Consider the following 68,131-nt stretch of genomic DNA (forward strand, 5'->3'; position numbering starts at 1 on the left):
GAAGGAAGGAAGGAAGGAAGGAAGGAAGGAAGGAAGGAAGGAAGGAAGGAAGGAAGGAAGGAAGGAAGAAAGAAAGAAAGAAAGAAAGAAAGAAAGAAAGAAAGAAAGAAAGAAAGAAAGAAAGAAAGAAAGAGAAAGAAAGAAAGAGAAAGAAAAGAGAAAGAAAGAAAGAAAGAGAAAGAAAGAAAAGAGAAAGAAAGAAAGAAAGAAAGAAAGAAAAAAGAAAGATGAAGCAAAAGTAGTAAAATGTTAACTGCTAGGGGACCTGAGTGAAAGGTCTATGAGAGCCCCTTGTACTCTTCTTACAACTTTTCTGTATATTTGAAATTGTTTCGAAATAAAATTTACCAAAAAAAAAAGAAAATATAGTAAGAATAGCTCACTGCCCCATTCCTCATGCCTTACTCTGCTTTACTTTTCTGCATGGCCCTTATCAACACTGGCTAGAGCGTGTGCTTTACCGAATTTCGACAACACCATATGAGGTAGGTACTCTTATTATTCTTTGCCTTTATCACACTCTCTGCCTGCAATGCCCTCTTCCTTGGGTCTCTGCAGGTCACTCCCTCACCTCCTTCTGGCCTCCACTCAGGTGTCACCTGTGAGAGCAGCAATGTCAATTTCTTCCTTCACTATACTGCAAACCCCATGAGAGCAGGAACTTTTGTTTTGTTACTGGTCTTCATCTCCTTCCACGAGAGTGGGCACATAGTAGGTATTCAGTAAATATGTGTTGAATGGAACACCTCTATTTTAAAGAAGAGATCATAGGTGTTGAATTCAGTCTTTGAATTCAGGCAAAGTGATTCTAGAATTACTATTAACTACTCTGCTTTACTGGCTCCATTGTTCTTGGAAGCCCCCTAGCCTCTGTGTACTCCCCTACTCTTGGGTCTGAGCTGGACCTTGTAACTCACTTCTAATGAACAAAATATGGCTAAAGTGATGGGATGCCACTTCCACGGTCAAGTTCGTTGCAAAAAGTTTGCGACTTCCATCTTGCTGGCACTTGGTCTTGCTTTCTTGCTTGTTTGCGGCCATGTTGTTAGGTGATCTATAGAGAGGCCCATGTGGCAAAAAACCAAAGAAGGGCCTCTAACCAATAGCCAGTCTTGCCAACCAATGCATGAGTATTCACTTTGGAAGTGGATCCCCCTCCCCAGTTAAGCCTTCTGATGGCACGGTGGTCCCAGCCGACAGTTGGACTGCAGCCTGTCAGACGCTGCAGCAGAGGACGACCTGAGCCACACCCGAGTTCCTGACCCACAGAAACTATGAGTCATGAAGTGTTGTTTTTAAGCCACTACATTTTGGAGTAGAAAATTAACACTACAGCCTTCCGTATCTCCACGGCTATGTTCTACTATTGCAGAAGCATGTTGTGTGATACTTATCTGTATTTTCTACCCTCCCAGCATGCACCCTATAAGCTCTTTGTGCACATGGACTGTGGCTAGTTTATAATTTTATCTATGCTTTGTAGCACATTGCCTGTTTCATACTTGGAGCTCAATAAATGATTGTCAAAAATTATTGAGAAGTCCCTCATTAAAAATAAATTGCAGTTGGGTTTATACAACAACCTATGAATTTGGTCAGATCTAAGAACCCTCACAATGCTCTTGAATTTTCAAAGCTCAAAAACACAGCCAAAACTGTGGGCATCCACCAGGTCTCTCCTCCCCTTCCTCTACAAGAGGCCCAATCTGGGTGGCCAGCTGGTCCCCTAGATGGTGTCTCTCTCACCTTCTTTAGCACCATAATTCTCAAAACTGGTGTTTGTAATACTTAACCACATAAGAGGACAAAGTGACCTGCCCATCCACCTATTCTGATTAATATACTTTTAAACCTCTCAAGAAAAACCATTTCTCCTCCTTCCTTTACACCAAACAAAGATTTAGCCATAAAATTTTGGTTTAGAGTAATCACATCCTGAATCAATGGCTTCTGTTCTGAGTTAAAAAAAAAAAAAAAAGGAGCCCTCTAACATGTTCATTTTAATTTTAAAAGTGCTATTTTAAATGGTAGGGAGCCTTTTAATTCTCTACTCTGGATTATAAAAAAATAATAAGTAGGCAGAAATGTGTTATTAAAGCTATTTTTCTTGGCGTTCTGGTAATTTACTAAACTGCTGAAGCTAAGCCTTGAGACTTTATGATGCAGCAAGAAGACAACTTGTCTGTTGATTAATAGTTTCTGATCATCCCCCACCCCACCCCCTCACCTCCTGGGGTGATCCCTGAAGGACAACAACTGATTTCCAAGGAGTGGAGATTTGGAGAAACATTGTGCAAAAATGTCTTGTTCAAGGAAGTTTAATCTCTAGGAACACCCATATACCCTTCTCTAGGACTCAGGGTGCTAGGGAGCTGGTTGAGATGAGTCCCTTATGGTGGCCACTCACTTATCTGACCACTTCAGAGCATGTCATCAATGTCAAGATCACAGGGCAACATCTGAGTCTGCTCGGGCTGCCGTGACAAAATACCAGAGACTAGGTGGCTTAAATGACAGATCTTTATTTCTCACAGTTCTGGAGGCTGGGAAGCCTAAGGTCAAGGTGCCAGCAAGGTGGGTTTCATTCTGAGGCCTCTTCTTTTGAGTGTTTGGCAGCTACAGTCTTGCTGTGGGCTCATACGACGCCTTCTTTTTTTTTTTTTCTTTAAGATTTTATTTATTTATTTGAGAAAGAGAATGAGATAGAGAGAGCATGAGAGGGGGGAGGGTCAGAGGGAGAAGCAGACTCCCTGCTGAGCAGGGACCCCGATGTGGGACTCGATCCCGGGACTCCAGGATCATGACCTGAGCCGAAGGCAGTCACTTAACCAACTGAGCCACCCAGGCACCCCATACGACCCCTTCTTTGTGTGCATGTGGAGAAAGAGAACAAGCTCTCTGGTGTCTCTTCAAGCATAGGCTCTAATCCCATCATAAGGGCCTCACCCTCATGACCTCACCTAACCCTAATTATCTCCCAAAGGCTTTATTTCTAAATAGCATCACATTGGGGGTTGGGGCTTCAACATATGAATTTGTGGGGGACACAAACATTCAGTCCATAACAGGAGGTGTTCAGTTATTAAGTCTTCATTACTTGGCTTCAAACCCCCTCCTAAAGATCCTGAAGTTCTGCGAACCACTTTTCTGCTTTGCCTGCTGGCTCTCTGTTAGGCTCTTTTGAGAAGGGGTACTAGAGGAAGCCCCAAGGCTGGAGGAGATAGAAGGGCCTGTTCATTCTTATTTGGCTCCTATTCTGGTCAGCATCACCCAGCAATGCCAATGTTTTCCATTAGCAACCATGTACCTAGGTTGCCATTTTCCCAACACTTGTAGAACCAGACTCATTGTGCCTTCTTAGAACACCAACACCAGTAGGCTGATACCTCCTCCTGTGAGGTCTGCATTTCTACCTCAAGGACCTCTTCCTCTGAACCCAGACACCAGCACTGGCCAAACAGTCCCTGCTCCCCAGACCCACATGTCTGAGTTTCAACTCCTCAGGGATTCTCCTCTGGGCTTCCAAGTTTTAATAATTCCACCTTCTTCTCTTTGGATGTTACCTGCTTTCTGCAGTTGCCACTTCTGTGTTAACCTACAATCCTTTTTTTCTCCTTTTTTAGTTTTTCAATAGAGAGTTAATAATTATTTACTTATATTAAATTCTATTAGAATAACTGAAGTGGCTCTGTCTCCTGTCTGGGCTGGGCCCTGACTGATAGTGGGGACTTGGCCTCATTCATTTGATAAAAAGATGCAAGCCCCTAAAATGTAGATTGACTACTTTTGCATTCTCTAGGCCTGCTGCTCTCCTTGTAAAGTGGAGTAACTGGTGAATACGTTTCATGTATGAGACTGACCTCACTAAGTCAATTTTCTCCTTCTCCTTTTGGGAACTGCTAGGTTGTATGATTGTGACAAGGAAAACCTTCCTTGTTGGAAAATTTTTTCTTTTTTTTTTTTCTTTTTTTAATCTTTTTTTTTTATTCTTATGTTAATCCCCATACATTACATCATTAGTTTTAGATGAAGTGTTCCACGATTCATTGTTTGTGCATAACACCCAGTGCTCCATGCAGAATGTGCCCTCCTCAATACCCATCACCAGGCTAACCCATCCTCCCACCCCCCTCCCCTCTAGAACCCTGTTAGTTTTTCAGAGTCCATCGTCTCTCATGGTTCGTCTACCCCTCCGATTTCCCCCGCTTCATTCTTCCCCTCCCGCTACCTTCTTCTTCTTTTTTTTTTTCTTAACATATATTGCATTATTTGTTTCAGAGGTACAGATCTGAGATTCAACAGTCTTGCACAATTCACAGCGCTTACCAGAGCACATACCCTCCCCAGTGTCTATCACCCAGTCAGCCCATCCCTCCCACCCCACCCCCACTCTAGCAACCCTCAGTTTGTTTCCTACAATTAAGAATTCCTCATATCAGTGAGATCATATGATACATGTCTTTCTCTGTTTGACTTAGGAAAATTTTTTCTTTACAGTCAGCTAGCTCTTTGATGGCAGAGAATATGATTGTCCAGCTATGTAACTCAGCACCTGGTTCAATGCCCAATGTACTAGGGAAGTAGTAAACTCTTACTAAGTGATGAATGAATAAATGGATGGATGGATGGATGGATGGATGGATGGATGGATGGATGGATGAGGAATAGATGGGTGGGTGGATGGATGGAAAGATGACATTACCTGATCTCAAAAACATTTAATAGTAGAACAAAAAAAGTCCTCTTGAAAAAATGGTGTTATTTCATTTTTGAGTATGTGAATTAGGATTAGGTTTGGCTATGTGAGAAAGCTAAATAACAGTGGCTTTTAAAAGGTGTTCACTTTCCTCTCACATAAGCAAAGTCTGGGGACAGACACTCCAGCTGGCCTGGCACCTCCACTATTAAAGGTTCTCTCTTTCCATCTTCTTGTTCTACCTACCAACATAATACTGTAGCTTTGACCTCCAAGAATCACACAAAACACTTTGCCTACATCTCCTCTGGCTAGAATTAAGTCACATATTCTGGGTGGCCATGTGCCAATCTGAAAAATGATGTTCTATTACTAAGGAAGAAGGGGGAAATGTGTGGTTGGTGCCAAATGGAAATCCTGTCATACAGAGGAACGAATAACATAAAGCTGAGGGAGCCTTGGAGAACCTGAACTCCTGGAGGAGGAGTTTCAAGGCTGAGACTTCATTTGGGGATTTACCTCCACATTTCTAGATAATTATGGGAATTCCACTCTCTGGAATCATCCATTTTAGATATTACATAATGACTTCCTCTTATGGTAAGTGAGGATTTTAGCTTTATTCACACCTCTCTTTTCACCTCCATCCTTCCACTACAGTTATAACACAATTTTTGGTAAAGTCTATAATTGAGCTTTTTATTATTATGACCACGTAAATATTGTCTGCTGCCAAGTTAACAATTGTTTCATTTTTCACTTGAATTTACAGCTAAGTCTTCCCACTCCCGCCAACCTCTATAAAACAACTCTCAGTACAATGTTCTACACGGTCAACTCTGTCAGGATAATCTGGTGTTTTCTTTTTCTCCAGCCCCTCAGGCCCCTCGTGGACATACCTCCTCTCTTAGGTCTCTAGCTTCCTGTTGCTGTCTGGACCGGTGGTGGTGGTTTCCCAGGCTCTGCCACATGGTTCTGAGCTGAGACTTTCTTCTCTCACCACCTCGGATGTCTCCTTAGCCTCCCTTCTGCTCATGTTCCATTGGCTACCTGCTTCCCGGATTCTGCGTCCTCTTTTTCGGCTTACCCACCTGTCTTAGTGGAGCACATCCTCTCTTAATTTGTTGACAAGCGTGCAAAGAGGTAACATTTTTGAGACTTTGCATGTCTAAAAACACCTCCTTTCTACTTGTACAGATAAAAATTGAGTTTTAAAATTCTAGGTCAAAAATCATTTCCAATCAAAGTGATGACAGCTTTGTCCTGGGATCTTCTAGATTCACCATGTTACTGTTGAGAAATCCGATGCCATTCTGATTCTTGCACATTTGTATGTGAGTGGGCTTTTCTGAAATTATTAGAATCCTGCCTTTATTCCTGATATTCTGAAATTTTACAGTGATATGCCTTGGGACAGTTCTTTTTAATTCATTTTGCTCAGCACCAGTCTGGACCAATATATCCGGGAAATTTTCTTGTGTTTTTCTGTTAGTACCACCCTCCCCTCTATCTTTGCTATTCTGCCTAGAGCTCTTGTTAGGCAGATATCTGGTATCTTGGACTGATCCTCTCATTTTCCCATGTTTTATCTCCTATAATCCATCCCTGTGTCTTTTTTTAGTTTTCTTTTCCATGAGATCTCTCTGATGTTAGCTTCCAACTCTCTTCACTGAAAAACATCAACTATCACTGTTCTAATTTGAAGAGCACTTTCTTGTTCTGATTTTTAAAAATAACTATATGGCATATTGTCTTATTTTTTTTTAAATGTACTATCTTATCTCCCTGAGAATATTATGGTCTGTCTCTCTTTTTTTGGTTTCTTTTTACCTTTGTTTTGATCCATTTCTTTCTTGTTGAAGACTGTCCATTCCTATTAAGACTCGGGTCTTTAAAAGTTGATTGGGAGCTCTTTTTGATGGGCGTAATCATAGGATAATTTTTGTTGGTACCTTCAAGTGCCTTTGCGGTAGTTCAGTTTCTCCAGAGGACCCTCCAAACTCCTACCTCTTGGCTAAGACCTAGCTGTTGGCATTAGATGTGTATTTGTATTTCACTTAATCCCCATTTTCAATCTGGACTCTCAGCTCCACAATCCTTATGCATTGTCTCCAAGGTTTCCCAGAGAAAATGCCTCCCATCTTCTATAGAACTGTCCATGACCCCTCGCTTTGTGGGGCTGGGATAGAAGCTACCTCCTACATCACCTCCTCACTTTCATCCCTCTCCAGCCCCACCTTCCATGATGTCCAGCACCCAGCACCTCCTGAGACCTTCAGGACTCTGCAGGAGAAAATTGTTTGCTTTTTGTCTCCTTCAGCGGGCATCTCAGCACGATCTCCCCCTGCTCCACTGAGGCGTTTACCATTCCCCTATCCTATTTCTGACTTTGTACAGAGTGAATGGGATTGCTGGCTTCTCCTAGTTTCACTGAGAATGGAGTTTGTATAAGTTTTCTTGCTCTCTTTCCTATTTGGGGAGCAATTTCAAGAGAAGAGGGACAAAAAAATCTTCACTCCACCATTGTAAAACCACAGGTCTGCATTAAGTAGACATTAAATCTATATTAAGTCTACATTATCTTTTAATCCCCACAACTATCAACATTGCCATTAATAAAGCTGAAGTTTAGAGAAATTAAATTCTCTGCCCAAGGTCAACATTTGGAAAGTGACTTAGAACCAGGTCTGGCCAAGGGCAAATCAGTGCTTTTTCTCTTACTCTCTCCTGCCTCCAAACAGCCTGAGATCAAGAGAGGGTAGTAAACTATGGTCCAGCCTGGGGTTAACACCTGGAGAGACCACAGGAGGAAGCCCTTCAGGAACGAAAAGAGCTCCTGAATTTGTCAGAACTCCTAGGTGACTAATGTCTCTCAGAGTCCATGGGGAATCTAGACTGTTGGCCAAGGAAATCAATAAAAAAATAAGACATACTAGAAATAGGGTCCAGCTTTGGTGGCAGAATTTGGGGAGAATCCCAGACTCAGACCATGAAGAAAGGGAGAGGGCCTAAGTCCTAAGAGAACTTAGAAGAGAAATTAATTTCCAGGTTCCCAGAAGGAAAGTCCAGTGAGGCCAATTACGGAACTCAGGCCCATGTCCCATTGTGAAATCCCAGAGTCTATCACACTGTCAGGGCAGGAGAAATGCTCTTGTGGGCACAGGGCTAAGCCCATCCTGAGACATCAGTAATTTCCAGACCCCAGCCTGTCATTGCTATCAGGATTGGACTCAGCCAGGGTGGGGTTGAGCTTTCAGATAGCTAATAGGATTGGTAATAGAACAACTTAGAACTGATAGTGTTGGTCTGTCTTTTATTTGCATAGCTCATTTTTTTGACCCAAGAGTAGGTCCTTACATTAACTTGCTGTTTAATTTCACCTTGTTAGAGTCTGTCAAAGGATGGCACACAGGTTTCATTTCACAGACCATCCCTGATCAGTGATGGCTGCCTGGACCACCATGGGGAGAACGATTCTATGGCTTTGTACAGGCTCAGGGGAACCGCTGCTTATTGATGCCTGCCATGGGTGTAAGAGAGTTTAGTACGTGTGCTATTACCGATTGAGGCCATCTCCTCTCCCCAGATTTGTGTCCTCCACACATGTGGTCAGGATGCTCTTAACAGCCTTATTCAAGTCCCTGAGATGGATCCAAGGGCAGTGCCATCATATACAGTTTTGAGATTGGCCTGGAGCTTGGCATTGATATACAATCTCTGGATATAGTCCACCACATTTAGGATTGTTTTTGGAATTGATTTCCAGGTCACATATTCCCATCTTGTGTCCAAGAGAGATTTTTTTTTTCCCCTATAAAACAGCTCCCTGAGGAGGGTGCTTTACTTTTACGTCCGCTCCTGAGATGCAGGAACTAGGATGTTGAGAAGTGAGTGGGTCACAGAAGAGAAGAGGTTAAGTCCTTACGTTTATGACGCCTGGGGTCCCATATTTAGACAGCAGCGCTTTGAGGACTCCAGCCTGGGGTCTCTTGTCATGTCCTGGGTTAATGCTGTGTCTGGTCATTGGGGGAAATAAGCAGTGAAGATGACACAGAGCATGATAAAAATAAGCAGGCACACTCCATTTCAAGCAGCTCACACTTTTATCATAAAATACAAACTTTCTATAATAAGTGTCTTATTTCTATTTTACCAACAAAAACAAAAACAAAAATTACTCATGTATCAGCTAAATACAGGTGCATATGTGATTGAGCAGATGAGTATGGATATGAGGGAGGTGCGTGTGCTGTGAACAGTGTGTGGTGTGTGTGAGAGAGTTGGTCAATAGATGAGTCTGGTCTTGCTGTTTTCTGCCTGTGACCTGGTCGGAACCTTGGCTTTCCAAACCTCAGGCCACGCTATTACAGAATCCAGAGTTCCAGAGCCCTCAGCCCTGACCCAAGGGCTAAGGCAGGAGGAGGGAGGAGAAAAGATCATCTAAAAATTTATGCCATTCCCACTGGAGGAAAAATACGGGCTGTTCATCACGGGCCCGCCAGCCGTCGAGCCAAACCTGGAAGAGAAAGAAGATGGACATTGTGATGGAACTCCTGATGTTAGCAGAGGTATTAGGAAAAGTACTGTGTTAATTTTGTGGCTGTCAAGGACTAGAAAGATCATGACAGGCTTGGAGGCTACATGCTTTTTAGCATAATAAAAAAGCTTCAGCTCTGGAAAAATAAAATACTAAAATGATACAATTGGAGGACAATAAAGAGCTTCTTCTGCCACTTCCTTAGGACAAGGAGCCCTTGGCAGCCTGTAGGGAGGCTGCCTCTATGGGCCCAGTGCCCTCTCCTTCTCCAGGACCACACCGCAGGGAGCCTCTCTGGATCTGAGCACCTTACCTGTGGGCCTAAAGCCATTCTACCTGCCTGAGAGGACCAGGTGTGTCCTTCAGGAATTCCACAACATTACGGAACTCAGGCCCATGTCCCAGTGTGAAATCCCAGAGTCTAGACAATCCCAGGGCTCCCTCTCCCCTTATCAGCACCAAGCTAAGTCAGGCTCCCCCTTTCAACACCACTTCGAGGAATAAGCATTGAGACATCACTGCATGCCTGGAACTTTGCTTAGATCCTCAGGGAAGGAAGGGCTGAGAGCATTTGAACCTCACCTTGCAAGCGTAGAAATACGCACACTTCTGCTTTTTCCCCCCGGCACCACTGCCATGCATCCTTCAAAAGAGAGTTCAAAAGCCACCTCCTCTGTGACCTCTTCCCTGACCTCTCCAGATGGAATCATTTACTCACACTTCTGGGATCCTATAGCAATTTCTTCACCCATCTGCTAGGATGCTTTGAATGAATGGGAACGGAGCTCAGTACAAATCGCAGCGGAGCAAATGGCTAGATTTAGTCTAATCCAGGGATTCTCGGTCCCTTTTCAGCTGGGCTGATGCATATTACAGAAGACATTCACGTTCACCACACCCTCCCGTGAATTAATGAAACACAAAAAGGGAGGGGGAGGGAAGAAGCGATGGGAACAAACCACCGCATTAATTTGTAATGCCTCAGCTGGTGTCGTATCTCTCGCTCGCTCTAAGTGTCATGGGCAAGCTAGGCTTTGGGTTGGTTTGATTCCCTTTCTCATTATATAAATTCCAGGATTTTATCTGGAGATAAAGGGACATTATCTGGACTGTTTGCCATTTTATGCCCAGAGCCCAGCCCAGGATCTGGCACATGGGAGGTGCCTTATAAACAAGAATGCTGGCTGTAATCCCACCTCTTCTTCCCTCTTCCGAAACTCGTACTGGAAAAGAACTGATTAAAAGTCATGTTATTACAGGGATACCCTGGATTCTGCTCTGATTTACAAAATGAAAACCGGCACACATACTTCAGCATTTAATAATTCCTGGTAACAAATGACTCAGGACACACCTCATATCTGATTGCCACGCCCCACGCATCTAGGCCATTCAGGTTGGGAACTTCTGATGGGTTCACCTGCCAAGGGCAGGGTCTGGACAGGATGTCCACTAGAAGGCCAGGAGGAGAGGCAACTCCGTGGACTAGAGTTATCAAGGAGTGCTTCCTGGAGGAAGAGGAAAAACTTGAACTCGCTTGAGCATGGCGAACTATCCCGGTTTGCCTGCAACAGTTTCTACACTGGCATTTCCAATGTGATTATTATTGGTGCTCCTTTCAAGTCTCAAGCTTGTTATTGTTTGGAAGATAAATTGCATGATTATCCTGCCCCATGAATGTATATAATTGATTGGCAGAGGGAGGGGAGAGCTTGGCTCCTACCTCTCCCTCTTCATATAGCTGAGTCTCTTGGTTTGCTTCTTTGCTCCTGACCCTGCTTGTCTCCCCGGCTACACCCTCCCCCAATGCCCTTGCATGATTCCTGCCCAGTGCAGCCTCTTCTAGACCTGCTTCGCCCACAATCACTGGGAACCCTGGACACTACTGCTTACTCCATACTCACTGCGTCCCAGCCAGCAGGGCCTACGTCGTTCTGTGATCTCTCCCTCTCCCCCAGGAAACACGTCCTCCCCTGGCCTCCTGTACTCCACACTTACCTATTTCTTCTCTCACCCCACTAACACTCCCTCTTAGATCCTCTGCTGGGTCCTCCACATCTCCCCAAGCTCCCTATATGTAGGAGGCCCAGGGCTCAGACCTTGGGCCTCATCTCTTCTTCATGCACACATACTCCCTGGGCAATCTCATCCCATCCCATGCCTTTAAATATCATCTATATGCTAATGACTCCCAAATTTATATCGCCAGCCCCAGCCTCTCCTCTGAGTCCCAGACTCACGTATCCACCTGCCTATCAACAACCCCGCTCATATATTTAACAGGCATCTCAAACTTTGCATATCCAAAACCAAACTCCATCAACAGACCCTTCACTAGTCATCTTGACCTTAGTATTTTGTTTAATTTTTTTAATTTTAAAGATTTTATTTATTTGAGAGAGCGAGCAAGAGAGTGAGCGAGAGAGAGCATGAGTGGGGGGAAGGGCGGAGGGAGAAGCAGACTCCCCGCTGAGCAGGGAGCCCGATGGATGCGGGGCTCAATTCCTGGACTCCAGGATCATGACCTGAGCCAAAGGCAGCCGCCTAACCAACTGAGCCACCCAGGCGCCCTTGACCTTAGTATTTTGGCATTGCCACTTGTTCAAATAAAAAATCAGAGAGGGGCGCCTGGGTGGCTCAGTCGGTTAAGCGACTGCCTTCAGCTCAGGTCATGATCCTGGAGTCCCGGGATCGAGTCCCACATCGGGCTCCCTGCTCGGCAGGGAGTCTGCTTCTCCCTCTGACCCTCCTCCCTCTCATGCTCTCTGTCTCTCATTCTCTCCGTCTCAAATAAATAAATAAAATCTTTAAAAAAAAAAAAAATCAGAGAATCATGCTTGACTTCTCTCCCTCCACATCCTGCCGTCAAGTCCTGTCAATTCGATCAAGAAAATACTCCAGATTTTTTCACTTATCTCCTTCCCACAGTCTCTGCCCTAGTCTACACCGCCAGCATCTCTTTTTATTTATTTATTTGTTTGTTTTAGAGAGAAAGAGCAGGGGGGAGGAGCAGAAGGGGAGGGGCAAAGGGGGAGGGAGAGGCACAAGCAGGCTCTGCACCAAACAGGGAGCCCAACGCAGGGCTCAATGAGGGGCTCAATCCCAAGACCCTGAGATCAGGACCTGAGACCTGAGCTGAAATCAGGAGTCGGATGCTCAGCTGACTGCGCGCCCCAGGCGCCCCCCACCAGCACCTCTTGCTCCAACAGCTGTCAGGGCTCCTATCCTGCGTCCCTGCATCAGCCCTGTGGTCCAGGCTCCATACATTGGCCAAAGCCACCTTCTTTAGACAGAGAATTAGAACATGTCCTCAGCAGTGTAAGAGCTTTAACAGCTTCCCACTGCTCTTAAAGGAACACTCCTCACCATGCCCACCAGGCCCTATCTAGTTCGGCCCTGCTTCGACTCCGATTTCAATTCCACTCCTTCCCTCTCCTACTCACTGAGCTCCAGCCACATTCCCCCCTCGGGGGCCGCTGCCCAGAGTGCTCCTCGCCCGTGTCTATTCTCTCATTTCACTCAGATCTCGGCTCAAGAGACACCCCTTCATTCTCTCACTCCTTACCCCCCACACCTGACATGTGAGCTGCTTGTTTATTTCTTCCCCTGGAATGAGAGAAGGAAACTCTTTTCCTTGTTCCTTCCCCCCAGGAAACGCTGCCTAGAACAAATCATCCTTTAGGGGGACATGGGCCTGCACCCCGCCCCCTTGCCTCACTTTTCTGACCTCACTCTCAGGCCACCAGGCCACCTGCTGACCACTCCTCCCCCGTGTCACTGTCCTCCTGTGCCCTCAGTGTCTCTGGCGGGGCCCAGGCTCTCTCCCACTTCCCAGACAGCTCCTTCCTCAGCCTCTTGCTCACGCTTTTCCCCTCCCTGCCCCTCTGCAGACAGCCAGAGACCAGGCGTGCACCCTCGGCTCTTCGGCTCCCAGTCGGTGCCTCGCACCCGCTGACTGATGAGACCTTGCAGCCACACCCCCTCCCCAGCACGGCCAGTTCTGGCTCCTGCAGTCTGGCCTCCCTTGGGCCCAGCGTCATGGTACGGAATGGGAGGTTGCTGGGTGCAGGTCGTCTGTCTTGATTCCGCTGCTGTCTTGTATAGTCTCACCCCCAAGGGAGGTGAGACCCTCCACTCCAGACCCTACAGTCACCTCCAGGCTGCACCCTGTCTCGCGTCCTACTTCCTCCCCTCCAGCCCATCCATGCACTCCAGTGTGCACAGATCTGCACTGGGCCCCAGGCCTACCAGTCAGAGCCTTTAATATCCAAGCCCAACCTCCCTTTCTAATCCTATTTTCCACCTTTTTCAGGGATAAATCGAAAACTTCAAGCATACACCTTTGTTCCCCAGGCCTTAAGCCTGCCCCACACTTCCCCTCTAGGGCTGGACCCTCCTCCAACTGTGCTCCCTGGAACCTCCCCCACCCTGCAGGCCACCCAGCAGGGGTGCTCCCTCTGTCCTTGGGCCACTTGGACGGTCCTCACTTTCTGCCAGCACGAGGTTGCGCCCACATCTCATCCACTCTCAGCCTCTGAAGGGAGGAACCGTGTCCTAGTCATCTGTGGGTCCCCCGCAGGCTACATTCATATTAACCACATGATTTAACACAGCTTTCCAGGGTGGGTTGGATGAAATGCACCCTGATATGCTGTACAAGAAAAGGGAAGAAAAGAGGGGGAAGGAGGAAAGGAGGAAGGAAGGGGAGAAGGAAGGAAAGGAAAAGAGAAAAAAAGGAAAGAAAAGGGGTTGTGGATTTCAGGTTCAAGTAACACTATCGACCACCCCCGTGAACGTTTTCTATGCACCTTAAGAAATTAAATGATCTGAGAATTCCAACAGTTAAGAAACCTGTTTATCTTTGTTTCTCACAGCTTTTCCTGAACAGATCCAACTCTGGAAACCTCTTTCTAACATGTAATCCTTTTACAAGGCATTCAGGGGAAACACTGACTGAAAGGATGAGAGTTTGGGGACACCCAGGTGACGTCACACTGAAGGTCGGTGGCGGGGGGCTGGACAGGAAGGGAATCCATGTCAGGCTGGGGAATTTGTCCCTCATCTTATCAGCTGAGTTTCTCCAGCTGGGGCACACGTTCCCCCGGGGTGTGTGGAGACTCAGATCGTCAGGAGGGACGCGGCGCCGCCTGCCTCTCCGAGCAGGAATGTGAGCTGAAGATTGGGTGGGTGGGAATGAGCGGCCGTGTGTTGTTCTTTCGAGACAATGAACATTAATTTATGGCGGACCAGCATGTAAAATTTGTGTGGAATTTTCAGCTAAAATGTTGAGTTTGTGTTGGCTGCTTGCTGTGAAGTCCCTGTCCTCTGCTGTTTGGGGCCCTTTGGTGGAAAAGCGTGAGCAGCCATGATAAGCCGCGGAAGTCCCTTCCGTGGGGCCTGTTACAAAGTCAATGGGATGTTGGCGAGATTAGCCTGGGAAGGAGCTCAGGCTGCAGTAACTGGGGGGAGAGAGCTCTAAGAAGATTACCTGGCCGTGTCCTGTTGTAAAGCAAGCAAACGGGTAAAGGCAGATGCGTCATGCTCCGCCACCTGCCACCTGCTAAAGACAGTGTACCTGTCGCCCACTGCCAACTGGGCAGCTACATTTCTGCATCCAGGCTGTGGGGCCCCAGCCCCATCATGGGCCTACAACAGCGGCCCAGCAAACCCTGGACCAGCCTCACCTCCATACCAGGTCCATCCAGGACCCACATAGCCCCCCGACAGGCACAGGGCCCCTCCCTCCCTTCAGCCACGGAGCATATGTACCAAGAACATGCCAGCGAGGCTCTCCCAGCATGCCCCCTCCCCTCCCCAGCAGCTTTCTGGATACAGACTGGACTTCCTGTGTGGGTTGAGGACTCACCCGTACGCCTGGGGGACCAGGTACTGTGACGCATCTCCTGCCATGGGGGAAGGGTCTCGGGGGTTGGTGGACAGCTTTGGAGGTGTCCTCTGAGGGTACGGATAGTTGGGCTGGACGAAGGGGATGTAGCTCAGCAGGGGCGTGTAGGAAGAGCGGAAAATCTGCTGTCCCATCTGCTGTGGATTGCACGGCGTCACCTGCAGGTCAGAGATAAGAGAGGGACTGGGTCCAGCAGAGCCCACTGCTTCCAAACCCTACAGTTCCTGGCTCTAAGTCCAACCCCAGCAACCCCCCTCAGGCCCTGTGCCCCTCAGTTACTGTGGGTGTATAGACGGCACCGTGTTGGGTTGGCAAAAGCCCAGGGCTCAGCTTCTGTATCTGACTGGCAAGATACTTAGTTTATCTGAGCCTCGGTTTCCTCATCTGTAGAATGGGCAAACACTCCCTTCACTGTATGGAGACTGAGTCAGTTGATAAAAGCAAAGGAACTGGTGCATAACAAATAGCAAATAACTTTTATTTGCATTCCCGGCCCTGCCTCCCTACTTCTTCCTCCGTCAATAACCATCCCAAAAGCCCTTGTTCATTTTTAAGTCTTTTACTACCTCAAAAAAAAAAAAAAAAAAAAAAGCTGTTGAGATTTATACATCCCTGGCTTCTACCTCAGGATCTCAACAGACACCAAGTCCAAGACAGCCCGGCTCAGTGGAAATGCCGGCCCGGTGACGGGGCTGTCCTGTGTCTGCACCGCTCGCTGGGGCAGCTGCCAGCCCCCCGTGGCTATTGGCCGACCGCTTGAACAGTGACTGCTGTGAATGAGGAACTGAATTGTACATTGGACTTAATTTTAATTGATTTAAATGTAAGAAGCCACACGGGGCTGCTAGTGGTTACAATACTGTACAGTGTGAATCTAGGAGAAAGGGCAGGAAAGGGCAAAGAGATTCAGCTCAGGGAAAATCAGGAACTCACTGGGGTTTTGGACACTACCCAGATCTGACTCCCGCTAAGAACCTGGGGTCCCGCTATCTGGCCCTTGACCGACCAAGGATCCCGTCTGTCTTATCTACTGATATCTTCTCAGCCCTAAGACAGAGCCTGGCACATAGTAGCTGCTCAATAAACATATGCCAAATGAATGAATGCAAGGAAGAAAGAGAGAGGAAGAGGAGAGAAGAAAAAAGAGGCCACTAAGTGTCTTCTTGAATACCCAAACTGATGGGGAGCTCATTACATTTCAGGCACTGTATTCTACCACTGACAGCTCCAACTGTCAGAAAACCCTCTCTTGCATGGAGCTGACATCCATCCTCCTGGATGCTGATGGGAGTTTCCGTCAAAACTGGGGAAACTTCTGGGCTTCCTCTTTAAAAGCAAGAGTCTGGGGTCTGAGGCGTGCAGGGATTCAGCACACTGACAACCCTCTCTCACCCTGCGTGTCCTTATCTAATTAAAAAAAAAAATCACAAAAGCTAGGGCTTATTGAGAGCTTAGGGCAGGCCAGGCTCTTCCTATGGATTCTCTCATTTAAACTCCAAACAGCTTGTGAGGTAGGACCACTACTCTTCCCATTCTAGAGATGAGGAAATGAGGTTCAGAGAAGTTAACCTTGCACAGTAAGTGCTCCAAGTGTCTGAATTGCAGTCGGAACCCCCAAGGCTTGGTGCCTGTGCCCCTTTATGGCACCTCTATACCTGTTCCCTCGAGAAGCCCGAGCCCCTTCCTCCGGACCCTCCCCATGTCTCCTCCAGGGGAAAGGAAGGACCTGGTGATGCTGGACATGGGCCCCCAGACCCCATGATGACAAGCTAAAGGTCCAAAAGAGCCAACAGCTCACAGAGAGAACCCAGGAAGGCACCTCCCTCCAGGACAGAGGCAGAAAGAGGAGAAAATCCCCCTGGTTTTCTTGGAGGTAGGGGGCCGGCAGAGGCCCGGCCCTGGGAGGGGACTGACAGGAAAGAGGAGATGCAGGTCCTGGAGCTCATGCAAGCCTTCTTTAGGGATGTGTCCCTAACTACGTGTAAATGATAAACACCATAAAACAGCTGTGTATGCTGCTCGGGAACCACCTCCAGCATATACTTTGCTGACAAAAGTAATGATAGATCAGTGTGCCCAGAAAGCCACATATGTATAAAATGTTTGTATAAATAGGTGCCGCTGGAAAGAGACTGCAGGAACCAGCAACAGCGACCGCCTCTGAGATTTTTTTATTTTGTACCATGTTCTATTACTTTTTCAGATACACACACATACATGAGGTGGTCTCAACATGCTGCCTCTGGGGCTAGATGGACGTATTGCTCTTTGTGGGGTGGGGGTGACTGGTGGAGATCCCATGAGCCAGACTCTCTCTCATCTCTATTCTTCTTGAGGATGCAGAGCCCCTACTGCTGGAAAAGCAGCTCTGGCCCATGTAATAAAGTAGCCTATATCTATGGGCTCTTCTCTACCCTCTGGAACATTCCAACATACTTCAGGTCAGAGGTACAGTTTGCTCCCTGGGGGTGGGGGGCGGGGCAGAAAAGAGGCCAAGGAGTGTGAGTCTGAGTGTGGGGTCTGTCCATCTGTGTGTGAGCGGGGCAAGACCAGCCTGGGGACGCAGTGCGGTGTCAGTCTCTCCCCTCACACCTCCACGTCTGCCCCAAGACTTTCAATATCTCTGGATACACATGTGTGTGCAGCTTAGCGGCATGCATATACCTACATCTTCCCTTGTGTCTCTGTGAGTGCGTATCTGCCTCTGCTGCTTTATTTTGTGTGTAAGAGGCAGTAAGCCATGGTCATTGGCAGCATGGACTCTGAAGCTAGGCTGCCCAAGGTCAGACCCCAATTCTGCCATCGTGTAGCCTTCAAGCAGATGCCCACTCCTGGCCTACCCATGGAAGTGGGGGGTGCCAGATCTGGCACACGAACAAACAAAAAGACCTCCAGTTAGGTTTGAACTTCAGGTAAACAGCAAATCGTTTTTTAATATAACTAGGGCCCATGCAATATTTGGGACTTCCTTATACCAAGACTTTATTCACCACCTACCTGAAGTCTAACTGGATGTCTTACATTTTAACTGACAAACTGACACGGAAGGAGATGACTCCCCAGCCCCACCGATGCCAGGCAAAACCACGTGATTTTCCTTGGCCAGTGGGAGACAGATGCACACTGCCATGTGCTGACTCCAAGCTGAGGTTCTCAGAAGCAGTTGGCGTTTCTGCTCACCCTTCCCGCACTCCCGTCATCCACCGCGGCAGGAGCAAAAGCTACTGCATCGTCAACATGGTCCCCAAAGGGAGACACATGAAGCAGGCTTGAACCCAATCCCAGACCAGCTCCACCAACCCCCATAGACTTGTGAAGGAAAACTCAGTATTGTTGAAAATCTCTAAGATATTGAGGCTGTCTGTTGCCACAGCAAAAGCTAACTTTCGCACGTTATTGAATCTCTCTGTGCCTCAGTTTCTTCATCTCTAACCTATTCCACAGGGTGGCCGTGAAGTTCATGCAGGTAAAGCCCTTAGAGAGGGGCTGCGACGCAGCGAGGGCCATGGAGGTGCCAGCATTTAGCACCTGGGGACACGGGTTTCTTTCCATGTGCATATTGGCCTTCGTGTCTGTTCTCTGGGGCCAAGGGCGGGCCAGAAAGTCTGGCCAGTGACCTGCTGGACCAGGACGAGGAAGCCGATGTCCTTCTGACCTGAAGGCCTTCGTGGAGCTGGGACCGAGGGGAGGAGGTTGTCTGCTCACCTGGCGGGAGTAACAGCCCAGCTGGGGGGGCACGGGCTGCTGGTAGGGCATCCTGGCTGTGCGCTGTGGGTACAGGCCCTGCGGGGAGAAGGGACAGGCTCAGCACGGCGGGGCAAAGGGCTCCCTGCCAGAGAGCAGCAGCTGCTCCGCCCAGCTTCCCGCTCACAACGCCTGGATTGCCAGCCTGCCCGAGGCCGGCCCACCACGCTGCTGGCCAGACCCACCCGTTGCCTGGGCAGCCACCAGGTCGAGCAAGCGCAACTCACGCTGCACAGGAAGCCCCTGCTGAGCAGGATTCATAGCCTTTCCAGGGAGCATTTCAGGTAAAACCTTGGGGGACCTGATTGCCTCTTGAATCCCAGGTCTGCCCCCTTGGTGGCTGTGTGACCTTGGGAAAGTCGCTTCACTTCTCTGAGCCTCTTTTCCCTTGTCTATAAAATTATGTGTGTTGAAACGTGAAGGTCGGTGAAGGTAGCCAAATTATCTTTGTTGCTATCTATACCCTTTTCTTAAGTGCCTTTCCCCAAACTCCATTCGTGCCCAAGACCTGAGGTATCGATGTGCCTGTGTGTGTGCGCGTGTGTTGGTTTGCATCCATGTTTATTTAAGCACATCAACACGTGTGCTTCCATTTGTGTCCTCAGCTGTGTGTTTCGGGGAATTCGTTTGGGTCTCTGCTGCCGTGTGTCTATGTGCCCACACATACACCTGTGTCTGCACCTTATGATGAGGACTGGCAGGAAGATAAATGAGTTAGTGCGTCTAAAGGGCTTAGAACAGAGCCCAGCACGTAGTAAGGGTTCTGCGAACGTTAGCTATTTGCAGCGTCTCACTGCTCCCCCACCTTGAAGAGGTGATCAGGCACTTCAGCCAAATGGGAAGCAGAACCTTTATTCAGAACTCTGTCTGGGGCGGCCTTGGGCGCCCATGTGTACACACACACGCACACACACACAACCAGCTTCTGGGGCTGGGGTCAGATCATAGCCCCTCCGGGCTCAGACTGCCTCTACCTGCCAATTCAGAATTATCTCCTAAGACACAGCTCAGAGCACCCCTCAGACCAGTATGTCTTTCCAGAAGATTCCAAACCCCGAGATGGTGCCCCCATTCTGGACTCAGCCTGTGCCAGTGATCAAAGTGTTGATGGCTGACACTGTGCCCTTGATGACTTCCTCAGCGCCCATGGGCTCCTCATCAAAGGCTGCAGAATCCGTGATATGGGGCCCCACCTACCATGTCCCCAAGTGTATGCATCCTCTAGAACCTCCCCTGGCTCTCTGCTCCCAGGCGACTGACAGAGACTGCGGTCAGGCCGCTCCCACTTCCACCAGCCCCTTCACTTGCAACCGGAGCACCTGCTCCCCTTTTCTCCAAGCCCTGCAGCCCTGGGGCAACCCCACTCACCACCATGACCATGGCCTGGTCTCTGCGCCCCCCGCCATGGCCTGAACCTGAACAGAGCAGTCAGACAGACGGGGCCCCCCTGGCTGGCCCAGCGCATGGCGAGCTCCGAGGCCAGGTTCTGCGTGCCCGTCTCCCTCCCCATCAGCCTGGGCTCTGCGGTGCACGGCCAGCTCCCCCAGGCCACCGTCCTCCCACGCCTGGGCTGGGCTGCCCCTGGGGCCTGTGGAAGACAAACAGCCGCCTGTCCCTGCTCCATCCTGGACGGATTTTCAGGAGACAGGACCACATGCATCAGTATGAATAGTACACTCGCCAACTTTGAGGACATTCCTAGTTGTTCAAATTGCAATTCTGCAATTCTGTAAAATCACAAACAAGGGTAAATAAACATTCATTCTTCTTTGCTTGAGGTCACGGCCCCTTTCTACCTTCCCTCCTAAACTGGGAACAGAGTTCCTTTATGCCAAGCAGCCCAGGAGCCTCCAGATCTCCTGGGTGCTGCAGACTTAGTTTTCCATGGCTCTGCATGGCTCCACAGTGGAGCTCTGAGTAAATTGGATTTGGGACCTCATCTTTATTCCTAACGCCACGCAAGGAAAGACTAGGATAGACCATTCCCTGTTTCTCCTCTCTGTCTCCTCAAGGTCTGTGCAGCTCCCTGACCCTGTTTCCTAGGAAGATCAGGGCTGAATAATAATAAAAACCAACATCTATATCGTACTTAAGACTTTTCAAATCCCTTTCTCACCCATAGACTCAATTAACCTTACAACCGAGTCAAGTACAGGCTGCGCCGCTGCTGCTAATTATTATGAGCCCATTTCACGAGTGAGGGAAGGAGGGCTCAGAGCCTTTAGCTAACTTTAGCTTGTCCAGAGCCACACAGCTTTAAGCAGCAGATTTCTTTAAACGCAAGTCTGCCAATTCCAAAACCTGCATTCTTTTTATTACGTCAGGCCCCTTGATGAGCCGTCTCAAAGCTGGATGGCATTATGAAATCATGAGAAGTTTCGAGAAGGTGAATTGCCCTGTTCTCCATCGCTCCCTGGGAGGGTCAGTTTCTCCAGCAGAGGCCAGGAAGCCTTAGAGGCAGCCGTGTGCAGCAAACACCAGCATCTCTGAAAACAAAGGACCTTCGTGCTCAGATAATATGGTCGAATTTCACTCCCTCCAAAAAGTCAAGCCAGAAGCAGCTGACATAGCAAGGAGCTATTATCTTTCCGCTCTTTATAACGCAAGCCAGTAAGCACCCACTTTATACACTGAGCTCCAAGTGCACTTAGAGTGAATCGGTTTACACTGCATAAAATTATGCGGCTGCTTCCCTTTCAGAGGTGGGGTGCACAAAGTGCAGGTCTCCGATCTGTGCCTGACGTGTGCTGGACTCTGAGCATCTCAGTCATCTTTGAATGCCCTCGCCTGGCCGACACTCGGCCTGTGGTTAGGGTGGAGCAAAGGTTTTTAAATTACTTAAATGAACGAGTAAACACATAAATAAAAATGAACACGTCGGTGAGTAGGTGAATAAAGGACTGAATAATGAAGGAGCAAACACAAAAACGCCAGGGTGAGGAGTACTAGAGAAGAGGTTGGTGAATGGATAAGGGCGAGAGCAGGGCACTTCGCTCAAGACCTGGGTAAGGACGAGACAGATACGGGGCTGATGCATGCTGGCCTCCCCCTCCCTCATGCTTCCTGACAGCCCCAGCCCAAGGCTCTCCATCCTGCAGGGGGAGGGGGTGGGCCCTTGTCCTCTTTAGCAAAAAAAAACAAACAAAAAGCCTTGAAAATAAAACATCAGAGAGAAAGACAGAGACTTTGCTAAACTCTGTGAGCTTCTGTTTAAGCTTCTGGGGCTAAGTCTGGTGGTCCAGCTCAGAGAGGCTCTGTGTGGTGTAGAGAAGATCCACCTTCTGCGCAGGGGACACCTAAGCCCTAAGGTTTGCCGCTCTGCTGTAAAGGAAGAAATGCACAGAGACCGGACAAGATGATTTGCAGGTGTATTGTCTTCTCCGTGTGCCTTCTCCATGCTTTGCTGGGCCAGCCGGGGGCAGCAGGCCCCCAAAGACCTGGGTGTACAAGTTGGTGTGTCTTGCCCATATACCTACGTGCCATTCTGGAGAGGAGCTGGGGCAGGGGATTCCAGAAACTCTCAATAGGCCTATGATGCTTAGCCAGAAGACTAAGCAATCTCAGATGCTGAGCACCTTTCCTGGAGAAACTGAGCACTACCTACAGGGACTGTTGAAATTGTTGAATTACACTAAGGTTTAAACCAGAGTGGACACTGATTTGATTTTTTTTTTTCCCTCCTTCTGCCCAGTGGGCGGCAGCTCTTAAGGGAGATTGACTTAAATAGACAAACTAAAGGAACTACATTTTCCTGCATAAATAAGTTCCGTGAGTAAAATTTCCAGCCCTGCTCCTCGTGCTGCACCATCCCTTCGTGTCTGGTCACTAATTCCCTTTAGGTTAAGAGCCCAAGATCTGGAATGTGCGCCAGGCCACCTGAGCTGGAACAAGCTGAGACTATTCAGATGTCGTTTAAATAAGGTGGCCATATAGTTTGGCATCCACACCAGGACACTTGAGAGTGAAAAGGGGGTGCTTTTAGTAATGTTGGGACAAGAGACCAAAACCGGGACTGTCCCAGGTACTCTAGGACACATGTCATCCAACTCTAAAGGAAGTCATAGCAGGTGGGTGGGAAACAAGGACTGTGCCCTCCTCCTCTGCTGGGAGCCCAAGCACTTCACCAGCCAACACTAGCAAAGCACATACACAGCACAGAGTGAGCTGGATTTTGGACAATGGAAAATTTAAGAGTGTGTGTGTGTGTGTGTGTGTACCAAGTAGTTGGTCTGATGTGGCCACGGTGAAGAAAATAACAAGTCTAAGGCCTCTTTGTGAATCAGGCTCCCTGCAAACCACCACTCCTCCGTGGCTGGAACCTGGGGAGCCAGGCCCGGGACCCACTCACTCACCTGGTACTGAGCGAAGGTGGAGTGATTTGCGAACACGGGCGGAGGCGGATAGTTCAGGTTGAGCCAGAGCGGCTGGTTCAGGGTGGCTGAGGTCAAGGCTGTAGCAAAGCGTGGGGTGAAAACATTCCCTGTGTACTTGAGGTGGCTCTTGTCGGCCGCCGTCACAGGTGGGTTAACTGTGAGTCACAGGAGAGGTAGAGCGTCTCAGTGATTGAGGAAGGAAGAGGCCAGCACACCCTCAGCACCATGACTACCCCGGGATTCATGTTCTCGGATGTCAGGTCCTTTAAGCTCCAAGAGGGCTCTTCAAAGTGGGGGTGACTTTCCAACTATAGGAAAACATCGTTAGCACACCTGGCCAATTTGGAAGAGGTGTGCATCCCGGCATGGTCTGGCTTAGAGTTCTTTCTCCATCATGCACTAGTGAAGGAGGTGGTTTAGCATGAGAAAACAATAAACCAGGATGCTAGGGCTATAGCTCAGCTATGTAGAAAACCAAATGCTTTTCAGTGCTTTACAAGAATCCAGTTCTATACCAACAATTGCTATGCCGTTGGAGTTCATTCTTACCAAATTATTAAGGCAGCCCCCTGAGGACATATACTTGGCGACACTGAGGACCCTACTCAGGTTGTTTTATTTATACTGGCAACATTTTTAAAAAAATCTTCAACATTATATAATTGACATGCTATGACCCCAAATTAGTCTGAATGAATGAGATCTGGTTGGGTTGTTCTAGGATATGAATCCCAGACTCTCTTCCTCTGGTAAATGTCCTGTGTTTCCAGAGTCAGAGATGGGACCTCAACTTCCCCTTAGGGGCATCTTTTTGGACAAAGGAGGTTTGGCTGAAACAATTGTAGGGACAGAAAGCAGGGACATGAATAATCTCAGTGTAGAAATAATCTGAAGCATGGATTTTTCTTTGGCTTGAGCAACTTGAGCGGATACGATGTATGCTGGCTTGGGGCTGGATTCAAACTGACCACTGCAATTCACCCATATTTCTCTAGCAGTTGTACTCCTGATAAGGGACGTGGGAGAGAGTCATTTCTCCCGTTTTATGAGTTTAAAAACTGACGCCCAGAGAAAGCCAGTGACTTGCCCATGGACGAGGCAGCCATTTGGTGGCAGAGCCATCATAGGCCTATTGAGAGTTTCTGGAATCCCTTCCTCTACAGACTCCCCCCGGGCAGGGTCAGCTTACGTTTCAGCTCCAGCCCGTCCACCTCCACTTTGCTGCGAAGCTTTAGCTGAGCGCTTGGGTTTTTGGCGGCCCCAAGAAACTCATAGAGCAGGTTCTTCTCGGCTGGCCACGCAGGCTTCTTGGCTGGTAGGGCCATGGACATGGAGCCCACTGGGTCACTGCACCCTTCCTCACCACACGTGTCCTTCCGGCTCTGGGGCCACTGACTGAGAAAGAGGCTCTCTCGACCCTTGGTCAGCTCCTTGGCACCAGAGTTCCATTCTACAGCAGGAGGGAAACTGAGTCAATGGTTTTGGGAAGCCACGTGCTGGATGCAAGGAGCACTGTCTGTGGACAAAGAAACAGGTCCTCCCTAGCACACACCTGGGGCTCAAACCACTCTGGGGTCTCCCTCCCAGCCAAGCCAGTCCTAGTCTTCTCCCTGACACCTTCACGGACCACTGCCCATTGCAGCCCTCCCCTCTCATGCATGCGTACATGGGTCCGTCCATCCATCCATCCATCCATCCATCCATCCATCCATCCATCCATCCTCCCTTCCTTCCATCCAGACTTCTTCCCTTCCAATTACCTTTCTTTTCTTCTCTCCCTTTCTTTCCTCCCTCCCCTTTTCCCTGCTTTCTTTCCTTTCTACCTTTTTTCTTTCCTCTCTCCCTCTTTTTGTTTCTCCCTTCCCTCTATCCATCCACAGCGCCAATCTTGGGATACAGAGCTGCTTTCAGCCCCGCCTCCCCGGCTCCACGGGGGAGGCTCGTGTTCCTATAGAACACGTGGCCTAGCTGAGGTCCGGCCCCTCACCGTGGACCCTACTCCGGCTTTGTTGCTCATGGGTGATCCAGCCCGTTTGTCAGCACCAGGCCCTGACCTGAGTACTGAGGACACTGATGAGTCAGAGCCAGACTCAGCCCTGCAGGAGCTCACAACAAGGAGGGAGAGAGAGACAGACCCAGAAATAGCTCCAGGGCAAGGCAGATGGGGACCGTGAGGTGACAGAGGGACACAGTGGGAGAAGAGGGTGGCTGAGACGGCTTCTATCGGAGAGGGTCAGAGGGTTTCCAGAAGGAAGTGGGCCTTCCGGGAGGCCTTCCACCCAGGAGTACGGGGAGATGGCACAGCAGATGCGGGCATCAGAGAGACAGGTGAGTGCATGTCCCCCCAGTGCGTGTGGTGGGGGCCAGGCCCGGGTCTCTCTGCAAACAGACGGAGTGGTCCCCTGGTGTGAGGACGCTGTCTGGACCATCCCAATACCCTCTACAGCAGTGATTTTTCACCTAGATTTCCCTTTGAGCAAAGGGACTCGTTCTTCAAACACAATTAACTATGGGCGAAATTGTATATATGTGGGTTTGTTTGTTTTTAAGGCAATGTCTGGTTGCAGCCACGCTCTTCACTCCTTTCCCAGCCTGGAGGCTTTGCAGGTCTCCACGGAGTTTGGCTGGGAAATCGTGCGGAATGCACAGCAAGCACCTCAGATCGTTCCCATAGCGGCTGGACCAGAGGACCTGTGCCTAGTGTCACCTGTTGGGAATGGATCTGATCCCTCCAGCATGTGCCCCCACTGCAGCCCTGTGGTCTTGTGGCTGAGTCTGGACAAGACTGGGCCTACCTTCCTAGCACCATCCCAGTGAAGGAAAGAGTGCTCTAGCCTGAGCCAATTTAGAAGAAAATGACATTTTTAGCAAAACATGTCCCTAGAGTCTCTTCCAAGAGTTTCTCTGGTTGCCAAGTTTAGCCCCCAGCCAGTGTGCTGAAATAACAGTACCCACTAATAATAGCCCTTTCCCCAGAGACCCAACACACCTGCAGTCTCTCACATACCTCCCGTTGCCTTGAACACGCCTGCCACTCACTCAACTTCAAAGCTCCCTCTTCCAACGTCTGTGTACACAGACAGACACACACACACACGTTCTTGCCTGTCGTTCCTCTGCCTCACTTAACATGTGCACGACGATGCACACAAGATGGATACACACAGACCCATACACACAGACAGACTCAGATGCACCCACACCCACATTTTCTCTAACGAACACACCCAGACCTATAAAATTTCCTTTCGCACACCTTTGCCCACACATCGATACACAGAGACAAACACACACAGTGGGGAGGGTGGGTGGGACAGGACCACCTCCAAGCCTGCAGCCCCATCCCTCAGAGAGCTCTCCAGGCGTCCTTCCTGGAGAAGGCGGTGGCAGGAAAGTCCCACCCTCCGGGCAGGGCTCAGCCCTCACAGACACAGCTCCCAAAAAGTGCACTGGGTCCCAGAGGCCTTCCCAGGACCCAGAGTCCAGGTTGCTGTCCCCAGCTCTGATTCCTCGGCCTTCCCACAATGTTCCAGAACACAGAACATGCACCTCTTTTATTAAGGAGATGGATTTGTGCCCTCCCAACACAGCATCTCAGTTATCCATCCATGCTCACAGCCTGGGGGTGATTTTTCTTTTGGTTGACGTATGATCAACTTTCCTAAAGACTGCTGACTGTAGGCAAATGCCTCTGCCTTGGAACCGTCCAGTCTGAGTGGCTGGATCAGAACAGGCACAACATGCAGAACCTGGAGGTGGGGTGAGGGGAACTTGGGAGGTGGCTGGGCTTTTGGGAAAGGGTAAGGACTCCTCAGTTAGCAGGTGGAAATGCACTGTTCTAAGGCTCAGGAGTCCCAGGGCACAAGTCCAGGCCAACAGTCTGAACGGCACATGGAGAGTTTGCACGTTCACCCCCAGGACCCGGAGGGAGGACCAGTCGTCGTGGTCAGAACCAATTCCTCCATCGGAAGTCAGATGACCCCAGCTGCTAATCATATTTCTCTCCTCCTATCCAGCTTAAAGCCCCCATGCTGCAGTTTCAGCTGGGGTAAATGCTTCCTTCAATGTGCTCTGGATACCTGGATTCAAAACATGAGCCAGTTACCACATGTGCCTATATCTCTTCTCAAAGTGCATTGGGATCCAGGCCACTGTGTTTACTTACATAAGCCGTGTCCCCATACATGGGCATCCAGCAGAGGGGGCCTGTAAGTGCTGAAAACAGCCTGCACTTGGGGACTGCACACATCAGAGAGACCACCTTGTCCTACTCTGCTAAAGATGCTGCATGCCCCTGCTGCAGCCCTGATTGGCTTTCTGGTAGGTTCCTCCCTGCAGGCCCACTCACTAGCCCTGCTCCCAACCACTTACCCATTAAGAGGTGCCCCTCCATGGCGGAGTCAGCCTCGGGCTTGCAGCAGATCTTGGCAAACACCGGGAGCTGCCTCTTCTGAGCAGGGAGCTCAGGGAGCTTGTCAGGGGGTGCGGGAGGCGGGGGCGGCAGCAGGAGGAAGGGGCCCAGCCCTGTGGGTTCCCTGGGTCCCAGGCCGCTGAACATGCTGTTCTGCAGGAAGTCCTTGATGACCCTCGTCTCCTCCAGCACCATCTTGTTGTCAGGAACCTTGGTTGCCTCTGTGGACTTCAGTGGGAACTGGGCCAGGAGCCTGTTGATTTCCGAGGTGGAGGCACCCAGGATGTGGCCCCCATCCTCTGTCCCCTTGACACTCTTGACCTTGGCAGCACGCAGAATGCCCGTGACTGTAGACATGACAGAGTCGCAGTCCTGCCGGCTGCTGATCACGGACACGGCCACCTTCGGCTCCAGAAGTGTGTCGGCGGCCATGATGGTGGTTCCGGGGTACTCACTGCTGTTTGCCACCGGAGGAGGGGCGAGGAAGCAGGGAGCCGGCTGTCTGGGCCCCTCGGGGGAAATGCCAGGTGCCTCCAGCTCCCCCGAGCTCTCTGTGACTAAGATGAGGTGCTCTTTGGTCAGGCTCAAGAACTCCTGCTCCACCAACAGGGAGATCTCATCTTTGTCACGGCTGAGCTCCAGAGCTCTGCAAACAGGTCAGAAAGAGGGGCTTTAGTGCCAGCTCACTTGGGGGGGCGGGGGAGGTTGGGGGCTCTGTGGCAGGCCCCAGGCCCCAGGGAGAGGGGACGGAGAGAACACATTTCCAGGTAGGGGAAACCTACTGCTTTCTCAGGAGATAAAATGGACAAACAGTGGATTCCCAAGATGTTTCTGTGCCAGGCCAGCAGGACTAGCACCAAGAGCACAGGTCTGGGAATTGGGAATCGGGGTCCTCTCCAGATATTCCATCTTGCTGAATGAGCTGAGCCTCAATTTCAGTCCATCCCTCCCTGTTTTGTTGTGCCCAGGACCTAACGCAATGAAAGACCAGCCACACTGGGGCCGGGAGTGAGTCAACACCTCTGAGCATGCAGGCCAGAGTGCTGGGGCTGAGCCCTGGGACTAGAGAGCTGGACTCATGCCCTGGCTCCCTCACTTCCCCACTGTGACCCTGGGCAGGTTGCTCAGCATCTCTGTGCCTTGTCTCCTCATCTGGTCAACAAGAATAACAGACATGTGCAAAGCACTTTGGACAGGGCCTGGCACAGTTGGTAAGGGTGATCCAAGGTGTGATAGCCTGGCTGGATCCTGGAGTCCACATTGTGGCCCCGTGGGTGGATACCTGTGTTTCCCCCCTGGTTGGCACGGCCCTCTGACCAGATCATGGCCTCTGGACTGAACCCCACTTCCTGGGAGCAGGAGCAGCTCCTTGGGGACTGCCCTGATTCTCAAGCATCTCCCTGTACCCACACACTGGCCTCTACCTGCACCTCCAATCCTGGGCCCCATCTGGATGCCTGATGGTCAACACCAGCCCGATGGGGCCGACTGGGACCACAGACTCTAGGCTGCTGCTTGCTGGCTCTTTCCAGGTATGGGAGAGGATGATATTCCTGCCGGCCTGGCGTCCTTGGCAAGGGGGCACCTTCCTCCCTGGCACCACCAGAAGGACCGTGGCGACCTAGCTTAAAATCATCTGCTCTCTGTATTTGATGGGCTCCCATAAAAAGTGGATGAGGTGGTCTACAAAGAGCATTCTGGAAACTGCTCAATGCCCCTGGGGGAGGGTGGTGAAGACAATGAAGAAGGGGCAGGAGGAAGATGAAAAGTGCCCACGAGTGGTGTTTCCCATGGGGGAGGCCTGGTGCACACTCCTACTCTGACAGGTCCTCCCCAGGGCTCAGTGAGTCCCTCGAGCAGGGACCATGAATCCTGCCAGTAGGGATGTGCCTTCCTCGTAATGCTCTTTGTGTTTGAGCTCATACAGCCTCATGCGTACGCAGGAGCAAATGCACACACTTGTGGGTGTGTTTGATGCACATACCCGTGCAGGCACAAAACGACTCATGCATCACCACCCCCACACGCTGAGCCAGAGAAAAAGTCACTGTATTGGACAACCACTCAGAACGGGCACAGGCGACAGTCCCCGGGGCTTCCAGCTGTGCCAGGCATTACCCCCTTAGTTGCTGGGTCCTCGTGAGGCCCAGAGGGTCCTGGGAAAGAAGGTGGGTGGCCAGGGCCCTTGGGAAACACAGGGAAGAGCATGTCACTACTCTACCAACTGAGCCGGCATGCCTCCTGGTCACCAGCCCCACAGGTGGCCTCAGCAGACTTAGAAGCAGAGAGGGGCCAGGAGAAAGCAGACTCCAGCCAAGCAGACCAGGGTCTCCATCAGGCACTACTGCCTATTTCATGTCAGACCCTGGAACCTCAGGGCCTCCCCTGTTGCTTGGGCATGACACCTGAACCACGGGTGTGACACCGGGGTGAGAATGTGGGGAGGTGATCTGGGTGCGAGCTCGGCATGTGTCGGCTGGGAGCTCTGGAGGGTGGCATAGCTGCAGAGAGATGGGACCATCTTCCACTCTGGCTTTCTCATTCCTTCCATTCTCTCCTCTCCCCCTTCCCCTTCCTCCCTGCCCTCTCCCGTTCCCTTCCTTTCCTCCATCCCATGTCTAGACTTCAGCTATAAATAGGACCCACTCTCACGGCTGTGTCCCTGAGAACAATCAGAATAAAGAGACCCCCCTTCTTCCTCTTCATCATCATCCTCAAAGGGAACAGGTGAATCTCGAGTTACAGAAACCAGACATTTGAAGGATGAGTTTTTGACTCACCCTTCTACAAAAAAAAAAAAAACACAAAACTTGCAAAGCAAGCTATACACCAATAGATTTTTTTTTAGAAAGACCTACTACAATTATATCAATTTTAAAACATTGTGATAATGGTATTGCGGTTTATACTGAACAAAAAAAAATGAGTCCTTATCTCTTAGAGGTAGATAAAATTATGTCTAAGATATTCTTTAAACTTAATCCAGCAGAGGTGGAAGGAAGATGGGGGCATAAATGAAACAAGATGGCCATGCGTTGACCATCACTAAAACTGTGTCGTATGTGGGTTCATCACGTACTATTGGCTCTACTTTTGGCTGGGTGTGTGTGTTTTTAAATAAAAATGTTACACAATAGATGCACATAGGAAAAGTCTCACCACTTGAATCGTCTCAAGTACAAACTCCGAGGAGAAATCAAAGCAGATTCTAAAAGACCCTCAGGACCCTGGGGTCCCTGTATCAAAAACCACCCACAGATGGTCCCTTCTCAGCACCTGAGAGGACCCACCTGCCCCTCCCCAACCTCGGACACAGGCAGAAGCTGAGGATGAACCCCTGTCCTTTTTATTTTTTTTCATTATGTTCAGTTAGCCAACATATAGTACATCATAAGTTCTTGTAGAGCTCAATGATTCATTAGTTGCATATAGTACCCAGTGCTCATCAGATCACGTGCCCTCCTTAATACCCATCACCCAGTCACCCCACCCCTCACCCTCCTCCCTCTATAACCCTCAGTTTGTTTCCCAGAGTCCAGAGTCTCTCATGGTTTGTCTCCCTCTCTGATTTCTTCCCATTCAGTTTTCCCTCCCTTCCCCTATGGTCCTCTGTTCTATTCCTTGTATTCCACATATGAGTGAAACCATATGATAATTGTCTTTCTCTGCTTGACTTATTTCACTTAGCATAATCCCCTACAGTTCCATCCATGTCAATGCAAATGGTGGGTATTCATCCTTTCTGATGGCTGAGTAATATTCCATTGTATATATGGCCCACATCACCTTTATCCATTCGTCTGTTGAAGGGCATCTCGTGAACCCCTGTTCTTACTCCTCTGGCACATTACAGCAGTCGGGGCCTCTTAGGAAGCTGGCATCCCTGCAGGGGCAGCGCAGTGCCAAGAATGCAGGGCCCACTCTGGCTGTGGGCCCTCTGTGTACCCCTGAAAGGCTGTCCCCAGGCCCCCAGCCCTCCCTCGGGCCAGCCTCCACAAACTCCTATTTCCCTTGCATCAGTCACAAACCCACTACAGGCCAGACAGGAAGCCAGGCATCCCTATACATGCTTGAATTTCATCCTCTCCACACTCCTGGGCAATAGACAGCATCATCCCCACTTTACAGATGGGGAAAAATGAGCCTGAAAGAGGCCAAGGACCTTGTCACCTAGAAAGTGTGGGGATGTGGGTGGGTTCGGCTGCCTTCACGACCTCCTCCTACCCCACCCGGCTTCCTTTCCAGGGATAGCTATCCAGCAAGGGCCCCCTGCCCCACAGCTGAGCTCTGTTCCCCAACCCGAGTGCAGTCGGGGCTATTGCTGGTTTCATTCCGTCTCTCCAGCCTGTGGAGGATCATCACGGTGAATCCTGAGTCTGTCATCCGTGGCATTAGCTGTCCCTGACAGCTCCATGTCAGCTGCATGTCTGACGAGCATGTCTCCTGGGTCTTCTGCCAATTTATGGATAGAAATGTTGAAGGGAACGAGTCCAGGGCCGAGCCTTGGAGACACTGCCGGAGACCCTCCCCACAGCCTGACAGTAATCCTGGATCAACACTTCGGGGGAATAAATCAATCCCATCACTATCATCCCATCTCCTCTTCTCCAAGACAGCCTTATTCAAACACCTCACTGCAATCAAGATTCATCACACAGTTACAAGTCCCTGATCAAGGGTGTCCCTACCTGCCCCCCAATCCCCCAAGAAAACAAGATTTGTTTGTTCTTGTTTGTTCTAGAAAACTGTATGCCTGCAGAGTTAGGATGTTCTCAGAACTCAGATCAATCCATTTCTCTGCTTAAACCCTCATGTGGACTCTCATTACATATAGGATAAAATTTATACTCCTTCCTGACCTTCAGGGCAGTATACAAAGTGGCCCATTCACCCCCTCCTGCTTTAACTCCTCCTTCATCCAAGCCACTCTGGCCTTAAAAATATTCCTTGACATGCCAAGTTCACTCCAGCCCCAGGGCCTTTGCATTTCCTGTGGAATGCTAGATCATGCCCTGATGCTTCTTCTCATCATTCAGGCCTCTGTTCATGTTTCCTACTCCCCAAGTAGCCTTTCCTGCCCATTTTTAAAGTGCCCCCCCAGTAGGCACTCTCTGCTCCATCAGTCTGTGTATTTTCTTCATTGTATCAACCACCATCCACAGCATCTTTTTTATGTCTTTACTCCCCACAAAAACATAACCTTCCTGAGGGCAGGGACAGTATCTTGTTCAGCACAGAGCCCCAGGGTCTAGAGCAGTGCCTGGCATCTGACTCCAGCTCAGGGAGAATTTGTTGAATCAATGACGAAACTAGCTCATGAACTTATCTTTACCCTTGTCCATCTCTTGGAGCTCTTGACATCAAGAGCTCTGTTGCCGAAGACTGCCCAACTCCTTCCACAGGTTGCAAACTCTCTGGCTTTGGTTCCATTTTCTGGCCCCCGTGCCTGGCCTGGCATCCCTAAGCTGGTCAGGTGACACAAACCACCTGCTTATCCCAGTCCTAAGAACTCCCCATCTCTGCACGGCGGTTCCCACGCCAGACCCCACACAAAGCCTGCCTGATCTCCGCAACCACTTTGGGGAACCCAGGAAGTTTTCATTCTTCCCACGACTTCCCTGGGTTCAATATCAAATCTGCTCCCCTGCATTTCCTGGAATCTATCTTTTCTTCTCTCTTCCTAAGAAGTCTTGCCGATTCTGGCACCTCTCCCGTGCTATTTGCTTTCTCCTTTGAGCTGGTAAAAACCATAAAATCTGCCACAGACTCTATCACAGTGAATCATTCAGTAAGGTTAACCCAGCGCCCGGGCGCTGACATAGGAAGAAGTCGGCATTGGTGCTGTGACCCCGGCAGCTGCCACCACCTCTGCGTTGCCCACCTCCAGAAGGGACAGGGGTCTGATGGCGGCTCTGGACGCAAGCGCTGTGCATAATTTCTGCATTCGCAGTGTACAGTCAAAGAAAATAAAGGCTATTGAATGGCTGGCACCCCTTCCCAGAATAATGACTAAGCAAGCACACTGTGAGCTCCCAACAGCGGTTCTGTGTACATGATAACACAGAGCAAAGATGAAAACTGCTATTCATCCGAGCCAGACAACAGAAAAATGCACGCAGAGAATTGTTAGTGCTACAAGAGGATACCCAAAACAAATGTTTTCTTCCCACCATGGCATTTCAGACCAACGACAAACACGGTGCCCAAGCCCGGTACCCGGGCAACGTGGCTGGTTGTGACTGAAGCAGGGGAAGGGCCCCAGGTCTGATGCGGACCCGGGCCTGAGTGATGGTCCCTCCACAGACTGACCTCGTGACCGTGGGTGAGGTTCTCACTTCTCTACCTGTCCGCACAGCTGAGCAGCAGAGAGTAGTGGCTAAGAGCTCACTCCCTGGGAAGAGGCAGGAGTGGACTCAAACCCCCCTGGTTAAGGGGGCCATACCTTATGCAAGCTGGCTAACATGTCTAAGCCTCAGGTCCCGGGTCACAAAATAATAAGAAGGTTAAGTGCTTATGGAGAGCTAACTAACCGGCCAGGCGCTGTGTTAGGTACTTTCCATGCCAAAGTCTCATTTGAATCCCCACAACAGGGTGCCTGGGTGCCTCAGTCGGTTAAGCATCTGCCTTCGGCTCAGGTCATGATCCCGGGGTCCTGGGATCGAGTCCCACATCAGGTTCCTTGCTCTGTGGGGAGCCTACTTCTCCCTCTCCTCCCCACTTGTGCTCTGTCTCACTATCTCTGTCTCTCTCTCTCAAATAAATAAATAAAATCTAAAAAGAAAAAATTTTTGAATCCCCATAACAGCCCCAGTGGGGTAGTGTGGTCGACTGATCACAGTAACAGCCCCCATTTTATCATGCCTTCCTGTGTCCAGGCCCTTTGATAGTTTCCACACATCTTGATTCAGTAATAAGCGAAAATACCTAGGAATAAGTGTAACCAAGAAGATGAAAGACCTGTACTCTGCAAACTATAAGACACAGCTGAAAGAAATTGAAGATGACACAAATGAATGGAAAGATACACCATGCTCATGGATTGGAAGAATTAATGTTGTTAAAATGTCCATACTACCCAAAGCAATCTATAGATTCAGTGTAATTCTTATCAAAGTACTATCACATAACTAGAACAAATAATCCTAAAATTCATATGAAACCACAAAAGAGCCCAAACAGCCAGAGCAATCTTTTTTTTTGTTATTATTATGTTAGTCACCATACATTACATCATTAGTTTTTGATGTAGTCTTCCATGATTCACTGTTTGCGTATAACACCCAGTGCTCCACGCAGAACGTGCCCTCTTTAATACCCATCACCAGGCTAACCCATCCTCCCACCCCCCCTCCCCTCTAAAACCCTCAGTTTGTTTCTCAGAGTCCATAGTCTCTCATGGTTCATCTCCCTCTCCTATTTCCACCCCCTTCATTCTTCCCCTCCTGCTATCTTCTTTTTTTTTTCTTAACATATATTGCATTATTTGTTTCAGAGGTACAGATCTGTGATTCATCAGTCTTGCACAATTCACAGTGCTCACCATAGCACATACCCTCCCCAGTGTCTATCATCCAGCCACCCCATCCCTCCCACCCCCCACCACTCCAGCAACCCTCAGTTTGTTTCCTGAGATTAAGAATTCCTCATACCAGTGAGATCATGTGATACATGTCTTTCTCTGTTTGACTTATTTCGCTCAACATAATACCCTCCAGTTCCATCCATGTCATTGCAAATGGCAAGATCTCATTCCTTTTGATGGCTGCATAATATTCCATTGTGTATATATATATATATATATATATATATATATATATATATATATACCACATCTTCTTTATCCATTCATCTGTCGATGGACATCTTGGCTCCTTCCACAGTTTGGCTATTGTGGACATTGCTGCTGTAAACATTGGGGTGCACGTACCCCTTCGGATCCCTACATTTGTATCTTTGGGGTAAATACCCAGTAGTGTAATTGCTGGGTCGTAGGGTAGCTCTATTTTCAACTTTTTGAGGACCTCCATACTGTTTTCCAGAGTCAGCCAGAGCAATTTTGAGAAAAAAGAACAAAGCTGGAGGTATCACACTCCCAGATTTCAAACTAGACTACAAAGCTATAGTAACCAAAGCAGTATGACACTGGCACAAAAGTAGACCCATAGATCAGTGGAACAGGATAGACAGCCCAGAAATAAACTCATGCTTATATGATCAGTTAATCTACATAAAGGAAGCAGGACTGTACAATGGAGAAAAGGCAATCTCTTCCATAAATGCGGGTGGGAAAACTGGACAGCTACATGCAGAAGAATGAAACTGGACAACGTTCTTACACCATCTACAAAAATAAACTCAAGATGAATTAAAGACCTACATGTAAGACCTGAAACCATAAAACTCCTAAAAGAAAACAGGCAGTAAACTCTTGGATAACAGTCAGCAGTATTTTCTTGGTTGTCTCCTCAGGCAAGGGCAACAAAAGCAAAAATAAACAATGAGGACTACATTCGAACTAAAAAGCTTTCACAGAGTGAAGGAAACCAATAAAACAAAATGGCAATCTACTGAATGGGAGAAGATATTTGCAAATGATGTACCTGATAAGGGGCTAATATCCAAAATCTATAAAGAACTCGTATAACTCAACACCAAAAAAAAAAAAAAACCCAAACAATAATCAATAATTTGATTAAAAATGGGCAGAGAACCTAAGTAGACATTTTTCCAAAGAAGAATGCAGATGGCCAACAGACACATGAAAAGATGCCTAACATTACTCATCATCAGGGAAATGCAAATCAAAACCAAATGAGGTATCACCTCACACCTGTCAGAATGGTTACTATCCAGCAGACAAAAAATACCAAGTATTGGCGAGGATATGGGGAAGAGGGGACCCTCATGCACCGTTGCTGGGAATGTAAATTGGTGCAGCCACTATGCAGAATAGTATAGAGGCTCCTCACGAAATAAAATAAAAATACCATACAACCCAGCAATTCTACTTCTGGGTACTTACCCAAAGAAAATGAAAGCCCTAATTTGGAAAGATATATGCACCCCTATGTTCACTGCAACATTATTTACAATAGCCAAGATATGGAAGCAACATAAGTGTCCATCAATAGATGAATAAAGAAGATGTGGTACACACACACATGCGCGTGCCCGCGCACACACACAGAGAGAAATATTACTCAGCCATCAAAAAGAATGAAATCTTGCCATTTATGACAACATGGATGGGCCTAAAGGGTATTATGCTGTCGAATAAGGCAGGCGAAGAAAGACAAATACTGTATGATTTCACTTATATTTGAAATCTGAAAAAGAAAACAAATGAACAACCAAAACAAAATGGAAATAGACTCATAAATACCGAGAACAAACTGGTGATTGCCAGAGGGGAGGAAGGAATGGGCAACACAGGTGAAGGGAATTAAGAGGTACAAACTTTCAGTTATAAAATACATGAGTCACAGGGATGTAAAGTACAGCATAGGGAATAGAGTCAATAACACTGTACTATAATAACTTCGCTTGGTGACAGATGGTGACAAGATGTCCAGTACTCATTTTGTAATGTATATAAAGGTATATAAATGTTGAATCCCTACGTTGTATACCTGAAACTAATATAATATTATATGTCAGCTATATTTCAATAGGAATATAATCTGAATTAAAAACAAAATATATTTCATACAGAAGAGAACAATAAGCAGAGACTCATAAAGTGCTTGGACATTAGGGCCCCAACCCTTGTTTGTCTTGGGACTTAGCCACCTCCATGGGCACGAGTGCAGGAGAGCCTGCCAGAGGATGACACAGCCCACGGAGGGAAACCCCAAGGTCCCCAGGCCACCCCTCGCCACACCCAGCTGACTGCAGACTTGGTGAACACAAGTCACGTGTGGTCAGGCCCAGCGTCTCCCAGAAGAACCACTCGGCTGAGCCCAGGCCAGCTTGCTGAACCACAGAAATGGGAGCTAAGTAGATAGTTGTGGTTTTGAGTCACCAAGCCTTGGGGTGGTTTGTTATAGATCAAAAGCTAACTAACACAGAGAGAGATAATTTTCCCAGTTTTTAAAAATGAAGAAGCAAAGAGACAGAGAAGTTAGGTCATTTTCCCAAGGTCACAGAATCGAGAGTTAACAACAGGAATGAGCTGAGGCAATCTTGCTCACATGCTACTCTTCTCAACCCCTGGGCCACATTGCTCTGAAAACCAAGAGTGAAAACCTGCGTGGGAGAATACTGGGTGCATACACCTAGGTTGGGAGAGTGAAAAAAGCCTGTTGAGGAAGTGTCATTTAAGCAGGGGGAGAAAAGAGAGAAGAACGTATTCAGGTAAAGAATGCAAGGAAGAGCTTTCCAGACACAGGGAATAGCACACATGAAGGCCATGAGGCAGGAAAGGGTTCGGTGCATTGGCAGGACTGATGCTCAAGGGCATGGGGCACATTAAGGGTGGGGTCACGTGAGGTGACGTTAGCAATAAAGGCAGGAGGCACTAAGAGCCAGGCCTTGGAGTGATGTGAGGGGATTTGATTCTAAAGGCGCAGGGAAGCCACTGGAGAGATTTCAGCAGGGAAGTGCCAGGCGTAGGTATTTTTCCTCCAGGGAGCAGCCCAGAGGAGTGACAGGAGGGGTCCGGGGTCTGAGCCACGATTTGTGCCAGATATTATGCTCGGTGCTTGTCCTCCCAGCAACTAGGAAGGATGGGTAGCATCTTCATTCCCAATTTAGAAAGAGGAAACTGAGGCTCAGGAAGTCTGAAAGGTAACTTCAAGTTCACCCAAGAGCAGGGTTGGATCCAAGGCCACATGGCTCCCAGCCTCTACCGCAGCCACTGCCCTACATTACCCCAAACAGCAGAAGTGGGAGAAGGAGCAGGGCCTTTGCAGTCCGGAGACCTGCACTCAGACCCCAGCTCTGTCCTTTCTGACGGGGTGACCTGCAATTCACTTCCCTTCTCTGACCTCGGGCGCAGGAGGCCAGAGGCCAGGGAGCCAGCCAGGAGCTAAGGATGAGGCGGCAGAAGGCAGAACTTGGTGGGCAGGTGAGTGGCTGTGAGTGGGGGTGGGCAGGAGATCCAAAGGGCCCCAGACAAGGAGAGGCCTTCATCATGGAGGCAGACGCTCTGGTGTCCAGCCTGGCACCATCCCTAGTGAGCCCCCGCCCTTGCTTGACCGAGGGTGGTGGACATTTCTGGGTCTTCCTGTCTGCATGAGGAGCAGAGACCCAGTTTCTGTTCCCCTGGTGCATTCGTCACAGCACCCAGGGTGCCCTGCCCAACGTGGAAGGAAGGGACACGGCCGTCTTGGTCAAAGCTACCTTGTGTCTATCTTCCCTCTCCTCCAGATGTAGGATTCGCTGAACTGCCCTGGGTCTCCCTCCCCGCACACACACCGCACACATACACAGCAGAACCACATACACACACGCCACGCCCGTGCACACAAACACACACCAACACCAAACACACACACACACCACAGCCACGCACAACGCATGCCACACCCATGCATACACACACAGCCCAGCCATGCACACACACACACACACCCACATGCACACACACACACCCACCCACATGCACACACACACCTCACCCATGCACACATCCCACACAGCTCCCCCAGCCGTACGCACGTACACCCATAAACACACACACACACACATTCACTGCCACAGGCTTGTGGAAAACCAGCAGGAAGGAAAGGAATGAGGAGGGTGGATGCTCTGTCTGTGGATAGCTCTGACGGGCTCAGGTTAGGGTGGAAGGGGCACCTGAGAGAAGCGGCAGATTCACTTGCCACCCCGGGGCCTGCGCACCTGGGTCCCAAAGGTACCTGGGAACGCCCTGAGCTCTGTCTGCTGGGACATGTGGGGGGGCCGAGGGGCGGGGGGCCTTCAGAAGGCTCGGCCTCCTGCCCCTCCTCCACCCTGCAGGCTGTGGGAGGATTAAGTGAGCCAGTGAACGTGAAGCACTCGGTAAACTGTAAGGAGCGCTATGCAAATGTTAGCAGCTCCAAGGAGAGCCCAGGGCTGCAGGCTGGGAGCCCTGCTGACCCTTCACCGCCCAGGGCCTGGCTAGGGGTGGAGGGGGGGACGTCCCCGGAACCTCAGTCTTGTCACCTGCACCATGGGGATGGCGACACCCCTCAGGGTTAAAGGAGGTAACTCTGTGAAATCCCTCAGCTGCCCCAACGCCCAGCCTGGACGTCGCGTTCCTCTCACTTCTCAGCAAAGGCTTTCGCACTGAGTAGAGCCCATTTTTTTACGACGTCCTTGGCATACACTTACAGCTCATTCCATAAAGCTCAGTCTCCTTCCTTCTCGCGCTTCTTTGGAACACCTTCTCAAAGCTGTGTCCCTTTTAAACCTGAGGATCTGTCATTGTTGACCCCCAAAGTACCGGAGAACTCTCACACAAATGCATAGGAGTCACATGGGGCAATTGTTCCAAATGCAGATTCTAGGGCACTCTTGGGGAGATGGCAGTTCAGTTGGTCCAGAACAGGGCCCGGGTATCTGCATTCTGAACAGGTATCCCTGAGGCATTCCTCCACCACCCCCCCACCCTCCCAGGGTTTTGATGCAAATGATGCCTTTGATGCAAATGAGACACCCAGCCAGGTGGGACTTTCCTGGGCGGGCAGTTGAGAAGGCAGATTGGCACAGGGAAGTGGGACACCTCCCACCGCCCCTCCCTGGCCCTCGCCCCCCAGGACGGGAAAGGAGAAGCTGACAAACAGGAAGCTGGTGAGGGCTGGGTCCCCCAGACTGGAAGGGTTTTGGGGTGGGACAGGACCTGCTGAGGAGTGAATACAGCAGTAAGAGAGCCTCCGCGGCAGCTGTGAAGCTACTGTGATTCGTATTGTTCAAATTATCTTTAAAACTTTTCATTTGAATCTGTTTAATAAGAGAAGGCCTACCCAAAGGAAGAGGTATTTTTTTAATGCGACTTGGGAGCTGAATTGGAAAGAAGGTTGCAACAAAGATATTAAAAAGGGGATTAAACCAAACCACCAGTGGCCCATCTCTGCAGGCTCCCACAACCTGCGACACAGCTCCCGAAACCATAAAATTAAATTAGAAAGGGGGACACGGGCATGGGACATTAATCATGATTCATCTTCCCTCTGCTGCTCATGGCTCCTGGCGCTAAGCAGACACGGAAGGGCTATCCTGATGGGCTCCTGGTGTCCAGGAAGGAGCTCAGGCCTTGAAGCCTCACTGGGCTCCTATCTCTGCTCTGTCCCCTCCTAGCAGGATGACTCTGGGCCAGTTGCCTAGAGTCTGAGCCTCGGTTTCCTCATCTGTAAAATGGGAGAAATATTGACCATCTACTGGGAAGGGTTGCTAAGACAATGAGATAAACAGAAAATTAAAATGGAGAGCCTGGCATATATAAGATGTACAAGAAAATGTTAGTTCCCCTCTCTGCAGCTTACGCAGAAGGAGGAAAAAAACCCTGCAATGTCTTGCCTTGTCCTTATTCTGTCCTTGGGTCACTCAGCACTTCCTCCGATGCCTGTGGCCCCTTGCTTGGATCCTGGCCACCTCCGGGCCTCACCCTCCTTGCAGTGCATTTTTATGGTCCATCCATCATTCTCTTCCTCATTCATTCATACGCACTGCATAGCAGCCACCCAGTGCCAGGAACTCAGCTGGGCACCGGGAGACAAAGATGAGTAAGACACAGTCCTTGCCCTTAAGGAGCCACGGTCAAGTGGGGGAGGAGGGATTGTTGCCACAAGGCAGTGTACAAAATGTGCGTGATGATCAGAAATCTCGTGCCAGAACCACAACAGATCCCATGGGATGCTGTGTCTTCCCCTTTGGCCAATGGTCAACACAAGAGTTGGGCCTGAACCCACTTTTCCATTCCATCACCCTCATGTAAAGACCCCTACCTCACAGTCCCTAGAGTTAGGGAAGCATTCGTCTCTCCCGATGATCTCTCCTGTTTTCTCTTATGAGATGATATAAGTTATAGAAACCAACTGCTACGTTCCCACTGTTTGCCCTGGCGGCCAAGAACCTCAAAGCAAAATGCTAGCCTTGGTTGAGTGGTTTCTATTAGGTTAGGTTTTCAGGTATATAAGTTTCCTCCCCTCATACCATTCTTGATTACTTAAACCCTGTTATTTTATCCTCGATCAAAACAATAATGGTGATGATGATGATGGAGAATAACTTGGAGTCCTTATCTTATGCCAGGTGCTATGTGGGCTTGGCATGCATTCTTTCATTAACCTCCACAATAATCCTTTAAGGTGGTTGGTCACTACAACATTTTCCATTTTTCAGATGAGGAAAACGGGGCACAGAAAGTCTGAGCAACTTGGTTATAGCTAGGAATTGTGTTGGAATTCTAATCCACCTCTTTCCTTATTTTATTGTTTTCCGAGGCACCTTGAAACTCTTAGGAAAAAGAGAAGGTATAATTATGTATTTAAATTAAAAGGAAGAACATGGAAGAGGGAGGAAGAAAAAAAAATGTTGAGTGGGTGAGCTGTGAAATAGTCAAGGGATGACACACTTATTCTACGTTTTTAAGGATAGACAGGATTTCAATAGGCAGAGATAAGGAAGGAAGGCATTCCTGGCACTGGAATAACCCAAGCAAAAGCAAGGAGCTATGCACCTGCTGATGGTTCATCTTGGCTTACAGAGAGTTTGGAGAAGAGCAGCAAGACATGCAGCTAGACATGTAGGCAGGGCCGACACAAAGACCCTTGTAGACCAGGTCAAGGGGTTCAGAAGACAAAGAGGGAGCCATGGGAGATTCCTGAGCAGCTCTGTTGACATGCTTCAGGTATATGAAGCAGGTGAAGGGCGAAGCACATCCAGGAAGGAAAGGAACCAGACACAGCCAGATGCGATGTTCTGAAAATGGCAGAAAAGAGAGCAGCAGGAAGGCAAGGAGTCAAAGACCATCCTGAAGGTGAGTGGAGGACAGAAGGGTTGGGGGCCCTTAAACCTCTGTCTGCCATTTTGTGCACTAATTCACCTGACAACCAGGATGGGGGATGTCAATGTGACTGGGTCGCAGCAGTGGCGGAGACCCAGCCCCAGGAAGGGTAAGGGAGGCACACAGTGTCCAGGTGTAAAGGATTCCAAGCTGGGGCCTTGGGGGTCTCTGCCGTTTACAAAATGTGAAGGGATGTAAGGATGTGTTTTAAGCAAAAGAGTGCACAGCAGCTTTCCTCAGATTCTGAGATGTTTGACCTCTTAGAGAGGAGAAAACTCTAGCCTAGAGCATCAGACTCCAAAGGTCTTCAGAGCTGGCTTTGGCTCTAGGACACCAGTGTCTGCGTTTCCATGTGTGAATCTTGTCCTAATCACGCCCATCACCAGGTTTCAAGCTTTTTAAAAAACAATAACAATAACAAATAAATAAAAGTGAGCATATATTCCAAGCAACTTCTCCAGGAAAGAAGGATTCATTCGATTGTTCAAATAACCATAGCACAAAAGACTGGTTTGCTGGGAGAGCGGTTCCAATAACACAGCACTTTGGTTTCCAAGTCCCAGCGTCCCCGCCAGCCTGGAGGACTGGTCAGTGGCCGCAAACGGCGCGGATTTACTAAAGCAAGTGCAGAACAGCCCTCTTCCTTCTTGAGGCAGATACCTCAGAAGGCTGTCAATCAGGAAATCATTTCTGTTTTTTAAATACTTAAGTGGATTTCCTTTCTTTGTGTAGAGTTATCTTCCTCCTTAGGTCTGGCCCAGGGTAACACCCACCACAGCCTTCCGACTCGGCAGACCCAAGTGCTGTCTGACTTGGGGACATGGGAAATTTCTCTAGTGCTGCCTGAGGGCCTGGAAGCCACCAGAGAAGGTAGCCACACCCAGCAAGCCCCAGGCCACCTCTCCACTCTCATCCACCCCCACGCATGACATGCCATCTCCAGGGAGCTTCCTATCCCTCCCTGCACCTGCAGGATGCTTTCTGTAAGCTGTTCTCTCTTCTCAAGACCCAACCATGGATCCCCTTTGCAGTGACAATCTTGCCATCCTCTGCTCCCAAGGGGCCATCTCTGTACCCTTCATCACACGCACCGTGCAGGGGTCTTGTCTCTTGACCTTCCAGCTCGCCTCCCACAGCCTCCTCCAGGAAGCTTTCCCTGAGCCCCAAGCCCAGCCCCTATGTGCCCCTCAGTGTGTTCCCACAGTGCCAGACTTCACCAGCACACGAATGGTAATATGTTGGGCTCTGCCTTCCTCAAGACACTGAAGGTCCATGAAGGGCAGAGACTGCCCACATCTTTCCCACCACTGTATTTGTTTGCGTGCTTTACCAGGCATGCAGTAGGTGCACAATAAATACTGTCAAATGTCGTTGCTGTCTCTGGGTCCATGCCGGCCACCAGAGTGGGAGCTCTTTGAGAGAAGGGCTCCTGTCCTGCTTATCTCTGTGTCGTGGGACCCAGCGCAGGGCCTGGCACCCAGAAGTCAACTGTGAGTGTTTGTTGAATGAATCTGTAAACAAAGGGACGAACCAATGCCACGTCCCAGTCAGGGCAACAGAGTCAACAGCAAACCCAAAACTCTATTCTGAGGCTGTGAAGGGTCAGCAACAGGGGGAGCGAGGGAACATGTGGGCCCAGGCTGTGAGTCAGGAGGTGGCTTGCCACAATGCTCTAGGCCCAAATTTAAGTCTACTTAAAAGATAGCTGAGTAAGATTCTGGAGTTTAATGAATACCAGACCGAATCAGTGATTTTTCCTCAAAAACCCATTTCCCCAGTCTCTTCCCCACCTCAGGAAATGGCTCCCCCGTCCAGCCAGTGGCTCAGGCGGAAAACCTCAGCGGAACCTTGCTGTCTCTGTTTATGTGCCCCAAACGTCAGCAGGCCTGCTGGCTCCTCGCAGGACAGCCTCTGACTCTCCTGCTTTTTCCATCTCCACTGCGGTCGCTCAGATCCAGCCACCACCGCCCTGGAGCCTCACCTGGACCACTGGGGCATCTTCCACAGGTCGTCCCACCTCCTCTCCCTGTCCACTCAGCAGCTAGAGAGGTCTTTAAAAACCAGTGAATCCGCTCACGCTACATCCCCTTCCTTCAAGCCCTCACGCGTGTCCCGTCACACCGCGAATCAAATCCTCACTCACTACATTGACTTCCCCAGGCCGCCTACACCTTGCTGGCCTGCCTCCGATATATCACCTTGTCCCATATCCCATCACACCCCTGCCCCAGCCCCGCGGTCCCTCAGTACCTCTCCATGCTCACTCCTACGTCGGGCCCTCTATGGTCGCTCTCCAGTCTGCCTGGACACCCCTCCCTGGATTTCCCCTGACTGACTCCTTGGGATCCAGGTTTCAGATCACATGAGCGCCTCTCCTCGGAGAGCCCTTTCCTGACCACCCTCTACCGAAGGGTGCTTTCCCTTGATGCGGTTTTATTTCCATCAGAGTGCTCATTGCTATCTGAAATTATCTGGTTTATTTTTATGTGTTTGGTTTCCTCCAACTAGAATACCAGTCCTTTTCATGTTCCAAAACTATCACAGTCTTTTATTTACTTGTTTTCTGTTTCTGTCCCCTACTTGACTGTAAGCTCCAAGAAGGAGAGCCTTATCCAGTTCACGACTCTATTCCGCTCGCTCTTAGCACAGTGCCAGGCACAGATTTGATGCTTATTAAATATTTGCTAAATGAATAACTGAATGAATGAATGAATAAACTCCAAATGTGCCCACAAAATAAAGCTGGCTCATGGAGAAAAGTGAATGTGGCATTAATCACCATTACCATGAATACAGAATAGAAACAGAGAAGATCCAATTTGCACAAATTGGATCATACCTGGATTCCTGTACTTGGTTCTGGTTGCCACACTGCCAAAGGGACCAGCACACATGAGGGGAAACTTAGAAAACCAGAGATGATCAGCTACAGAAACAAGAAATCCTAGAAGAGTATTGTTGCCATCTTTTCATATCGAAGGGGCTATGGAGAGAACAAGGGGATTGATTTAGTTTGGAGACCTAAGTCCATTGATCTGAACCCAGATCAATGGGTATGAGTTTGATAGAGATAGATTCAATATAGGAAGAAAAGGGTCTTTTGACAACCAGCATTTGTAGCGAGGGAAGAGACTACCTTAGGAGGTGGTGAGCTTTCCATCTAAGCAAGTGTACAAATAGATAACCACTTGGCAAGGATGTTGAGGAAGAGATTCAAGCAGCAGAAGATGGCCTCCAATATCCCTTTTGGCCTTGAGATGTTTGGGGGTTTGTCATATAGAGGGATTGAGTCAAGAAAAAATTTCTGGCTAGCAAGAGTTTTAGAATTTACTTATCTAGCCACCCTGATAGCAGAAAATATCACCAAAACCAGGTCTACAAATGAAGCGGTGGGAAGATTAGCTGAGAGGTATCTCGTGGGCCTGAAGCCAGCTCACTGGATTTGAAATCCGTTGTCTATGTGTGACCATTGAGAACACGGGCCTGCCAAATATGATAATGATCCAAAAAGATGCTTCCATTTCCAGGGGAACATAGCCCACACTCTCTATCACCCAGTAGCTAAGATGAACCTGGGTTTGCTTTCTGAAATTCTACCTCTTCCTAACCGGCGGGCCTCGGGCAGAGAAATGAACCCCTCCAACCTGTGACCTCATCTGTGAAAATGATTTTTTTTTTTTTGAAAATGATTTCATTTAAAAACCAGGGAGGGAGGACTCGAACCAAGAATGGCACAAGTGTGGTGATTAATGAACCTCGGTGACAGACCCACATTCACTATCCTACTCTATCTTATGCACGAGAACATCCACATAATACAAAGTAAAAAAGAGGGGGAGTTTAAAATAGTACCAACCTCATGTAATAATTGCAGGGCTTCACGAGATCATCATCATCATTATTATTACAGGGAATTTATACAAATCCTAGCCATTACTGTTATTACCAGGAATGTTTAAATATCCCGTTGAATCATCCCAACCGCCCTCTGAGATGGCGGTAATTGCCATCTCCGCTTGGTAGATGAGGAAACTCAAGCTCACAGAAGCTGAACAGATCCCGCATCGGGCGCAGGGCGGCAACTGGGTCTGAAGCCGGGGATCTGACTCCACCGTGGCAGCTGCTTTAATTACAAGAGGAGCCCCTCCTGTCCTACTTGGTGGATGTCTACACGGTTCTGACATCTGACATCAGTTATTCATCTACAGCTGTGGTTTCCTGGCTCCTTTCTCAGTAGCAAAATCATTGTTTTTTTGTTTGTTTTCCCAAACGCAGCTTTTACTGAGAACTCCAGGAAGCAAGACCTCAAAACACCCAAAAGCCCTCTGGCTGAGGTGGGGATGGGGGCCCAGCAATCAGGCCCCTTGATTCTAGGGTGGCCCTTTGAAGCACCTCCAGGGTCTACGAGCAGAGTGTGAAAACCCCCGATTGAAGCCAGCAGCAGCAACAACAACAAAAAAATGCTAAACTCTGAGAATTCCATTTAAGGACAGCCTCCTTTGCATAATGTGGGGAGGGGGAGGAGGGGGGTCCTGTGTCCACCACATATGATCCTCATTATGGACTCTGAGGTGGACCAGGCAGGGCACATCATCCTCAATTTGCAGATGAAAAACATCAAGGCCAAATGGAGTTAAGCAACGGGCCAAAGGTGCACCAGTTCACTTTTGGGCCAAGTGCAGACTGGAAGTAGAGTCTGTCTCCATTAACTCAGTGTGACCTGGCAGAGAGGGTGCCATCTACTGGAAATTGCCACTGACCCTTGGTCCACAAAGTGGACAATCAGCTTCTTGGCCACTGAGAGCTGAGCACATCCCCAAGGGCCCCCTGCCAAGGCCGTGTCCCAGAACAGATGGCAACGGGCAGGGGAAGGGGGGTCAGTGCCACTGGAGGGCTGGACAGCAGGATTTTGGCGGTAGACGGGCCATTCCTGTCCCAGCCATGTCGTGCTGAGCACAGGGCAGGATAAGCAATAACAGCCAAAGTGCTTCCACCTTCATCTGCAGCCCGAGAGGGGACGGCAGGTAATGCACACCTGGGGAGCAGTTCCGCTTCGCCTCTCTTCCTAGCTCTTTCATAGAAATCCCCACAGTTGATAATTGCCTAAATGGTCCCCCCGACTCTAGCATCTCTGAGCTGACCTGGAGCATGTGTTGGAACAGGCGACACTTAATTATCACTTGGTCTTTAATTAGCACTTAATTATTAACACTTAATCCATCTGTAAAATGGGGGCACTAATACCTGGTTCATAGGGACTCTGGGAGGATTAATTAATGTTTGCAGCCCACTCTGAAGATGCCAAACACTGAACGGAGGCTCAGCAGTGACACTGATGACCGTGGTCCTTTATGTGCTTTTCCTAACGAGCTCTCTCCTTCCTCTCCTTGTGAATATCCATCCCCAACAATATCTGCCCAACATGTAGCTCTGTGTTTCCCAGACACAGGATTTCCCATCCAGGAAAAGGGCTATTTACAGCCATCTTCCCGCACTTTAATTTTCTATTGTGCCCTCTGAATATGTCAATGCCTTCCCAGTAAATATTTTGATGTGCGCTCTTGCTGCAGCTTCTGTGGAGGCTGAATGGGACAGCTGCTCCCTGTATTAGGGAATTCCAGATGTGCTTTAAAACCACCAGACTCATCTGTGCCAATGCCTAGCCTTTGGGGGTGGGAAAGGGAAAATATCATGCAGTTGCCCCCAGGGAAAGCCATGGGCATCTGACCCTCAGCCCAGGCCAGTGTGGGTTTTCAAGGTCCTCAGATCTACATCTACGTTGCCTATGCAAAATGAAAAATGTTCCCTTAGTGGACTGGTAAAGAGGCAGCAGAAATACAGCCCTGGTCTGGCCCTTCACCCTGGTAACTTCAGGACCCCAGGCACCTCCCCTATAAAGATTGGACAAAGGACCGCAACAGGTGGATGAAAAGTATACAGCCTTTAGGGCTTAACCAGACTGAACAATGGGCCAGAACATTCCCCCAGAAGGTTGGACCTCAGCTCCTCCCACCTCCCTTGATGCCAGCCCCAGAGGGGGACACTCACTCTTCTTGGAAGCTGAGCCCGTTGTCTCTTGGAGTCCCAGCCATGGGGGTGGAGAGCTGTTCCTTGGTCCTGGGCTGCAAGGCCTCGGGCAGGCCTTGAACTCTCTTCCAGATTTCATGGCAAGTCTTGTCTAAGCTGTCTTGGGGTGTGTCCTGGTGGATCCAGATGTATCTGGGGAATGGGCCCAGGGCAGAGGGGCTCTTGGCCACCAGGGCCGAGGATGAAGGGAGCCCATTCCCACTGGCCATCCTCCTCCTCTCTTTCCGGAAGCCCCTTTGTCCACTCAGGGCTCGAAGACAGGGGGACCATCCACCACCACCCCTCATTCACCAGAAAGGGAGATGAGGATGGGCAGAAGCAGGTCAGTTCTGTCTGGCTATTGCTTCAGCAAGGTGACTATGTTCAGAGGCCTTCGATTTGTGTGTGAGTGGTGGGTGGAGGACAGCTTTCTTTTGGGGAGGGGGAGCTTATTTTGATTTGTTTTTATTTGCTCTTTCCTGGCCTTTGCCCCCCTCCCCCTCTCCCTTAGAAGAAAATATTTGAAAGTCAACAAAAACCAGTAGCTTAGTAACTGTGGAATCCCCCTGAGCTCAGGAACCAGGCGCCTGGGCGGGCAGAATGACATCTGGGAACAGCTGGAGGGGGAGGGCAGGCTCTCCCCACTGTCCCTGGCACTCCCCCGTCGCGATGCGCCCGGGACACCTTGCGGCGCCAGCGGCTCAGCCCATTCTCGCCCGCCAAGCCGCGCGGATGGCTGGGCCAGGGCCCGGCACCGGGCACTGCGCTAGGCGCCGTGGGGGCGGGGGCCCGCCATCAGGTTCTCAGCCGGGCCTTCCCAGGGACCCCCGCGCACCCCGAGGGCCAACGGCCCGCCGAGCCCCGCCTAGCTCGGCCCCCTCCCCGCCCCCCTGTCGCCCTCTCCAGCGCCGCTCCGCCGCGGCGGGCAGGAAGACCCCCGGGAGTGCGGCCCCCCCTCCGTAGCCCGCCCCGGCGCTCCCAGCGGACACCTGCGGCGCGCCCCGCACCGGGCTGCGCTCGGCCTCGGCCACGGCCAGGGGCCCCACGCCTCCGCAGGGGCGCTGTGTCGGCGGGCCGCGCAGGGCGTGGCGGCTTGGGCCGATCGGCTCGCCGGTGGCGCCCACACCCTCCCCGTCCAGCGCCGGAATTCCTCTGTGGGTTTCAAACGCAACGGCTCGGTGCGCGGGCCGCCCTGGGTTCGGTGCCCACGGCGCCCCGGCAGGGTGGGGGTGGGGGCGCTGAGGACCCCGGAGCACTTGCCCCTGTTGGAAGTCAAGGGCGCCGCGCCCCCGCCACTCCGTGCGGAACCTCAGCGCCTGCCCAGGGCCCTTGGCGCTGAATCGTCTGCTCTTACCCCAACCTGCCATTGTATTGGGCGCTGACCGTGTGCCAAGCTCTGGGCTTTCTGTGTTATATTCAACGAACAAGTTCGTGAAGTTAGTACCATTGTTTATTACCGTTCAGCGTTTGAGGAAACCCAGTCTCTGAGTCAAGAAGAAATGTGTCCAAGGCCCACTAGGAAGAGGGGAGCACCCAGCCCCCACCCCCTACGCCGGCCCTGATCCCTTGCTCTCAGCCTTTGAGCTCCACCAGTCCCTCCTGAGCTGGGTGCAGCGGGTCCCCGGGGTGGAGCGTGAGCCGGTGGGAGTGGGGTCAGGGGCTCAGGTGCAGAGAGATGGGCTAAGTCAGCAGTTTGCGGCCCAGTGGGTTCCCGCTTCTCACTGGATGGGCTTCATTAAACTCGTAACGGACACAGCGCATTTGCCTGCCCAGGGCTCTCTGGCCCCATGAGTCAGTCGTCGTTCCTCCGGCGGTTTCACCCAGAAAAGGGAGAGCCAGGTGACTGGGAAGAAGAGTGGATGGGAACAAACCAGAGTCGGGTTGAACCCGGACACTGCCACCTCCTAGCTGTGGGACCCCAACCACTTTTTTAACCTCTCCCATGCTCCTTCCTTCTTTCATTCCCCAGGATTGACTGAGGACCTCCTGGTGAGTTGCTGGGCACTGAGGAAGCATGCAGGTGAACAAGCTAGCATGGTCCCTGCTCTCCTGAAGCCTATATTCAGGGCAAGGAGACAGATCACAAGCTAGCAAGGCAAGTAAATAAGCACTAATTACAGATGAAATAAGGGCTCTGATGCGACAGGGGGAGGGGAATGGTGGCAGCATTAGATGGATGTCCAGTTAGGCCTCTTTGAGGAGTTAAAGTAATACTGGAGATGAGACCGAAGGAGGAGAAGGAATCCTTTTATGTAAAAATGGTGTTAAAAAAAAATTCTTAAGAAAACCGCATTTCCGGCACATAGTAGGCACTCAATAAATATGTGTTGGATGAATTAATGATATATGTAAAGTACCTGGCATGCAGTCGGTGCCCAATACACAACCCTGCTCATCAGAGGAGGCCCGAGTTCCTGGAAATGTTGACTCTCAATTTTGAAATCTGAGCTTCATTCCCCTTTGATTTTCATTATAAAATTGAAGATGTTCTCCTTTGGGGAAAATTCTGAGGACCTAGACTGAATAAAATTATAGTTAAGAATGTAGAAAACCTTTTAAGATAGTGTATTTAAAGGAAAAGTGATCATTGCTGATGAAATATTAATAGTTCTGAAAATGTCACTCAGTGTTTGTGCTGCTTGGCATTTGGTTGGCTAAACCTATGCTTAGAGCAGAACGCCAACAACCCAGCGCTGCCCAGGCCACAGGATTCTGGAAAGTTAGCCAGCTCACTCACTCCTGTTCTTTCTCCCCCCACAGCAGAAGACTAGGCGACAGGGGCTAAATTGGAAAAGATTGGGAAAAAAAAACCAATAAAATGCAACAGGGATATGGAATAAAGATAGGAGCATGTTTTTTAGAGCACACAGCTGAGGTTTCTAGAAGATTCTGCAAGAAGAAAAAATGTAAGTCAAGTAATTTGAAATAGTATAAAGCTATGTCCAGTATGGTCATTGCTAAGCCACATGTGGCTATTTTAATTCTACTTTAATGTAAATTAACTTAAAATTTTAGTTCCTTAGTTACATCAGCCACATTTCAGGTGCAGCTTGCGGCTTGTGGCTACCATTTTGGACTGCATAGAGAACATTTTCATGGTCATGAAACACATGGACTCTAGAACCAGACTACCTGGATTCAAATTCTGAGTTCATGTGTTCTGGCCTTGGTGTATTAGTTCTCTAGGGCTGCCATAACAAAGTACCACAGAATGGGTGGCTGAAACAATAGAAATTTATTTCTTCACAGTTCTGGAGGCTAGAAGTCAAAGATCAAGGTGTCCGCGGGGTTGGTTCTTTCTGAGGCCTCTCTCATGGGCTCATAGATGGCTTTCTTCTCCCATGTCTTCATATGGTCTTCTGTCTGTGCATCTGTCCTCTTCTTATAAGGCCACCAGTCATATTGGATTAGGCCCCAACCCATGATCTCATTTTACCTTAATTGCTCTTTAAAGGTTCTGTCTCCACTCATAGTCATGTTTTGAGATACTGCGGGTTAGGACTTCAACATACAAATTTGGAGGGACACCTTTTAGCTCATAACATTTGGGTCTCATCTGTCAAATGGGATGATAATAAAAAACACCTGCTTTGTAGAATTGTTGTAGATGTACTATTACCAAGTGATTACTTAACACATGAAAAGTCCCTAGAATGTGTGGCACATAAGACATCCATAAAAGGGCTGTATATTAGTTCCTTTGTTGATTACACTGAAATGTGTGCTACTGGAGTTTCTAAGTAACTGCTTTTGTGCTACGTATAGGGAGGGAGGACTTTAGCTGTACTGGGGAAGTTAGTCTGTGATGGAGGGACAGACCCAAATCATCCACTAAGCCTTTCTAGGCTTTGTTCATTTTTAAGCACCTACCATGGGCCAAGATTGTGCAAGGTACAGGATGAGGAGATGAAGAAAACCTCTTGCGTAGACATTGTTACAGGTGAGTGAAGGGATCAAAGCATTCCATAAGTGCCTGGTATATAGCAGATGTGGGGAAAACTGAGCTTATTCCAGTCTTGTTCAATATATGTAGTTGTGTTCCTTCAGCACATATGTATCTGTGTGCCCAGCACATGAAATGGTGTCCATGACCACTGAATGCTTTACTTCAGGGTCTGCAAAGGGGCAGGGACCAGGCCCGTCTTCAGCACCTTGAACAGTAGGTTCAGTTTGTTTGGACAAATTCTTTTTTTTTTTTTTTTTTAAGATTTTATTTATTTATTTGAGACAGAAAGAATGAGGGACAGAGAGCATGAGAGGGAGGAGGGTCAGAGGGAGAAGCAGACTCCCCGCCGAGCAGGGAGCCCGATGCGGGACTCGATCCCGGGACTCCAGGATCATGACCTGAGCCGAAGGCAGACGCTTAACCGACTGAGCCACCCAGGCGCCCTGGACAAATTCTTAAATTACCTGTTATTGCCTTTATGACACTGGACAGATTGTTTAACCTCTGTATACGTCAGTTTGCTCATCTGGTGAAACAGGGATAATGCCAACTTCATAGAGTTGTTTTGCGACAGCTGAGATGATGCGGGTACAGGGCTTAGGACAGGGACCCAGGGAATACTAGCTATCAGTATTTAGGATTCGGAGGGTCTGGCTTTTCTATTTGGAAGCAGGAAAGCCTCAGGAAGAAGCAACTCTCCCTCCCTATTCCCCAGCCTGGCTTCCATCATGGGCACTAGCATGGCCAAGCTCATCCAGGTGGGCACAGTCTGCCCTCTGCAAAGGCCTTCATAGGCTCCAAAGCAGCTTCCTCTTGTAGGCCCTGTCCCTCATCTAACATATTTGAAACAAACCCACCTCTCACCACAAATATAACTTTCTGGCTGTACAAGAAAATTGAAAGGATTTTTGCCATTTTGCTTTTGAAAAATTTTGGCCATGAGTAATTTAATTTATGGTCAGCTATGACTTCTTCCCGCGCTTGGTGCCTACCTGGGAGATCTTGCACGGTAAGAAAACTCCAACCTACAAATTGTTATTTGGAAATTGTTGTAAGGAAATTTTTATGACTACTAAATTCCTCCGTCAATGAAGTTGACATAATGTTACATTTTGCATTTAATTAAATATTTACTGATTTTAATGTTGCAGTTGTCTACTTTGTATTGTGGAGGTATTAAAAACATTTTTAGGCCTCAAACTTTCATGTAGGCCCCCGAAAACCCATAGAGAACCCCCCTCTTCATTCCCAGGCCAGTGATGCCCTAATGGGGTCAGGCTGCCCAGAGGCGGGGGAGGGGAGGCATGCATAGGGAGATGACAGGTACATTTCCTGAGGGACAAACCATCAGAGCTGGAGGAAGGGGAGGGTGCAGCCACGTGTCGCAGGAACAGGCCTTCCTGGATATTGTCCTGGCAACTGAAGCCAGCCATAGAGCAGCCAGCCATTTCCAGGACTTTGTAAAGGACACCAGAATGCTCTGGAAGCAAAGCTATGACTCTGGCTTTTCTCTCCTGCTTTTCTATTGGAAGAATAGAATGGCAATAGATGGCAAACCTCGCCATGGCCCAGGGGATTTCATCTCTTATTCTTGCCCCCATTCCTGGCCCACAGATGGAGACTTTAGGCTGTGGTCGCTGACATACTTGAATTTGAATTCCTGCTCTGCTGCTTACTATGGCTGGCTTCACACACGCTTACCTTCTCTGGCATTTCATCATCGGCAAAGTGGTTGAAACAACAGACAGGGGCAGAGGGGGAGAGGTTCAGATAGGAAAATGCAAAGTTCTCAGCACAGATACCTGATTATTGTTATTACCAGCTATTAAAGTAAAAGTGATAGCTTATGAGATGTCCATTTAAAGTCAGGGAAAAGGAAGGCCAGTGGTGATGGAAAGAAAGAATACGACTTGGCACTGGTGGCCCAGCAAGGTAGCAAAAAAGTCAGAATGCATTTGACCTTTCACTTCCTGCTCTGGCTTTCCCGCTAGACTCATCGTGACAGGAGCCCCAAGAACTTCTGGAGGGGCTGTATGTGGGATCCTTCTCAACTAGAAGCTTGGTGTTCTGCCCTTCCATAACTTCCATGCCAGGATGTTGGTCACCAGTATGCATTCATTTAAGATTTATACGATCTGACTGCTGAGATGATTTGAGGCAGCTTTCAGATTAAAAAGTAAAAATTACAGCTTTGAAGAATAAAGTAAGAACTGACTCCATCTAAAGAAAACAGAAAAAGTTGCTACTTTCAGGCATCTGAATTGGTCAGAACGCACGGAGGTAATAAGGTAATAAAACTGGGTATCCCTATTTGTCAGCTAAAGCAAAAATGGAAACACGTTGGAAGGCAGAGTTTTTATTTTCTGACAGCAGAAAATACCCATCTTCATCTGTGGAGACAAAATGTTTCCTGGAAATAACCCCAAGCGTGAATTTATCATGAGTCCTTGTATAAAGGACACTGAATGACATAGTGAGCAATATATTCAATTCTGTTTTCATAAAGGACAGAAATGCCATTAAGTTGGTCAGTTTCTCACATCAGGGGTTCTCTGAAGACATAAAGCATAACATGAAATCATAACTCAGAGAAGGCATTTCTTTAAGGAACTCAGATAATGAAGTCTGGGGGAGACACCTTTGGGTCCATTCCACAACCATTATTGAGTACCTAGTCAAGCATCCATCCAGTCATCCAGCCATCCATCCACCCAGCAGAGCTCTACTGAATGCGCACCATGTACCAGGCCCTCTAAGTGGCACTGGTGAAGACTGCTTGCAAGAGCTGACACCTGGACTGTGTTCTGAAGGACAAACAGGCAGACACCAGACACAGCAGCAGGAGGAGAGCATCCCAGGCTGAGGGAACAGCACGCATAAAGGCAAAGGAGAGAGAAAGCAGGCCCATCTCAGGAGCACAGGGGACTCCAAATGGCCAGAGCATGGGGGGGTGGGTATGGGGAGTGGGGGGACAGGGGCTAGAGGAGCAGGTTGGGGCAGGTTAATGGAAGCCCCTGCAGGAAGAATCTAGCAGGGAGCTTGGATTTTACTCTGTAGGTCATGGGGAAATGTCCTGGGAAGGTGGGGGAGCTGTGAAATCAGGGTAGTGCTTGCAAACTGGGTGGCAAAGAGGAGACTACACTGAATGGGGACAAGAGCAGAGCTGGGGCACTTGTGATGTGGCTGTTGTAAGAAACTGGAAAGAAAGACCGTGAGTCCTGGGAGATATTAAGGAGGCAGAATTTAGATGACTTGGGGGGCTTCCTGGATGTGGGGGCCCAGGGAAAGGGTCCAGGATGAGCTTCGCAGCTTTCTGGCCCAGGCACCTCTGGACAAGGAGACACCAAGCAGAGAGGTGGGGTGCCGTGGGGTGCGGTGACAGAGAGGTAGAAGCAGGGGAATTCAGGTGTGAGCAGGCTGGGGCACGGCGTCCTGTGGGACATCCAGGAGGGCAGAATGCCAGACACCTTGCAGGCACTAGGGACCACCGAGACCTTCAGGAGGAGGTTTCTGCCGGAGGCAATTCTCAGTCCACCAGCAGTGGGGGACGGTGAGACGTGGGACAATTACAGAGCGTGGAGAGTGCAGAAGGGAGATCCCCTGCCCCTTCCGTCCTTCTGCCAGCATCCTGGACTGCACCAACGCTGCAGGAGCCTCAGGCTGTCTCCCTCCCAGCGCTTGCCCACACTGCTTACTTCCAGAACCAGGCCACCTCTCACCCGCCTTTCTCCCTAGGCTGAGCCAGGTGCCCTCCTCCTCTCTACCCCTCGCTGTATTTAATCGTGCCTTGCTGTTTATCTCCCTCCCCAATAAACTATCAACCCCCTAAGGGCAGGGACTACTGGCAATGTCTTATTCTTCTTTGTTTGTTCATTATTTGCTTTCTCAGCACCCAGCACAGGCCTGGGTGTGCAGATCAACGTTTGAGACGTGGACAAATGAATGAGTGAGGAGTAAGCCCATGACCACACGGGATACTCCAGAAAAAACCAGGGAGGGTTGTATAAGGGTACTGCTGCTGGGACATGCCCCAGTATTCCAGTGGCTTAATGCTGTTGAAGATCATTTCTCATACAAGGGTCTGATCCTGGTGTCTCTGGTTGGTGGTGATTTTCCTCCACACAGTGATTTGGCATCCAGGCTTCTTCCAGCTTGTGGCTCTGCCATCCCCAAGGGACACAAACGTTCTGTACCGGCCAGCAGATGGAGGAGGAAGGATGAGAGGATTTTATGGGATCAGCCTTGAAGTGGCATACACCACTTCTGCTTACCTTCCTTTGGCTGGGACCTTGTCTCGTGACTTCACCCAATTACAAAGGGGATTGGGGAATGTAGCGGCTTCTCAGGACACTTCGGCGCTATCCACATCTTGGGCCGAGTAATTTGGGGGTGGGGTGGAGGAGAGCTTCCCCAGGCATTGTAGGATGTCCAGCAGCATCCCTGATTTCTACCCTGTAGAGGCTAGTAACACCCTCCAGTTGCGAACATAGTCAAATGTTCCCTGGGGGCCAGTATTGTCCCTGGTTGAGAACTGCTGCATTCTATGGAAGGGGAAGCCTGCGCTTCTGAGATCCAGCTAGCTGGCCAAGCTGCAACGGAGCCCCAGCAGGGGGACTGGGGGCGGGGAGGTGGTTAGGAAGGGCCACCTGGGAGAGGTGCCATTGAGCCAAGCGGTGGTTAGGACCATTTACTCTGCATGGTGAGAGAGGAATGGTACTCTCAGAGACAGTGTGAGTAAAGGCATGAGGCATGATAGCATAACAGACTGGAGCTTCCAAATAGAGATGAGTCTAGAATGGCCCCCAACCTGTGCTTTATGGCCTCTGAGAAGCCAAGGAAAATCTGACCTCTTTTGCCACTGATGGGAGTGCTATCCCTTTCCTTGTATCACAAACAGATTTTTCTACAAGAAATGTCAGAATTCGGGGGGGCCCCACATTTGGTAGCCCTGGAGGAAAGGCTGACCAGGGGCCCTTCTCACTTCTCCCTCCTGGCGTCTGAGGCCCACAGCCTCACCACCCTCCGTGCTGGGCTTTTTCTTCCTCAACCTCCGCTGTCACCTTTCCTTGGGAAGCAGATCCCGGTCATCTCCACAGTGACAGCCTTGCTCTTGGGACAGACGAACTTTGTCTGATCATGCTGGTGATTTACAATCCCCACCCTCCACTCAGACCCCAGGCTCCTCCTTGAAGCCCTTGCCTTTGCTCTGTGGCCCTTCTCTGCCATCCTGCTGACCTCCCCCCCCCCCCCCCCCCCAGGGCCTCCACTTCTGCCCTCATCCTGCAGAGCCTCCTATTGGCCCCTGCCCCCACCCCTTGGCTTCAGAAAGCTCCTGCATTTTCTTCTTGGGTCAGAATGAAAATTGCAGGGCATCAAGTCTTCAGCCCCTCCTTGAATCAGGCTGAATTCTCCAGCGCATCAGGTCTTGTTTTCTTTCTAAAACGAACTCTGATCTTATCTAGATATTAGGCTTATCTTGGCGAGTCACTATACTGCGTTGGGCTTTTTTGCAACGTGATGTTGTGGAGACATCTTGACCCGTGGCTGCCTACTGCTCTGGGAAGAATGGAAGGGGAATGTAGGGGGCCAGTCCTGGAGGCTGGGCTGAGGGCCACCCTCTCCTAGGCTAGCGGGGAGGGCTGTTATCATCTCCTGGACTCCTGCCTCTCCCTTGCCCTGCGAATGTTTTCAAGGCTCCTGTCTCTGCCTGTACCCACATCACTTCCAGCAAAGACTACTGCAATCACCTTCCAAGTGCATTCCCTTTTTCTGCCCCTTCCTTCCCATCTGTTACCCCACAGAGAAGTCAGAGTACATGCTAAGCTGTGCCCCTTGGCTTCTACTTCTTAGAAATAAAAAAATCCACCTCTCTGGGATTCAGAGCTGTCCACTTTGCAGAATATCTCCTGCTAAAGCAGTCGCCCTATGCACGGCCCTAACAGATCTCTCTTTAAATATATATCCCCACTATCATACCCATGCTTTCTTTCCTCCCTCTACCTGAAAAGTCTTGTCTTCCTGTTATGGGTAGAATTGTGTCTCCTTCTTCAAATTTGTATGTTGAAGTCTGAACCCCCAGTACCTCAGAATGGGACTATATTTAGAGACAGGGTTTTGAAGAGGTCATCAAGTTAAAACGAGTTTAGGGTGGGCCCTAATCCAGTGACCGGTGTCCTTCTAAGAAGAGGTGATCTGGACACAGACATGTTCAGAGGGGAGACAATGTGAAGAGATAGAGAGAAGGCCATCTACAAGTCAAGGAGAGAGGACTCAGAAGGAGCCAACCCTGTGGACACCTTGATCTCAGACTTCGAGCCTCCAGAGCTATGAGAAAATGAATTTCTGTTGTTTAAGCTACACACTGTGTGGTACTTTGTTATGGCAGCCCTAGCGAACTAATACACCTCTTATTTCTCACTGCCTATGACTAAAATCCAAACTCCTCACCATCCCCTATGCCTCTTCGTGATCTGGTTCCTATGCTCCCACCTCTTCCCTCATCTGCTAGGTGTCCCCTCTTGCTCACTTGATCCCCTACACCCTGTCTCCCGCCCCTTTTCAGAGCCTCGCCCATGGCCCCTGTACCAAAAACTTCTTTCCCACCTCTTTGCAGGGCTGCGCTGCCTAATTTAGACCCCACTTTCAAGGTCACCACCTGGGAGAGGCCTGCCCAGACTACCTATTTAAGTTACATTCCCCCCATATTCGTTCTCAGAGCACCATGAACTTTTCCTTGCTCGCATCCTTAATTAGTAACCTTATATATATTTATCTATCACCTACCTTCATCAAGCCAGGGACTGTTCACCTGGGTGTATATTCATTATCTAGTACAGTGTCCATCGTGTAATGATGCTCACTAAATATTTGCTGAGTAAATCTTCATCTTGCCATAATCTCTATCCAGGCCTTGGGGCCCTGCCAAAATCCTACTTCCCTCCTTAAGTGAGCTTTTCGATCCCCCCAAGTCCAAGACAAGCATAGTCTTGATTTGTCTCTCTAATGTGTCCCTTGTGGCATGGTGATCACCATGGCCCGAGTGTATGGGGTGTGTGTGGGGTGCCCACCTCCACCCCACATCCTCCGAAGATGGCCTGCACACTGTGGATGGCCTCAGTAAATGTATGTGGACCCAAATAGATCAGAGAGAGGGATGAATGGTGGAGGAAGTAACTGGGCCATTTACAGGGATGAAAAGTGCGCCCCTGCCCTCCACAGCCCCCAACGAGAAGGATGACAAACATTCCTTTTGCCAGGGAGGGTTTGGGGACAAACCTCAGCTGTGGGTTGCAGCCACAGAGCAAAGTTCTGGGGCTGAGAAGGGGCTAGGGGCAGTCCACTGGCCTGGAGCCCCAGAATTATAGAGCAGCCCAGACTCTTCTGCCCAGCTGTGGGCTGCTGGGGAGGGCTGGGCATCTGCCAGTTCGTCTCTGGAGGAGAACCCAGCAGGCAGGAAAGGGGGAAGGCCCAAGCCTAGGAGCCGGGAGCCCACCCCAGGGAAGGCCCCAGCCAACAGCCCCCCAAGGCTGCCATCCACTCACCGCAGAACCAGCCCCTCCCTCCTCCCCAGGGCTGGTGGGAAGGCCTCGGCCAGTCTTGGCTGGCTGAGCCCTCTCTTTCAGGGGCTGGGCCTGGACAATGGGAAGTGAAAAGCCCCCTCCCCACCGCCCTGGGGACATAAAGCAGGCCTTTCACTGTGGAGTTCTGGCTGCTTCGGTTGGTTCTTGGCACCCAGCAAGGCGGCGTCGGGAGGGGCGAGAAAGCAAGTGTGTTGGGGGTGGGGATGGGCCGGCGATTCGGAGGATGCTCGCCGGCCCTGGGCCACCGGGCAGGCTCCCCAGCTGTGAGATGAGCTCATTCAGGGAAACCGGAACAACTTGGGGTGGGGGTGGGGGATGGGCATTAAGGAAGCTGGAGAGCGTGGCTCTAGGGAGCAAGTTTTTCGTGGGGAGCAAGGACAAGCACCCACTCCTCCGGCCCTGCCCATCACCCTCCCCATTCGAGATCGGCAATCCCGTAGCCCTTTCCAGACTCTCTCCCGGAAATTCCCGGGCCCCCGCCGACCGCCAGCCACTGGCCCCGGGACTCGCAGATAGCCGAGCTCCGGCTTGGCCAAACCCCTAAGCCCGGAGCTCTGCCTCTCTCCGGTGCCTCCGGCAAAGGGGGTGGGGTGCTCACCGACTAGTATCTCTCCGCTGGGCGCGCCAGCGGGAACCTTCCCTACCCCCAGCCTTGCCCCTCCCGGTCCCCTCCAGCCTCCCCCCCCGCCCCCCCGACCCCCGCAGTAGCTTTTCCCTCTCGCCCAGAGTTTGGCGTAGACAGCGAAGGAGCCATCGTGACTGACGGAGGAGTCTAGGGAAGACAAGACAGAGACAGCGACCGACTGGGGGTGGGGGAGGGGGTGAGGACCGACGCTGAGCGTTTGGGGGCAGGCGGCAGCGGCGACGGGGGAGAGGTGGGGAGCAGCTCACGACACTGGGAGAAACTCTCCCGGTTTGGGGCCGTGCTGGGAGGGGGAGGGGAGAAGAAGCAGGGTCCGGTTATTTAATTTTGAGGATAAATTGTACAAGTAACTCTTGCATCGTCCTTCCACCTCACCTGCCCCACGCACCCCCCCAATCCCCCAACCCTCCACCCGAGCGCATACATGCATTCCTCCCTCCATCCTGATTTTGTCTTAGGGTAGGGGTAGGACCGCACCGAGCCAAATAACCGGTCGCCCCCCCCCCCCCCCGTCGCCCAATTCTTAACCCTGGGTGTGAGCGCACACACCCTTCCTTCTCCTGGGATGGGGTAGGAGGCTATTGCAAATGGGTCTCCTAAACATCGGCCCCGACCCCGAGATTGCAAGTTCAAAGCCACCACCCATGATCAGCTCGTAAGAGCCGTGACTTGGGGAACCGCATCCTTCTTTGGTTACCTTTTCCCAGACAGTATTCCAATTTCCAAACGTGGAAGAGGCATGTGTGTGTGTGTGTGTGTCGGTATCACTGTGTGTATGTGCGCGCGTGTGTGTATGGGGGGTGTATTAATGGGTGATCTTATAAATGGAAACGAGAGGACTGAACTTAAAAGAAACTGGTCAATTGTAAAACAAACAGGAATAAACAACCCTTTAGATGTAATTTGTGGTTTATCTGGAGGTGGAGGTGGCGCTGAAGAGGAACCCCCACCCTCCAATATTTTTTCCTTTGCTGCGCCTCCACCCCCAGCATTTGGAGCGGTGGAGAAGCGGCTCCGGAGTGATTAATCCGGGGATAATTCACCCCCCCGCCCCCCGGCGCGAACCCCGCGAAGCGGGATTGGAGCGAGTCATTTCCGAGAGCGCAGCGCGCCTCTCCCCGGCCGGGCGGACACTTGGTTCATTCCAGCCGCAGAAGCTCAGGGCTCCCGCGTACCGGGATTTTTTTCCGAGCAGAAAAAAAGCTCCAGAGCTCTCCTGACCTCCTTTCTCCTCGGCGGCGAGCGGAGCCTCTCCCTCGGCACTGCCGGCCGCGCCATGCCGCGCTCGCGGGGACGGAAGCAGGGGCGCTGCGGCTGCCCCGCGGGGAGGGCTCGCGGCGAAGCCGGGATTTCGGCGCTCGTGTCGGGCGCCCGGAGCCGCTGGGGCCGCCGGCCGCCGCAGCCAACGCCGCCGCCGCTGCTGCTGCTGCTGGGCTGGGGGCTGCTCAGCGCCTCGGCCGCCGCGGGTAAGTCCGGCCGCGCCGGAGAGCCGCGGCCGCCGCGCGCCCCACCCGAGCTCCTCGCCCACCCCTCTCCGACAGGGTCCCTGTCCCTTTCCCCGCTCTCTCCCTTAACCTTCCCCACTCCCAGTCGCCCACCCTCCTGCTCAGCCTCGCTTCAGTCGATCCCCCATTCTCCTCCCACCCTCAGCCGCGTCCTCACCTCCACCCTCACCCTCACTGCTACCCTCAACCCCAACCGCAACTTGGCCGGATCCGGCCGGCGTGGGGGGCCTGGGAGACAGACAACCCTGCCCGGGGCTGAGGGGCACCCGGACCGTGGCTTCAGTTGCTCCAGCCTCCCAGCCCCCCTAGGTGCCAGGCTTTTCCCCGATAAACTTTCCTGGAGCCCTACCCCCACCGCCGCCTCCCGATTCCGGTTGGCACACGGGTCCTGGGGGCTGGAGAGGAATGGCGCGCCCCCTCCCCGTTTCTGCGTCCGTAGGGTCTGCCCTTCCTGCCCCCGCCCATTTGCTCGTGAATGAAGCCCGCGCCCCAGCCGGAGCCGTCTCGAGACTGCGGCCACCACCCCTTACCCAAGTGGCCCCCTCCCCCGGGCTCGGGGCTAGAGGTGGGGGGGGGCGGTCAGGTGGGCGCGCGCCCAGGGCCAGGGTCCCGCGCACGCCTTGCGGGAAGACTCAGGTGGGGGCTGGAGGGTGCTGAGCCACAGGGAGGCGGGGGCGGGGGTTGTGCCCGGGGGCGGGGGAGGGAGTGTCGCCGCCAGGTTCCGCGCCGCCACATTCCCCTCGGTTCCCACTCCGCGCCAAAGTGCCCTTTCCCGCGCCCTGCTGCAGCCGAGCGCCGGGGCTGCGGCTGCGGCGGCGCGGGCGGCGGGACTTGCTCCCGGCGACCGAGTCAGGGAGGGGGGCGGACCTGGCGCGTGCGACGAGTCCCTGAACTTCGCGGGTGTCTGGCTGCAGCTTGAGGACCGGGGAAGGCACGCGGGCCTTCGGGAGAACCCAGTCCCCAGTGGGGACCAGTGGCTCCGACTGGTGCCCTTCCACTTTATCTCTTGCACCCCTCTGAGGCTCAATGCTAGCCACAGCCTGGAAAGTTCCGTGTGCCCGGGTGGGGACGAGTCCAACGGGCGACGCCTGGGGCCGCATTTTCATTTAGCGGGGAGGCTGACACTCACTGGGGGAGAAAACCTGTAACACCTGCTGCCTAGGCCTGGACTTGGGGCACCTCCGGCCTGGATCCTTGTTTTTGTTTGTTTGTTCGTTTTGTTTTGTTTTTTTAAACCACCGATTGAACCTCTGAAGGCTTGGCCTCCGCCACTCCAGCATCCCAGTGCTCCCTTCTTGGAAAGTGCGCCCCTTCCCTGGCAAGCTTTGCGGCCCACTCTGGGCTCCAGTATCTTGTGAACCCGTCCCTTAGCCCAGAATGTTAGGGATGCTGTTCTGGGAAGGCGCCCTGAGCTAGCCTCAGCTTTCCCATCCCGACTTGACCGGACTTTCTTGGTTCTCCTAGGAGTCATAGCTGCCGACACCCAGAGAGGGGCGCCCGCGGTGCGCTCGCCTAGGAGCTCTGGCCTCGCACACACCCACACCCACTGGGTGGCTGCACTGTTCACTACGACGCCGCTGGTCCCCCAGACTTGCCACATGGGCAGTGGGGGGACCGCTTCTCCGGGCTGGGACTGTCGGGGCTCTCCGACGTTTGTCCAGGTGTGGCCCTTGCTCTGGCTTAGCCAACTTAGATTTGCCCTGAGGCGATGGAACTGTTTTTCTGGCTAGATTTGTCCCTGCCCCCCGCCGGCATGTCATGCTCCTGGGGAAAGAAAAAGACCGACTCATCGTGGCTTGCACATTGCTGGGCAGTGCTGGAATCCTGCCTTGGGGGGAGAGATCCATTGGCTTCCAGCTCTCTGGTCAGTAGAGCAGTTGGCCGTGGTGGTGGTGGTGGTGGTGAATGGCTTGGGGGAGGAGGCATTTGCTCTCTGGCTGGGGGTTCTGGCTTCCAGTACATTTCTTTTTAAACCTTTCCCGCATTTAGATGTGCTGTTTGGCCTTGCAAGCAGCAGAGGTTTGGAAATGGACTTGGTGACGGATGATCGCAGGGTTTGGCAGTTTCGAGGGGGAAGCATATGCATTTTGTGTTCTCTTAACACTATTGACTTTAAAAGACACTCAGGACCGAACTGTCTCCCTTCCTTGGACCCGTGATGACCAAATACAATGAATATAAGGATTTGAGAACAGGGAGCCTCCTCACTCACCTTTACCTTAGACCCTCAACCCTTTGTCCGGGCCATGCCTCACACTCCCCCTGGCTCCAGCCTCCACAGGGACCTCCCATCAGTTACCTCCTCTCCTAACTGTGGCTCAGTCTTGTCTCCCTTCCTCCATGTCCCCTCGGCCTGTGAACAGCTAACTCTATAATCTAAAACAAGCTAACCAGACTTCTTGACCCTGTTGACCTTTTAGCTACCATCCCACCTCTTTGCCTTTGCAAGTGTTTTCCAAGGGGTCTTCAACTCACTTTCTTGGCTACTGTTCACTCTCTGCAGTCTGCCTTCTGTCCCCAGGATTGGAACTCTCTAGGAAAGATCACCAAGGACCATCCTGATTGTCAGATCCATCCTACTTAACTATGTTTGTCTTCCTTTACTTCTCTGTGACTTCGAACACTTTGGGTTACTCCTTTTTAAAATTTCTTCTTTAGGCTCCTGGGATACTGTGCTCTGTTGATTTCTCTCCTACCTCTTGGCTGTTCCTTCCCAGTCTCTGGTAGTAGCACTTCTTCCCTCCTGTACCCATTTCCTGCAGCCTTCTATTCCTTGTGCCTTTCCTTGCTTCCTTTCACCACTTTGTGGGTGAGCTCATCCGGGCCCAGCCCTTCCACCACCACACTCTGAAGCTTCCAGACAGATGTCTCCTGCCAAGACACTTCTCCTGATACATCTATTGGCTTCCTAGTCCATGGAAACTCTGGGTCTAGACAACCCATATATCCAGCTGACTCTTGGATATCTTCACCTAGATGTTTCTCTTCCAAAGCAAACTCATTAGCTCCTTTCCTGAGCCTCCAGGATTCCCTGTGTATGCTGGTGGTACCTCCCAGTTACCCAGCCCAGAAACCTTAATGTCATCTTTAACTCCTTCCCTATCAGGTGGCCATCAAGTGCTTAACTTCAATTGTTACTAAACCTAGCTACTTTTCTCTGGATTCAGAGGTTCTGAGCATTGACAAGGCTGTCGTGCCTCCCATACGCTTACTAAGTAGTTCAAAATAAAAGCAATATTGAACTGTAAGTATAAGGAATTCCACCAAAGTTCTGATTTTTCCCGTGCTAACCACTTCATTGCTTTTAAGAAAAAACCAAATACCAAATTACTTTTTGAAAAAATTCTCCCTGCTTTGCTTATTCCCTAAGTGCTTGTTTTCAGAGGTTTCTTGCAGACTGGAGCACTGACCATACCCAGTGTTTGATTGTAGTACTAACTGAACTGTCTTCAAAGTATTTATTTATTTGTCTCACATATTGAACTGTGAGCTTCCCGAAGACAGGGACAGCACTTTATTTCTCTTGGTATCCCCAGCACCCAGCTCAGGACCTAGCATAGAATTAGTGCCTGATAAATGGTTGTTAAATCAGTGGATGGTTTTGAAATCTTTTTTTTTTTTTCTTGGATGGTTTTCTAGAGACTGATAAGGCTAAATCAAGAGTTTTAGCGGCCAGGACAGCCAGAGATGACAAAGACCCCTGGTCCCCTGTTGCTTTCCCCCCGGAACTAAATGTCACAGATTGGTAAGATAGTTCCTTAGACTTCAGAACCGATGCACAAGCCCTTCGATGTAACTGTCCCCACCCCCCACAAAGGAAAAATATTCAACCACTCGGTCACCACTGTATGGGATTTGAAATTTCATTTGCAATTGAGCTGCAAGTTTTTGGTTTTCAAGAAAGAAGCTGACTATAGCAGATAACGTTGACCATGTCTCCAGCTGGCAAGAGTGTGGCTTTGCTGAAGGTGAGGCTGGGATCGTGTGCAAGGGGACCGGAGAACCAGATTGCGGGCTCTTCGATTGCAGGGTCTGGGTGTGTCCAGAAGAGTCCAGCAGGTGGCTTCGGCAGCACCCCCTTGATGCATGTGCATGACCTGCCTCTGCCTCACCATCATTTTCATGCCAGCAGGGTTAAGGGACTCTGACTGCCCATCAGAGCCAGATGTTCCTTGTGGAGAACTGGTTGATCTTCAGACCTCTCCAAGGCTCAGGGTCCCCACTTGGAAAAGGGGCAAGTTACTCCTATGTTGGGAGAAGCACTAGAAATCGGAGATGCACCAGACCCAGCACCTACCTACTTCATCCAGGGTGCCCATTTAGTGGAAGCTGGGGCTGAAGCGGGAACCGTGAGGTCAAAGGACTCAGCCAGGAAGTGTGTGAGCCCTCAGCATGGCCTCAGCCCCCCAGGTACCCCGGAGGTACCCAGGGGAGTAACACTAATGGCTGGTGGTCACTGAGTCCTCATCATGAGCTGGCACCATTCCAAGCACTTGGTTGTATTAACTCAAGCCTCATAGCAACCTGGTGAGGCCTGCAATATTATCATCCCCATTTTGTAGGTTCAGAGAAGCTACGTAACTTAACCACACAACAAGTCAATGGCCAAGCCAGGGCTTGAAGCCAGTTTGCCCAACTCCGAATCCTTCACTTATAACCACACTGTCGTCCGACTTTTAAGGGGACCCAGCTGGTGCCGTGGCCCCGGAATCCTTTTGCCCAGGCTGCCTGCCTCCGCCCTGCTCTCCCCCTTGGGCTCCTCCCCGCCCCCCCACCAAGTGATGCTCTGCTGCTGTTGGCACTCGAGGCTTGGACCCCAGACTTCCAACCCCGCAAGCAGCCATGGTCCGTCTGTGGTCTCCACCATAGCTCCCGTGACTGCACAGGCATCCTTGGTCTGCTGGTCCCAAACACCCTTCTTGACTGAGCTCTCCAATAGGCTCTCACAGCCCCCAAGCTCCCCTGATGTAAAGCTCACCAGGACAATTGGAGTGTCTTGGTTAGTGAGGTAGTACCTGTTCGTATTCCCCAAAGGCCTATGCACTCAGGAAGGGAGATGTAGCCCAGACCACAGCACCCAGCACCCACCCAATGAGCATCTGTCCAGAGGATGAGAGGCAACTTTTCTGGAACCCAAGGCCTCCTTACCCTCACACTGCCCTCTTGGACATTCCCAAGGCCAGGGGTTCGGAGGAGTGGGGAGGGGCAAAGAGGCATGCCCAAGTGGGAGGCGGCCCAGGCCCTTCTGGGGAGCCCTGGGGTATTTGCTGTCCTTTCAAATGGCTAAACGCGACTTAGACATTACTATTCAATTCGCATAACAATCCAGGTACTTTATCATATTTGAAGAGACTAAGGCTCACAAATTAAGCGGTTTGGCCAAGGTTAGAGAGCAGATGGGTGAAGGAGGCAGAATCAACCCTCATGGCCACCTGACTCCAGGGGCCACTCTCCTAATTCATGGAAAGCAATGGTCACAGTGCCAGACACCCTGTTAGCATTCAGTGCATGTTAGTTGCTGCCACCACTGCCATTACCCCTGCTGGTGTTGCTGCTACTGTCTACTTGCTTGGGGCACCAGCCCCGCAGAACTGGGAAGGAAACTTGCTTCGGGCACCAGCCTCGCAGAACTGGGAAGGAAACTTGCTTGGGGCACCAGCCCCGCAGAACTGGGAAGGAAACTTGCTTGGGGCACCAGCCCCGCAGAACTGGGAAGGAAACTTGCTTGGGGCACCAGCC

At 50.5% G+C, this 68,131-nt stretch overlaps 2 protein-coding genes across 2 annotated transcripts in view; one reads left to right on the forward strand and one right to left on the reverse strand.

Annotated features, from left to right (window-relative positions):
• Positions 1–9,136: 9,136 nt before the first annotated feature.
• Positions 9,137–49,026, reverse strand: CUNH1orf94 (chromosome unknown C1orf94 homolog). Its single transcript, XM_035020194.1, has 7 exons — positions 48,701–49,026; positions 27,627–28,312; positions 24,445–24,705; positions 23,235–23,410; positions 18,844–18,921; positions 15,100–15,296; positions 9,137–9,212 (listed from the first exon to the last, which is right to left on the reverse strand). Exons 1-7 carry the CDS (start codon positions 49,024–49,026, stop codon positions 9,137–9,139), a joined length of 1,800 nt encoding a protein of 599 aa, XP_034876085.1.
• A 13,137-nt stretch (positions 49,027–62,163) lies between these two features.
• The window catches only part of CSMD2 (CUB and Sushi multiple domains 2), a 587,452-nt gene continuing 581,484 nt past the window's right edge, over positions 62,164–68,131 (forward strand). Inside the window, exon 1 of the mRNA XM_035019158.1 lies at positions 62,164–62,353. Within this exon, the coding sequence (XP_034875049.1) occupies positions 62,164–62,353 (190 nt within the window). The remainder of the gene's footprint in view (positions 62,354–68,131) is intronic.

The sequence above is a fragment of the Mirounga leonina genome, unplaced genomic scaffold, assembly GCF_011800145.1.
Source record: "Mirounga leonina isolate KUSES-001 unplaced genomic scaffold, KU_Mleo_1.0 Mir_173, whole genome shotgun sequence".
In the NCBI taxonomy this organism is placed as follows: domain Eukaryota; kingdom Metazoa; phylum Chordata; class Mammalia; order Carnivora; family Phocidae; genus Mirounga; species Mirounga leonina.

Bases quoted from the DNA above. Each gene is read 5' to 3' on its own strand.
- CUNH1orf94 (XM_035020194.1), bottom strand. From the start codon at position 49,026: ATGAGGGGTGGTGGTGGATGGTCCCCCTGTCTTCGAGCCCTGAGTGGA. The intron at 28,313-48,700 runs GTGAGTGTCCCC...ACCTGTTTGCAG, and splicing joins GGGCTCAGCTTCCAAGAAGA to AGCTCTGGAGCTCAGCCGTG. The intron at 24,706-27,626 runs GTAAGTGGTTGG...CTCCTGCTGTAG, and splicing joins GGAGGGGCACCTCTTAATGG to AATGGAACTCTGGTGCCAAG.